This window comes from Lampris incognitus, chromosome 9, assembly GCF_029633865.1.
Source record: "Lampris incognitus isolate fLamInc1 chromosome 9, fLamInc1.hap2, whole genome shotgun sequence".
NCBI lineage: Eukaryota > Metazoa > Chordata > Actinopteri > Lampriformes > Lampridae > Lampris > Lampris incognitus.
In genome coordinates, this window is record NC_079219.1 from 10,839,878 (window position 1) to 10,911,966 (window position 72,089).

The window sequence follows — 72,089 nt, forward strand, 5'->3', positions numbered from 1 at the left end:
TGGAAGCACTGTTGTTGTGGAGCCGACAGACTCCAAGGCCATGCCACGCAGTGTCCTCATAGGTCGACTTGTCACACCGCTTTGGGGTGATAGGTGGGTACCCATGACTGTTGTCAATCCATCTGACAAAGCCATCACACTGAAAAGGAACTGCAAGTTGGCTGATGTGTTTCCATGCTTGGCGATTGAGGACTTTAATGTTTTCCAGGGACTGCAATCAGTTGCAGGGAGGCATGAGTCCAACGCCACAGATAGTGCCTGTCCCCCTGTCCAGCCGGCTAGGAGTTTGTCAGAGCTCGGACTCAGTGACATTGACCTCAGCTCCTGTCAGGTTAGTGAGGCATGCAAGTCCCAGCTCACTCAGCTGCTCACCGAGTACCATGACATCTTCTCCAGGGACTCTCTGGACTGTGGCGAGGTCACAGGATACACACATCGCATCCATCTGGTGGATGAGCGCCCCTTTCGCTTGCCCTACAGGAGGGTTCCCCCAGCCCACTATCAGAAGTTGAGACAGGTTCTCACTGATATGGAGGAGAAAGGGATTATCCGGAAGTCCTCGAGCGCATACGCTTCACCGCTGGTTATGGTATGGAAGAAGGATGGCGGGCTTCGGATCTGCACTGATTTCAGATGGCTGAATGCTCGGACCTTGAAAGACGCTCATCCCTTGCCACACCAGTCGGACTGTCTTGCCGCGCTGGGTGGTAACTGCCTCTTTAGTACGATGGACCTCACCTCTGGCTTCTTCAACATCCCAGTGCATGAAGATGACAAGAAGTACACTGCTTTCACGACTCCCCTTGGGTTGCATGAATACAATCGCATGCCACAGGGCCTTTGTAATAGCCCTGCAGCCTTCATGAGAATGATGATTGGGATCTTTGGGGATCTGAACTTCACAAAGCTTTTGTGCTATCTTGATGATCTTCTTGTCTTCGCGCCGTCAGAGGTTGAGGCTCTGTCGAGGCTCCGCACTGTGTTTCAGAGGTTGAGGGAGAACAACTTGAAACTGGCTCCGAAGAAGTGTCATCTGCTGCAGAAGCGGGTGCGGTTTTTGGGCCACGTGGTTGATGGCGGAGGTGTGTCTGTCGATCCCTCCAAAGTAGAGGTCATCTCCAACATGACAGTGCAGGATCTCATGGAAGGTGATGGGTGCACGCCTTCTGTTCGTAGGATCAAATCTTTCCTTGGTATGGTATTTTACTACCAGCATTTCCTCCCGAACTGCTCCTCCGTGGCTAAGCCCCTGTTCGCCCTTACAGCTGGACAAAAGAGGAGGGGGAGGTCGGCTAAGGATAAGAAGCCCCATGGCAGCTTCCGTAAGCTTACCTCCGCAGACTGGACGGTGGAATGTGGGGAAGCATTTGATCTGTTGAAGACGATGTTACTGGAGTGTGTGGTGCTTGCCCATCCAGACTTTGAGGTGCCTTTCATTTTGTCGGTCGATGCGTCTTTGGACGGACTCGGCGCGGTGCTGTCTCAAGTGCCCCGAGGAGAGTCCAAGGCCAGACCTGTTGGTTTTGCAAGCAAGTCCCTCAGTGCCTCACAGCGGAAGTATCCAGCTCATAGACTGGAGTTCATGGCGCTGAAGTGGAGTGTTTGTGAAAAGTTCAGCCACTGGCTGAAGGGTCAAAGCTTCACCGTTTGGACAGATAATAATCCGCTGACTTATCTCCTAACGAAGCCGAAGCTTGACGCGTGTGAGATCCGCTGGGTGTCTAAGTTGGCGTCTTACACCTTCGATCTCAAACACCTGCCAGGGAAGAAAAACGTGGTGGCGGATGCATTGAGTCGCGACCCTTTTTCCAAGCCCGTCAGTCAGAGGCTACTTAGGGAGCCCTACCCGGCCCTTGTTCAGGAAGCCGACGGGGTTGAGGGGGACTCTGTGCAGGATGTTTTCAGACTCAGTTGCCAGTCCCAAACACTGAGTAGTGCGCGATCTGGGTTTGCTTGTGATGCAGCTGAGGTCAGGGCTTTTTGTCAAGCCAAATGTGACTGGCCTGATGCCTCAGTATTCACAGCACTCAGTTTGGTCCAGCACGTTCAGCATCTGTCGGTTGGTCAGGATACACTGCCAATGTTATCCACCGAGGAGCTCAGGTTGAGTCAGGAGCAGGACCCCTGCATCTCCAAGGTGTTGCCCTTTGTCGCTGTTCGGAGGCGGCCATCGAGGCGTGAGAGGCATGGTGCTGACCAGAAGGTCCTCAGGCTGTTGAAACAGTGGGAGAAGTTGGAAGTCAATGATGGTGTCTTGTACAGGGTGACAAAGGACCCAGTGTCCAAGCAGAGGAGGTCTCAGTATGTTTTACCTCTGAGTTTGAAAGACAAGGCACTGTCTGGCATCCACGATCACGCTGGTCATCAGGGCCAGGACCGTACTCTCTCTCTTGCAAGGCAGCGTTTTTATTGGCCTGACATGGAGAGGGATATCAGAGCATATGTCAGATGCTGTCGGAGATGTGTGTTTGGGAAGACCCCAGAGCCAGCTGCTTGCGCGCCCCTGGAGAGCATTAAAACTTCCGCACCGATGCAGCTTGTGTGTATGGATTTCTGGTCCGCTGAGGACAGTAAGCAGCGGTCAGTCGATGTCCTAGTGGTTACTGACCACTTCACTAAGCTTGCTCACGCGTTCCCCTGCGCCAATCAGACAGCGAAGCAGGTCGCCAAGAAACTCTGGGATCATGTATTCTGTGTTTACGGGTTTCCGGAGAGAATACATTCTGACCAGGGCACAAACTTTGAGAGCAACCTGATTGCAGAGCTTCTCAGGTTGGCGGGTGTAGCGAAGTCCCACACGACGGCCTACCATCCTATGGGTAATGGCGGGACAGAGCGGTTTAATCGCACGATGGGGAATATGCTCCGTTCCCTTCCGCTTCAGCAGAAGCAACAGTGGCCTCAGCAGATCCATTCTCTCACGCTCGCGTACAATGCCACTGTTCACGAGACCACGGGTTACGCGCCTTTCTTCCTGATGTATGGGCGTGTCCCAAGACTGCCGGTGGATGTTATGTTCAGGCAGGTTTTTGACCCTCACGTTGTTGATTATGACTCTTATGCTCAGTCTCTGCTTTCCTGTCTAAGGAGTGCAATGGAGATCGCTCAGAAGCACTCCACGGCTGAGCAGCAGCATCAGGCGCGACAGTACAACAGACATGCCAAGGGCACTGTCCTGTCTGTCGGGGATCGTGTTTTGGTTGCGAACCAGAGTGAGCGAGGGAAGAGAAAGTTGGCTGACAAATGGGAGAACGGAGTGTACACAGTTGTCGGTGTCAACCCCAATATCCACGTCTACAAGATTCAGGATGCAGAGGGGCACACCAGGGTGGTGCACAGGAACCGTTTGTTGGAGGTCAACCTCTTGCCCCTTCCTGAGTTAGATCAGGGTGAGGAGTCCAGTACAACCAGTCAGTTGTTTGACTGCACAGAGTCCGATGAGGAGGACAGTGCAGATGTCCTGACGGTCTCAGGGGATGCAGTGGGGCTAGCAGTCTCATCACTTGGAGACTCGCCTAGATCTGAGTGGGCAGAAGCGGAAGAGTTCATTCCGTCTAGTCTGGTAGTCAGTCCTGTGGGGGCCACTGCTCAGTCTCCACCCAACACACACGCACCACACAACACACATGCACCACACATAGAGGCATCACACTCACTCGATGTAGGTGTTATATCTCACACTGATTCGCACACAGGGGCACCACCCTCACTCGATACAGATGTTGCAGCTCGCACTGGCTCACGCACACAAGTAGAGAGCGATGGTCGGGTTAGGACACGCACAGGGAGGGTGGTGAGGTCAGTGAACAGGTTAATAGAATCTATGGCTCAGATGCCATTTCTACGGAGTGTGAGGGTTTGAACTTTGATGGAGGTTGGAGTCATTCAAACTAGTTTAATGTGAGTTATTAGGTGTCTATCAGACAGGGTTGTTTTGGGCCAAGTGCATGGTGTGGCATATCAGGCTTCACATTGATCTAGGGGAATACTGAGACTTGATCAACCTCATTATTTTCTGAACCTCGTAACCGAGGTAGCTCCTAAGTTGACTGGAGGACTAGGTCCTTCTTTTCACTTGTGCCAGTAGTCAGTGATGGGCTTTTCCTTTCCTCTTTCTCTTTTTATCCTGCTGTCAGGATGTTGGTGAATTTCAGGAGGGGTGAATGTAACCAGGTTAAAATTAATGTTTTTATTTTATTTTGTTTGAGTATGAAATATCACCAAATCCTGTCTGTGTGCTGTTATTTGTGTTTACTACATTTTATTTTATGTCATTATTTACTTTTATGTATGTTTTCCAACGACCGTCATATACGTGTACTGTCGCTTTAAGAGAGAGGTCTTGTGGGTACACGGAAGAGGGAACGCGGGAGAGGCCATTTTTGTTTTGTGGGAGGAGTCTCAAGCAGCAATCGAGCCGAGCCACACGTTTTTCTTACCGTGGGACAGTTTTGCTGGTTGAGGAGAACGTAACCTTGAGTATCCCTGTAAGAAGATACTGCAAGCTGTGGGATAAAATACTTGTTTATCCTTTCTTACATCGGGGTCCCGTGGACGGTTTCTACTTCTAACGCACACGAGTGGAGTCCGGGCAGTGGTTGAACTTCGACCCCCACGTCCGTAAGAAACACCGCTCCCGCTGGAGGACTGGACGGTTGTCGAAGGGTTTGAAACCAAAATAAATGGCAAGGTGGGCCAAATAGAGTCCTGTGTGTCCCCGCTCCTTCCTTGATCATGATGATGATGATGATGATGAGAGACTGAGGGCCCCCCACAACACCTGGGGCCCCACCCAACTAGAACACAACGCAGAGCTAATGATGAGAGTGACGGGCATGCAGCAGGCTGACCAGCATAGAACAGCATAGGACTGCCCCCGTTACAACTGCTATGTATTAAACGACCCCCCCCCTACATACTGTAGCTAATTCAGGGGGCAGCCTGGGAGACCGTCGCCACAGCCGGGACGCGAACCCCTATCTCCCACTCCGCAAGCGACAAGGTTAACCAGTCGACTGAAAGGTCCGACCCGTTAATCAAGGACCAACGTGTCTACTTATCCATGCACGTTACAATATAAACTAGTTACACTGAATTACTGATCATGTCGTGCAACGGCAACATCTAATGCAGAGCTGCCACCGTTGGAGAATAAGACAAACAGGTATTGCACCAAACACAATGGCATGTGCTCTAGCTTTTACTAGTGATATAACGGTTCAGGAAAGCTAAGATATGACACATAGAACCTTTGAATGTTGTTGAATGTAGTGAGCATGGCAATTTATATAATATATTGGTTTATTTTAATGGGGACCCCAGGAGATCATATACACTCACTGGCCACTTTATTAGGTACACCTTGCTAGTACCGGGTTGGACCCCCTTTTGCCTTCAGAACTGCCTTAATCCTTCGTGGCATAGATTCAACAAGGTACTGGAAACATTCCTCAGAGAGTTTGGTCCATATTGACATGATAGCATCACGCAGTTGCTGCAGATTTGTCGGCTGCACATCCATGATGCGAATCTCCCGGTCCACCAGATCCCAAAGGTGCTCTATTGGATTGAGATCTGGTGACTGTGGAGGCCATTTGAGTACAGTGAACTCATTGTCATGTTCAAGAAACCAGTCTGAGATGATTCAAGCTTTATGACATGGCGCGTTATCCTGCTGGAAGTAGCCATCAGAAGATGGGAACACTGTGGTCATAAAGGGATGGACATGGTCAGCAACAATACTCAGGTAGGTTGTGGCGTTGAAACGATGCTCAATTGGTACTAAGGGGCCCAAAGTGTGCCAAGAAAATATCCCCCACACCATTACACCACCACCCTGAACCGTTGATACAAGGCAGGATGGATCCATGCTTTCATGTTGTTGACACCAAATTCTGACCCTACCATCCGAATGTCGCAGCAGAAATCGAGACTCATCAGACCAGGCAACGTTTTTCCAATCTTCTATTGTCCAATTTTGGTGAGCCTGTGCGAATTGTAGCCTCAGTTTCCTGGTCTTAGCTGACAGGAGTGGCACCCGGTGTGGTCTTCTGCTGCTGTAGCCCATCTGCCTCAAGGTTCGACGTGTTGTGCGTTCAGAGATGCTCTTCTGCATACCTCGGTTGTAATGAGTGGTTATTTGAGTTACTGCTGCCTTTCTGTCAGCTCGAACCAGTCTGGCCATTCTCCTCTGACCTCTGGCATCAACAAGGCATTTTCGCCCACAGAACTGCCGCTCACTGGATATTTTCTCTTTTTCGGACCATTCTCTGTAAACCCTAGAGATGGTTGTGCGTGAAAATCCCAGTAGATCAGCAGTTTCTGAAATACTCAGACCAGCCCGTCTGGCACCAACAACCATGCCACGTTCGAAGTCACTTAAATCACCTTTCTTCCCCATTCTGATGCTCGGTTTGAACTGCAGCAGATCGTCTTGACCATGTCTACATGCCTAAATGCATTGAGTTGCTGCCATGTGATTGGCTGATTAGAAATTTGCGTTAACGAGCAGTTGGACAGGTGTGCCTAATAAAGTGGCCGGTGAGTGTGCGTATACTACAGTTTGGGACCCACTACCTGGATTGTTGATTCATGTTGGATTTTGTTGCTTGCTTCAGTCAGTCAAACTGTATTTCTACGGTTTCCTCCTTTTAAAAATGTGCGTCAGCCAACAGCAGCTGCGGTGGGCACACGGCGTGTCATTGACCTACAGTATCTGCGACCGCAGCAGCTTCCACATGATGTGCCAGCAGCTGCGGAGGATCCGTCGCTCCAGGAAGACATCGATCACCATCGTGGGGGACAAGCGTGACCTGCAGCACCAACGGGAGGTTTCCAGCGAGGAGGGCCGGCTCCTCGCCCTCTCAGAAGAACGTACCTTCTTTGAGATCTCGGCTGTAGAGACCTACCATGGCGTCCTGCTGGTGTTCCATGGCCGCACCGAACTCAGAAGATGGAGCTCGGCAGGTTGAAGTAGGTGTGTCCATTAGTTAGGGTGTTTAGAAACAGGAGGTGGTGTGTGGAAGGTCATTTAAGGTGGACAGGAGGTCAGGGAGAACTGGAGGGTCTGTCACATGAAGGAATTTGCTCCTGGTGTCAGACAGGTTGTCCTGACCGTGGTGCTCGCATAGACGATTTGAATGAAATGTTTGGCATAAAAGGAATAGATGCCCAAAAGTTGAACTCCACAAAGTAGAAGAAATATATATTTGTATATTCAGATACATGTTTAACATTGACAGATGGCTGTAGAAAAGACGAATGGCACTATTCAGCTGAAGGTTAGCCTTAAACAGTGTACTGTGTGTATGTCATTTGTCTCCACATATGGTTTTCATGAATGCTAGAGTACTTTGTACTGTAATGGTAGTTGCAGTACAATGCTGTAACTAGTTGTGGTTCATACTAAACTGTCTCACATATTTGTAATAAAACTTGTTGACAGCATTCAGAGGCTGATGTTCACTAATCTTTATTTTAGGGGATACACATGAATCATACATGTGGGAAGGCTACCTGATATTTCACATTACCACAAGTTCTATATCTTCAGATAGTGTTGACAATTGACATGCCAGTTGATACCAACATTAAGAGTTACACATGAACGTTACTACTGCCAAACACAACTTCTTTTGTCCCTGCAAATGTCAAGCATGTTTACATTAATTCTTGATTAGTTGTCTTAAACGTTAGCAATAACGCCTCAGTTACAAAACCCCGTTGTAACTCAAAACAGTTTCTTCTGCCCCATTGCTTCAGATATTACCAGTTTACAGAAATCTTTCCATCTCCAGAATCCATCTGGAGGTTGGGTTTAGCTGTCCCATGCTGTCAGTCCACTCAGAAACAACAAACATGTCTTCAAAATAAAGAATCTCATCATCAGCAAAGTGTTGCACTGCTGAGTGGCTTTTAAATCCAAACGCTATAAAAGCAACGCCAGTTCTCAGCTACTGATGAGTTACCGCTGGGAACAGACGGGATGATGCCCATAATCGTGTAGAAGCTGGTTCATTTCTAACAAGAAGATACTTCAAATGTATTTATTTAGTTTTGATAAAACACTCGGTTATGCTTTTGTTTGACTTTCAGAGTATTTGTCCCCACACCTGATCACTTTCATCTGCACACTCTGATGCATGATGCTTCATCTGAGATCACATGAAAAAATCCTGTTTCATGGTTGGTTAATTTTGCTTCTCTCAATCCATTCCACTTTTGACACATTTAGGACATATATATATATATATATATATATATATATATATAATACATATGTGTGTGTGTTTGGACCACTTGCATTTCAGCAGCTGTTGGTTAGAATCACACACTTCTTGTAGCGAACGAAGTTAGTTTTGGTATGTCAAGTTTGACTCCATTAAAATGCCAATAACTGATTTTTTTCTGTACCTCCCTCAGAAAGACTTGATTAACTTGTCTCTCATTGCAGACGAATGATGAACTTATTGATAGCAAGCATGGCGTTAATCTCATAATCACAAAAGCCATCTGAACAAACTGCTTCTGACAAACTGAACATGCAGCAGTTGGAACTCAATGTGGGTGTTATGACAAAAGACAGTTTGAATAGTTGGCCTTTTGTGTTTTTATGTGTATCGGAACACGTACAACTTTGCGGGTAAATGGTTTGGTGGTATATTCAGCTTGACGAGCACTGGGACATTTATGTTGTGAGGTTTTAATGAGTTGATTTGTGTTTGACGGTGACAGTTTACATTAATAAAAGTTATTATATAACATTAATCTGTTAATAATGTCAAAGATGGGCCTAAATCACAACAATACGGTATCAAACATGATCAGCGATACGGACCTCTCGCTGTGCAGTCAACCGGCTGGACCATAACTCTCCCCAATTCAAGAACCGAACACTCATTTACAGCTGCGCACCTGTGTTAACGCTCCAAAATCGAACCACATTTTAAAGACGTCACCAAACAGGAAATGGCAGCCTTGTGGGCGTCTCTCACTAGAGATGAAACTACTTCCATCAGCCATCAACTCATTTGACAAACTTAACAAGATTAAGGCAGAAAATCCCACTCTTTAAATCTCTGATTTACTTTGACATACTAAGCAGCTTTCTGACTTTTCCATCCTTTTATTTGGGAGCAACTTCAAGGTAACATGAGTTAATGCAAACGAATCTAACATGACTGATTATTCATGCTGAGCTCTTCTCAGACACGGAACACAAAACCACAAAGACAGATCGGCTTGGGACCGTTTGAAGTGTAGGACTTGGAAAAGACTGCTATGTACATAAAGGTTAATGTGAAGAATTTTGAACTATGCGTTATAATGTAGAATATCAGGTTATAATTTCTGCCCTCATGGCAAAAGTGTTGAGAACATACGGCATGAGGCCAAATGGAAAATTGTAATTTTTTTTTCTTTATTTGAATCTTTGCTGTTTTATAGTGAGGAGGCAACATTAAAGTTGTTAAGGTGAGTGTTTGATTTTAAAATAAAATCAGTGCTGATGAGCCACAGGGTCCCTAAAACAATCTGCCAATGGCCCTATGGGGGACCAACACCAGCTGGGGCAGTGGGCTCGAAGCAGGGCCCAGTGCCTCCTGCTGGGCTCGGTCGGGGGCCTGTGGGGGGATGTACCAGGACGGGCTCCTCAATTTTCTTCCATCCCTGCTTCGCAGTCTTCGCCAGGACTGGGGCTCAGGTACTCGAAGGCCTTCTGGCTCTGGGACACAAACTGCATGAGGGGCGCCAACAGCAGCTCTGTGGAAGATGCCCGTCGTTGGAAGTGGCTTTCGGGAGGGAATGACAGTGTATCCATTTCCGGGGTCAGTCCCTCCTGCTTCAGGCTCCCCCGCCGGCCATTGGCAGGGGATGGGCTGGACCCTAGGGAGAAACCGGAACCACCGGCGCCTGGGCGGACACGAGAGTACAGACTCTTACGGCGGCGCTGGCGGCCATCCATAGCTTTGAGGAAGAGGCTGTTGGATGAATTACGGTGTACTGCACTCTCTGACTGGAAATCTTCCCGGTTCAGGAAGTCTTCTACTTCCTGTTCACTGGGCTGCTGGAGCTGAAAGACACACACACACGAACATAGATAAAGACAGACATACAGACAGAGTACAAAAGAAAGACGGAGAAGCAGTGAGACAGATAGACAGGAATTGAAATTAAGATGTTATTTGTCCAGCAGATAAAACAGAACAATCTGACTTTAGTCTCCTAGGTTTTTAAATTCCCACCATCCCTACTGACTAGATAGTAAGTATAAAGACAGACAGGGTGACAGATTGGTAAACAGTCTCACCATGTTGTAGAGCAGTGTAGAGTTGACCAGAAACTGCAGCAGGATCTTGCTCAGTTCCTGCAGGTCTGTGAGGATCACCTGCGTCTGGGCGGGTAGACCTCGAATGTCCTGCACCACACTCAAGTCTGCCAGCAGGGATGCCTGATGTTTGATCTGTGCTAAGGACACCTCCCGTAGGGACTCCACCCGGTACACTAGTGCCACCAGGAGGAGCTGCAGGTGCTGCAGAAGAGTACCAAGGATGTCCAGAACACGACCAAGACCCACCTGGGAACAGAGACCGAGATAAGTTAATCAATCAATCAATCAATAAACACAATTTCATGATTATTTGATCTCCTACATGTAAACCAACCAGTAAACCAGTAAGACCTATATAATGCCACAACAATGGTGTTTCACATTCCTGCCAAACACTGTAACAGACATTCACTAGCATGAAAACACACACACACACACACACACACAAGATCTGTGTACGTGTGTGTGTATGTGGGGGGGTGAGATTCTCCCCAATGTGCACAAAAACTTCATTGTGAAATCCTCTTTTCTGTAAAACATCTTCCACAGGGACCATCGGCATCCTGACAGACAGCAGACAGCTGTGGTGGAGATGAGGACGAGATGAAAATGAGGTGAGGATGATATTCTACCAGATGCTATGACACGTATCAACAGTCTTTTTCTCAGTATTAGTTTGAACACAGAAATTCATTTAGAACGATTTTGACTATCACATGTTGAATAATTTTTATATTTCAATATTATAGGCCTGTTCTGCAGTTTGATTCCATGTGTACTGTTTACAATATGAATGTATCTTAAGAAAAACTGTACCCTGGCTCTGCCAAATGACGGAAGCTAAACAGGTATGGGCTTGGCTAGTACTTGGATGGGAGACCTCCTGGGAAAACTGAGTTGCTGCCGGAAGTGGTGTTGGTGGGCTAGTAGGGGGCAGTCTTCCCACTGGTCCCAATAAAAGCAACAAATATGAAAATCCCAATGCCCCAGTGCAGTGACGGGGACACTGTGCTGTAGGAGATGCCGTCCTTCGGATGAGACGTTAAACCGAGGCCCTGACTCACTGTGGTCATTAAAGATCCCATGGCGCTTATCGCAAAAAGTAGGGGGGTCTCCTGGTGTCCTGGCAAACTCCTCAACCTGGCTCTCTCCATCTGGCCACCTAATCATCCCCCCATGTAAACTGGCTCACACTGATTCCTTCCTCTCTACCTCAAGCTGATGTGTGGTGAGCGTTCTGGTGCAAAATGGCTGCCGTGCATCACCCAGGTGGGTGCTACACATTGGTGATGGTTGAAGTGAGTTACCCCTTCAATGTGAAGTGCTTTGGGTGTCTAGAAAAGCGCTATACAAATGTAATAATTTATTATTATTATTATTATAATCAATCCAGCCTTTGCACTCTGTGCGGTTAAATGGCATACAAAGAGGGGTACGACTTTCCCAAAGGGACCCCCACACGTTGTGGTTATGATTTCCAAATGACTTCTAAACTGTCGCTCACTCCAAACAGATACGATGGAAAAAGGTTTCTTTTCTTGTCCAATGACTTGTTTGTGCTTTAAAGCCATCCAGATCTATGACATGAATCACTGAGGACCCATGAGAATATTGTGTTTACCACGTTACCCTGTTAAACTAATCCCACCCACACGAGGCTCAAGACGAAATAAAGAGGCAGTATGATGAGGTGATTTTGTACGGAGCAGAACTGTGTGGGACTGAACTGTTTCTAATCAGTGATGAGTCGTCTGACTAAACTGAGAGGAGAATCGCTGGCGGCGTTTTACTGTCGGCAGATCGAACCAGATCTGCTGGCAACACCACAACACGTGAGACCCCCGACACTGACAACCACAGACTGGCAAACATGAAAACTGCACACTGATGAAAGAAGAACATTCTTCATTTAGTTTAGTCGTAAAACTCAACACACTAACAACACTGAAAACTTGTTGACATTCTAGGAAACTTTATGGTAAAGAAAGGAAAGGAAACGTCCAGTCCATGAGACGGGCTGCTGCAGCTTTAAGCTAGAGAGCGTTCTGGAAATGGTTTCTATCTACAAGCTGTCACCAGTCCATGAACTGGACCTGGTGAACAAAGTGAACCCGATTGGCTCTCACGCCGCACTGCACCAAAACCTGCCCCTCTGTTGTGGTGGGAAAACGGACAGGGGGTTCGATGAGGTATTTAGGTCAGGCAGGACACGGGCTACCCCTCCACCAGAATATACCAAACAATAAACTGCGAGCAAACACTGCTGGAATCTACCAGAGAAACACACACACACACACACCACTGAATTGTGTAACAAACAGATCTGAGGGGAGGCCGGACCGACTGAGTCCTGGACGCTTCCTCAGCTAAAGAGTTCTTAAAGAGCTTCACCAGCTCAACGCCGTCCTGCTTTCTACCACATGTTTCCATCTAAATGATGCTAATGTGGTTTTCTGGTGCTGTCTCTCTTCCACAGCTGCTGACACAAACGACCTGAAAACGAGAGCGGCCCACAAGGTTTAATCCCTTCAACACAAAACACCCCACACATCATGAAGAGAGAGAGAGACAGACAGACAGACAGACAGACAAGCAGGCAGACAGACAAAGGCACACAGACAGAGAGACAGATAGACAGACAGGCAGACATACAGACAGACACGCAAACAGACAGGCAGACAGACATGCAGACAGACAGGCAGGCAGGCGGACAGACAAACAGGCAGACAAGCATGCAGACCGATAGGTGGGCAGACAGACAGCCAGACAAGAAGACAGGCAGGCAGGCAAACAGACAGAGAGACAGACAGACACATAGACAGGCAGACAGACAGACAGGCAGAAAGACAGATAGATAGACAGGCAGGCAGGCAGACAGACAGACAGGCATATAGATAGACAGGCAGACAGACAGACAGGCAGATAGGCAAATAAACAGAGACAGACAGGCAGGCAGGCAGACAGACAGTGAGACAGACAAGCAGGCAGGCAGGCAGACAGACAGACAGACAGACAGACCGAGAGCTTCAAAGTCACATCTTCATCTTCACAAAAGACTGATTTTCTCTCTATTCCTCTGTTACTTCTCTATCCTCCATAATCATTCAAGCTGTCAGTCAATCCATCTTCCATCCCTGATCTTCTGAATGGGAGTATTTGTTCTACCTGCTGTGCAGCAGCTCTGACCTCTAGCGTCGTTTCTTATTGGTGCTCATTAGTTCTGTGATCTGAAGTTTATTCTGCTGTTAGTTTGAACGTAAATCTCCTCCTCCTCCCTTTGATCTGCAAGGAGCATTTCTGAGCCCAGAATCCTCCTCCTACTGTGTGTGTGTGCGTGAGAGAGAGAGAAAGAGGGAGGGAGAGAGAGGGACGGAGGGAGGGAGGGATATATATAGAGAGAGAGAGAGAGAGAGAGAGAGAGAGAGAGAGAGAGAGAGAGAGAGAGAGAGAGAGAGAGAGAGAGAAGAGGGAGGGAGAGAGAGAGAGGGAGGGAGGGAGGGAGGGAGGGAGGGAGGGAGGGAGGGATACACAGAGAGAGAGAGAGAGAGAGAGAGAAAGAGGGAGGGAGAGAGAGAGAGGGAGGGAGGGAGGGATACACAGAGAGAGAGAGAGAGAGAGAAAGAGGGAGGGAGGGATACAGAGAGGCTTTTATCAGTCCATCTGTCTGTTCTTCCTCCTTATCTGATCAAAGTTTCTGTGTGTGTGTGTGTGTGTATGTGTGTGTGTGTGTGTGTGCATGAGTGCTTGTCTATGCACGCAAACACTCCACTGCTGGCGCAGAGTTCCAGATGTCACGTAGGCAGTCTGAGGCCCTGGAGCCACAATCTGCCACTTTCCTCGCCACCGCCACGCTTTTGAGTTTTCTAATTGGAGCAAATTAAGAAAAATTCTCACGTTGAATCAAATCGTTTATGTTCCTCTCCAGACCAAAGCAACCGCGAATACACACCGTTTGAGCTTCATGTCGCATGAGGGAGGAGTTTTTGGATGAAAACAAATGATTTATCTCACATTTAATCAGGGTCAACTAATTTGTTTGATTTACAATTATTATGTCATCAGGACTGCTTTTACTTTGAAAGGTTAGACTCATGTCACCAAAACCACCTCTCTCTGCCTGTCTGCCTGCCTGTCTGTCTGTCTCCCTGTGCCGCTCTCTCTCTCTCTCTCTCTCTCTCTCTCTCTCTCTCTCTCTCTCTCTCTGTCTCTCTCTCTCTCATCATGGTCGTGTGTGTGTGTGTATTTTGACTGAGCCACAGTAATGATGCCTGGGATTTTGTTTTGTTAGCTTACCAGTCTAATGTTGACATGATGGGACTGGAGGACTTTTATACTGTGATGTAAATACGTTATTTTAAAAGTCAGAGTCTCTCTCTCTGTCTTTGTCTCCCTCCCACTGTATCTCTAAAGGGGACAACTCTTACGTCCTTGTTTCTGGTTTTTAAATAATTGATTCTATCGAAGGAATTTTCTGAGCCGTGAGCCAAACCAGCCTAGCCCATATAAACTGAATGGCTAAATAAACTCACTCTCTCTCAATTCTGAAGCAGCATTCTTGTGTTATCATGTGTTCATCTGCTGACCACAGTTGTGTGTTCGCTGGCTGTAGCGTTTTTGTGTTTTCTTGCTTGGGCGGCCCCACGGCGCACCTCGGCCCCCTGAGACACCGGCCTCAACATTTCTGTGGACACGTAGCAGACAATCTCATCTTCTCTACAGAGGACGGTGTGGTCGGACAACCCGTCCTCTGGGAGCAACATGTGACTCTTCTCATTTCGCTCAAGTATTTTCCTCGTCTTCACAGAAAGGAAATACTTCAATTTTTTTTAATGTATATTCACCTGCTAGTGGCGTTTTATTTTTGTGGAGTGTGTGTGCTTTTAATGTACAGCAAAGCAGAATCAGTCAATATTATATGAACCGAATTACTGTCATGTTGCTTACACAACCCCCCCCCCCAAAAGAAAGCAGTACTGGCAGTCAGATATTTGTCAGAGCCATTTGGAGTTTGTGAGGAGGTCAACGGACAATAATTTTGCATTTGCTTGTGTTCAGTGTGCAGAACAAGTAACGTCTGACTTGACGAGAGATTTGAACCCGTGTGGGGTTTCTCATTCACATCTTATCTACTTCTGAAACTGTATTAATTTAAAGCGGTGGACATTTTTCTATGTAAATCACCGTTAACCCTAACACTCTGCATGACGCCGGCCTCTCTGTGTACCGGGGTGTGTTGAGACCAAATCATTTGCATATGACCTCTGACCTCAACGTGGAGGCGAAGAAAGCCCAACAGGAACGGGCCCATTTCTATTGTAAACCAATCAAGACATTCTTCCCACAGCAGAAACAGTCACGCTAACGCCTTCATCACATTCTCCATACCAGGACAAACTCACAGCCAGGCTAATTAGAACACCATTCACAAACTAGATTTTTGATCATCTTCTGGTTTATTGGTGCATGGGAACATCTTGATCAGGTTTCGTGTTTCTGAAACCGTGCATGTGAAAGGTCACCAGATTCAAAGAATCACATGTTGTTTGAACAATAAAAACATGAAAACCGGCTAAGACCTAGAAGCCTTCCCGTTAAGGTGTTCTCTAATAACGCATCAAGAACAAAACAATATGAAGTCGGGCGGAGAAGCTGATCTGACATCTTGGCTCTTGGACCGTCACCGCCTCAACTGGAGAGTAAGAAGAGGAAGTACTGCGGGAGCTGGCGTAGCTTTGAATGATTATTTAGAGAATCCATGTATAACGTCATGATGCTATTACTACAGAAACTGAATCATGTAGACACTTCATCCATACATCATCTTCAACTGTTTCATCCCAGTAATGATGTACTGGTTTGCATGCAAACATGATTTTATAAAACAGTGATGGAGAGGTCTGAGGTCCGAGAAATATGCCACAACCGATGGGTGAAAGGTATAATAACATCTAGCAGAGAGACAGAGAGAGAGAGGGAAAGACAGAGAGACCTCTACATCCATCTTTTTGCTCTCCTGTGTTCTGTTTTTTCTTTTTCTGTTTCCTCTTATAGAAACAAGTCTTGGCCTTGATTTAAAAGCCGACAATGTAATATGTTTTCCCCTTAATCTACTTTACAAAAAAAAAACGTCTATTAGGATTTAAGTTTTGGTGAATGGATGAACTGCTGTTGGATTTTTTTTGTTGGTCTGGTTCTTAGCCCCTCCCCTTTCACAAAGGCCCCGCCCACCCCTTAAACCAATCAGACAGGACCAAACAAACCCAACAGGCTCATCTGACAGAGGAGCAGCTCTCTGAGTCTTTGCTTAGTGAAATACTGACATCTGTGTGTTTGATGAGAGATGGATCGGGTCAGACATCTGGACACGTGACGTGTATAATCGGTGAACATGTCTTACACACATGAAATGTGTGTAATGGGTGAACATGTCTTACCATGTTGGCGGTGTTTCCCATCATCCTGGTGGCGTATCCCAGCCGGTCATAGAGTTTCAGCAGGCGGTGGTAGAGCTGCAGGCTCAAACTCAGCAGGAGGCTCCGTGAGCGTGTCCAAATGCCCGGTTCGTCATCTTCATCTTCATCCTCATATTCTTGCACCCGCATCTCCCACTCTCGACCTGAAGGGGGTAGCACTCAATCAGACCGCAGTTCTAGCTCTGCTACGATCATGTGATCTCTCTGTGAATAAAGAGTAATCCCCTCATGCCCTTCGTGTTTACACTTACTGTTGTATTGTGTACTGACGTGTCCACCTTGTGTCAAATCTCTACACTATACAAAGAAATCCAAACTCTCCTTATTAAAAACAATTAAATAAAATGCCTCCCGGGGTCATTGTGGTCGTTTTGCTGTAGTCATGTTTATAACTGGTGTGAATTTAAATACGGTGACTGGTTTACTGCGGTGGGTAAGACACAGTACCTTTAACTACAGTTAAGACTGAGAAGCAGTACCTCTTAACTACTGATGGTGGGGATGAAGGCTTTACTACGTGGACAATACCGTTTTACCAGTGTGAATTTGCAGTTGTAAACACAATGACAACCAGAGAGTGTGTGTGTGTGTGTGTCCTCTGCATGAACACACACACACACACACACAGGGTTATTTGTGGAATTTAACTGCCACAAGTTTGACTGTGTCCACACTCAACACAAATATGCATACAGGGCCTTCATCACACACAGCCACCACACTGAACCAGCTTCTCTCTCTCCAACTCATCAGTTTCTTCTAATCAGATCGATGGATGTGTTTACATGACCACTTGTCTGTTGATAATGTTTTATTAAAGCACTGCATGAGGAGAAGGACCTCTTGTGCCTCCCCGTGGCCTAATCAAGCAACATGCCTCTGACACTACTACTGTTTTCTTGGTGTCTCTTGGTTCTGGTGCATTCATCTCAACAGCAGCCATCCAAAGCTGTTTACAGCAACATGAAAATGCTATGTCTGCTCTGCCCCGACTGCCCGGGCACCTCCCGTCCCCATCCCTACTCACGCAGCGTGGGCGGCAGTGGCAGGTAGTAGGCGGTGGCATCCTCCAGGCGTGTAAGGACCTCGTCCACGCCAGAGGTGGCGACCCTCCCGACCTGAGAGGCCTGCAGCGCGCGCATGGCGGCCCACGCCGCATCCGACAGCTGCTCGAGGCGATCCAGAGCACCGTCCAGCCCGTCCACAACGCGTATCTGCACGTCATCCATCGTCAGGTAGAAGGCGTCCTTCAGGTGGCCCACGACCTGGTGAGTTCAAGTTTTATTTATCAAATGCACAACAATACAGTGCGGCAGACATTGCTGGCAATGAAATGCATCAGGCCAGTATCAAAAAGCAAAAAAAAAAAAAAGACTGAAATTTAAAGTTAAAATTGAAATCTAAAAAATGTGGAATCTGAAAATTAGCAAAATAAAATTAACAGTGTTTACAGGCCAGCATGGAATCTAAAAAACAGTATCTACAGACCGAAAAAATATAAAATTAAACTAAAATCTGAAATTTAAAATCTAAAATTTAACAGTTGACGGTTGAAATGTAACAGTATTTACAGACGTAGATATTATGTAACAAATACGTAAACTATATATGTACATAATGTAGGCCTGGTAAGAAGAAAAGTGAACAGTGCAGACAGAATAAAGTGGGGAGTTAGCATTTTGTGAGAGAGAGAGAGAGAGAGGTGTGTGTATGTATGTGTTCAAGTGTCCAGAGTCTATAAGTTCAGGGGTTTTATGGATTGCAGGTAAAAGCTGTCCTGAAGCCTGCCGGTTTGGGCCCAGATGCCCTGGTACCATGTGCCAGACAGTACAAGAGTGAACAGTTTGTGGCTGGGGTCCCCAGGTATCCGCTGAGCTTTCTTCCTACACCTCTGGGTGTAGAGGTCCGGCATGGCAGGAACCTCAGCCCTGGTGATGTGCTACACTGTTTTCCAACACCCTCTATTTTGTATTTTTGCCTGGATGAACATACTTTTTTCCCCCATCTGTTTTATCTTGTTATAAAATACAGATGGGAAATTTGCATGTTATGGTGAACTCTGGCACACAAACAGTGAAGTTTATTAAAGTGCACTTTCTGTGACAAATTAACTTATAAAACCAGTTCATATAAAAGCCTGGAGGTTGGTGGTTGTGAAATAGGTCGACTGAGTAGTTCTGGGAAAACCTACTGTTGCTCCTCCACCCTGTCCCCAGACAAATAAAGCTTAAACTGTCCAGTAATATGCATACATGGTGTAAAAATGGATCTTGCACAGTTCTGTATTTTGAAGGCCATCCATTACACGGTGTTTTTAACGGACTCAGATGCTCATTCAGGGAACGACTAGGGATGCCTCAGTGTTCTCCTGAATGACTCAGAAGGTCTTTTGTTCTAGCAGCGTAACGTAGCAACGTAAAGAAAACTGTTTTAGCCCTGAGAATTGGTTAACGGACTTTTTGGACTTATCATCAATGGAACGGGTGGCTGTGTCAGTACTCCAAGAATATGATATTGGACTTGATGGACCGTGGGACTACATAAGATCCTATACGGAAAAAAAAAAAACTTAAACCCAGGTGTCCTAATATAATACTGGTCCCCTCATGTTTACACTAATGTTATGTAAACTGATTAAATGTTGAACCCCTGATGTAATATTCTGTACCCCATCATGTTATTGTTGTCGTTTTTTTTTTTAAACTTTATTTCCTTTTTTCTAGTTTGGCACACCCTATGTTCCTGGATGACCCTTATGCAATGGTGGGGCATGTGTGTAGCTGTGGGGGGGGGGGGCTGTGTAAAATGTAACTCCCCTCGTGCCTTCCTTTGGGGAGGATCTCTCAGCCTGCTGTGGCATGGCATGCTGTGGGTGCCTCCTCCTGGGAGGCGCTGGGGCAGGTGTGGCTTGGTGCCTCTGGGTGGAGCAGGATACTCAGCCATTGGTGGCAGGGCTGGCTGGGTGTTCTGCCCACTTCAGTGGACTGACCTTTCCTCCAACCCATGATTGTCATATGTTGGTGTCTACATGTTTGTAGTGCTGTAGGGCTTTATGTTGTATTGTCTACGGCACGGCATAATGTGTTGTATGTGACATGAAAAAATTAAAATTGTATCAAGCATAAACTGGACAGAACGGCTCTAGGTTCCACAGCAGACAACATCTGAACCCTGATCTGAGAACGTCTTCCTTATAAGGGAATTCAGCAACTCCACAATCCTCATCAATATGTTCTGGCTGACACATTTTCTCCAGAGTCACGGACAAACATGAGAATGAAAATCTAGACAAGTCAAGAACGATCACTTCCTGGTTACCACTGGAGTTGGCATAGCAACCAATGAAGGCTGGTTAAGTGTTCTTTATGGAAATGATCAGCTTGGGTGGAAGGTATGTTTGACCAATAAGAGTGCCATGTTCTGTGATGAAAATCCACCCACCTCCTCTGTAGACTGGTGCAGAACTGGGAAGTTCTTCTCCAACTGGTCCAAACCCACACAGGCGTAATCATTGGCAACCTCAACTGGAACAGAGTGAGAAAACATTAACATACTGTGTGTATATGCGCGTGTGTGTGTGTGTGTGTGTGTGTGTGTGTGTGTGTGTGTGTATGAGAAAGCAGTCACAGAATTTGTTCCTTTATCTTTCTGCTTTAGCCCACTGGTGTTCATCTGCTGGTTGTACTGGTTTCGGTGGATTTAAAGTTGACCTACTTTGAGGCTCCAGAGTCTGGATGAGAGGGGTCGCGCTGCGCATGGCGGCCGATGAGACGCTCCTCACGCCAATCTCTGCCATGCCCCCCACCAGACCCAACAGTGGGTAGCGACCTTTGACCTCTGTGTAGGCTGAGGTCACAGACTGCAGAGCAGAACGGACTAGTGGCAGGCGAGTGACGCGCTCCACGGCATTAACCTGCCAGACAAGAGGAGAGAGGAAGCTTCAGGGCAAGCAGCATGGTAAGAATGCTCCAATCTACACATTCGTTCCATTTCCAGTTTCTATGGCATCTACAACCCCCCCCCCCCAAAAGACTCACCTGAAGATTCCGACGGTCCAGGTATGACATCTCCCTCTCACTGAGTCTGAGAAGAGAGAAGAAGAGAAAGAGAGGTCACAGAAGGGCTTCAGGGAATCCCGAAGACCTTTTTTCCTCCCACATGGATTTAATGTTCTTGTGTCTCAAACAGCCCTCAGCTCAACATGAGGCACTCAGCTGTCTACGGGCCACAAAGCACATGTCTGTTCAGCCTCGCTAGCATGGAAATCAACTTTCTGGCAGCCAGTGGACCAATGAAAATGGGCCAAAAAAAAAAAACAGAGTCTGTCAGTCACAAAGAGGTTATAAGTTAATGAAGCGGCACTGACTTCTGAACATCAGCCTTGTCATTTTTCTCAATTAAAACGTTTAAAGACTGAAGAAGACAGGCTGTGAAGAATCTAGTTTCAGGTAAAACACGTTCGCTTTTGACACACAAAAAAATACCAACAGATCAATCATAAACCATTTGATTTAGCATGCGTTGCTAATAGTATTAGCTTGATTGTGAAAAAACAAAAAAAATAAAAAGAAACATGTCATCTCAAACCAACGTAAACAGTAATTAGACTGTACTGGCGACAAAACTGTAAAAGACGACAACAAAGTATTCAACCAGGAAAGGATTCAGACTGTTAAATAAAGACCAACATGAGCCCAGATACGGCATTTAAGCAGCGAAAACAGACTGAAAGCAATCTCCCCAAAAACAGAAAGGAAAACCCCCAAAAACAAGAAGGCGAAGAAGAACAGGAGGAAGATGTAGAACAGGAGGACATCCCAGAAGAACAGGAGGAAGAAGAAGAAGAGGACACGCCAGCAAGAAACACTTGAAGTCCAACAACAAAATGAAATGGAACCAAATGAAAGCAGTAGATGGAGCTTTTTAAAGGAAAATAGCGCAAATGGATCACAACATAAGAACATTACACACACTGAATAATTTCTAAAATAGACAACTTCAACGTTGTGAAGTAGAACTCATCTTAAAGAACAATACTGTATAACCTGCTGGCGTCACAGAAAAATTCATCCAAGCATCAAATAATGCACATATTTGCATATATAAGACTAGAGAATGGTTGATTCTATCAACAGAAAACGACGGTAAAATTTCTACCTCTGCTTCAAATCTGTAGCTGGCGCGGCCTGTCTCAGTGACGTCCTGTGAGACCTGCTGGATGAAGACGAGGAGGTTATGAAGCAGCGATGGGAGCCGTCTCATGTGACACTGACACAGAGAACAGGAAGACCTCCTTTCACACCAAAACTCTGGTTTCAGGAAGGCAAACCAGGGCCTTTCACAGCCGGTGACAAATGGATTAGCAGAGTATGAGGAGGCCCATTTACAATACCCCTACCAGTGGAGTCACACAGACTCCAATTGGAAGCAGCTTTGAGTCATACTGAGAAATGATAAAAAAAACATTCTCAAATGACAGGCGCGGGCATGGTTTGTGGGATAAGGCATCATTAGGTTAGCCAACTTTTAAGTTTTTAGTTTTGCACACAGGCTGCCATCTTTCTTTGAAGAGGAATGAATCATACATATATATATATTAAACACACACACAGCTTTTGTCAGTGGGCAAGGTCAAGGACATGGGAGAAATGGGAAAATAATGGATGATAGAAAAGTAATAGAAATTCAATTTATTTATATTTCACTTGTATAAAGTTGACGGGAATACTTTTCAGTTTTAACTCTTAACGTTTTACTTATTATCATTCTTTCTGTCCATCAGGGATTTCAGAGTCTTGTGTCAAAATCCTTTCCAGATTATTCTTGCACAAACGGGCTTCCTTCTCTCTTTTATTTCTCTCCATTTTCATCTGGCTTGTTGTAGAGAAGCGAGGTCCTATTGAATAACGGCCAAAAGAGAAATCGGTTCTCGTTACAAAAGGCTGTAAACCATTCACCATGGTCTCACACTTGGATAGTTTTGTGTGAATTACTATGTAAAAAGTGAATAAAGTTGTGACACCATATAATTTGACACTTGGAACAAAATGGCTGAAGTAACGCTATAGGATAGGGTAGGATGAAGCGGGAGATTGACAGGCGGATTGGTGCAGCATCAGCAGTAAGGCAGACATTGTACCAGACCGTTATGGTGAAGAGGGAGCGGAGCCGGAAGGCAAAGCTCTCAATTTACCAGTCAATCTTCGTTCAAACCTCACCCATGGTCATGAGCTTTAGGTAGTGACTGAATGGGTGAGATCGTGGATACAAGCGGCTGAAATGAGTTTCCTCCGTAGGGTGTCTGGGCTCAGCCTTAGCGATAGGGTGAGAAACTCGGACATCCGGAGGGAGCTCGGAGTACAGCTGCTGCTCCTTCGCATCGAAAGGAACTAGTTGAGGTGGTTCAGGCATCTGATTAGGATGCCTCCTGGGCACCTTCCTTTGGAGATTTACCGGACACAGCCAACTGGGAGGAGACCCTGGGGTAGACCCAGAACTCGCTGGAGGGACTACATGTCCAACCTGGCCTGGGAATGCCTTGGGATCCCCCAGGAGGAGCTGGAGGGCGTTGCTGGGGAGAGGGACGTCTGGAGTGCCCTACTTGGCTTGCTGCCACTGTGACCCGACCCCGGAGAAGCGGCTGAAGATGAATGAATGAATAGATGTTTCCATTCTGCTGAAAATGTTTAAAAAAATAATCTCAATCAAATTCCTTTCCTTCTCTGTCAATGATTTTTTACAGTCAAAATGTGGTGAAGGATCTGTGACGTGAATGTGTCAAACGCAAATCCTGCCCAGACACTGGCTGCTTTTGTATTTGGATGGAGACACATCTAGTCACTCTCATGGGGCAGAAGAGATACTCTTCAAAATAAAGACCACCAAAATGATTTTTTTTTTCCTGCCAACACAATTTTTTCCTGAAGGATTTCTCGGTATAATTTCACAATTACACTGTATGAACATACTAACAGGGATCCAGAACTCACATGAGCTGGGATTAAAATGACACAATAAATGAACTTTGACCATTACCAATCTTCAAAACAATACATTTCTCACTTTAGCAATGCATAGGAGTATATTTTTATGAATGGAAAGTCAATGGAAAGTTATGCTGTGAATTCCAACTAAACTGAACATTTTGACACACTTACAGCCAAAACATTTGATTTTGCCTTTTTCTAAGACCTTGAGCCAGTCTCCTCCAAAATCTAAACCAGGTCATCTGGGGACCGCTGACCACCTTTCCTGAAAATGTCCTCTCCTTTGCTGCAGCTGTTTTCCAATTTTCAACTTGTTGACAGATAAACAACAATCAAACAGACAAGCAACACCAAAAACATGGATGGGCAGATGGGACATTCTATTTCCTGTAACTGTGTGGGATTAGAGTAAACATGTTCTTAAAATAAAATTTTTGTCAAATCCTGCGTCAGACATCAGAATGGTCACCCAACAAGAGACATTAACTTCACCAATATTATGAGTGATGTTATAATAATCTCATAAAGAGGGTGTGGTCAGGAGATGCGGTCCCTTTCCACTGAGCAGAAGGAATGATCCACTGCCTGGCATGAAAGGTTAAACAGTGAAATGATGTTTCATAGGAGAGAATTTATTTTTCCAAACACTGCTGATTGCGGTGACTTTGCACCATGGGTAAATCATTTCCGGTCTCTCCAAAATGCAGAGATGGGTCATGTTGACTGCAGACAGAACCAGTTAGCACAAGTTTGGACTTTTTCAGAGGAAGTCAGCGAAAAAGGGAACCGGATGAACGGATCGCTTCATACTGTAAGTGGCTCCAATGCATTACATCAGCGGGTAGCTCTGTTCCCTGGGGGTAGGACATGGTGAAAGACTGGCTTACTTCAGAAAACTAAACCTTCATGTGACAGACACATTTTCTGGAATTTCACATCTTGTAAGAGTGGGCCTGAATTACAAAAAGAAGGAGATTTCTGTGATAATATGCAAGTCATGCGGGAAGCTTAAACTGTATGTTCTCAGCATTCATCTTGATTATAATGTTTATTTCATGAATTTTTAAAAACAATGGTGTGTGTGTGTGTGTGTGTGTGTGTGTACATCAAATGCAGCAATGCTCTATAGACCACTGAAATGTGATGTGAGTTTTCCACACAAAGAAGGCGTTCCAGTTCCACTGCCTTACTAAACTAATGGGAAAATGTATAGGGTTATAAATTAACATCAAAATCAGAATCGGAGTTATTGGCCATGCAAGTTTGCGCACATGGAATTTGATTCCAGTCTCATGGCTGTCACAGTGTACTTAACATGGAATAACAACACTACAACACAACACAAGTTATTGCCTCAACTTACATCCAGCACCAATACTGACAATTTTGCTGAACACCTTTGGATTAAATGTGAATTTTGAATTTGTTAAAGTGACATTGTGTAATTTTTTTAATTTATTAGGATTTGTGTGTACACATTAAATTGAGACCTTCAATACACCACTTTATTCTACTGTTATTGCCTCAAATGGTCTGTTGCGAGAAGCATGGGTAATATTGCTGTATGATGGTATTTCACTGCCAAAATCTGCAGGCGCAAATGAGATCCATGCACACGGATGTAGAGGAGCCACACGCACAATTCAGACAGCTGCACACGCATATTACTTTTGTGAGCCCTTTCACAGCACTCTCGCGCAAAATATCTCTGCTCATGTGCGCAACATTCTAGCCTACGAGAAGAAAACCATGCTTTGAGCATGCGCAGAATCCTAAAGAGCAGATGACCGTTATCTCCGAGTACACAACTACTATCACTGTTCTCCTGCTCACAAAACTTACACCTGCTCTCTCACCAGTGGTTTTTCTTTTTGGCAGTAAGTGGGTGGACTCATTCACCATTGTATCCCTAATTGTATATTGGTTCATCATCATCATCAGTTCCGTAACCTATGGAGGTCGTAGGAGCACAGCTGATGCCTCAGCAAGTCTCGGTTGAGCCATCATTGTGTTTCAGTAGGGGGAGTACCCGGTGGTTCCTATTTCCTCTCCAGGTATGGATAGCCGTTGGTTCACAAAGGAACTCATCCGCCCTTTGACAGGTTTTCTTTTTAGTCCTGCTGGGTGTCCACACACCCCCCTCAAAACAACCCAAGGGTTGAAGTGGGGGTGCCGGTTTAGTCACCGACAACCCAGCGGTTGCAGTTTAATGTCGTACCCAGGACAGATATATTGGTTACAAAATCTGAATCAGAATCATATTCATTGCCAAGTAGAGAGAATATAAAATGAAGGCAAAGGAAAAGGCATATGGCGAGTTGTATGAGAGGTTGGACACGAAGGAAGGAGAAAAGGACTTGTACTGATTGGCTAGACAAAGGGAGTGAGCTGGGAAGGATGTGCAGCAGATTAGGGTGATGAAGGATAGGGATGAAAATGTCCTGACAAGCGAGGAGAGTGTGTTGAGAAGGTGGAATGGGTACTTTGAGGGGCTGATGAATGAAGAAAATGAGAGAGCGAGAAGGTTGAATGATGTGGGGATAGTGAATCAGTAAGTGCAGTGGATTAGCAAGGAGGAAGTGAGGGCAGCTATGAAGAGGATGAAAAGTGGAAAGGCGGTTGGTCCAGATGACATATGTGTGGGGCACGGACGTGTTTAGGAGAGATGGCATTGGAATTGTTTTTTTTTTTAATTTTATTCTTTATTTTTCACATCAGTATATATTACAAAATGTATATCAAAACAATAAGTTTCATTTTCTTCTGCCATTCAGGTTGTTTTTTAAACTTACAAGAGAAAGTAAAAAAAACAAACAAACAAACAAACAAAAAACTATATATATATATACACACATACACACATATATATATATATATATATATATATATATATATATATATATATACATACATACACACACACACACACACACACATACATATAAAAAAAGGCAAACTTTAAGAACTTTATACAATTTGGGAGAGGTAACGTGTGTACATAAGACTATACAGGAGAGAGGTGATATGAGGATTCCCAGTTTGTGGTAGGGAGAGTGTGAAGGTTCCCAATGCATGGTAGGGAAAAGGAGTGTGAGGGTAGAGAGCGAGGGTGTATTAAAATCTAATTAATTCAATATCTCCACATAATCTGGCCTTAAGGGCCTCACATATTTGACCCACTTGGTCCAGAATTTAACAAACTTCTTTTTCTGAAGACAGGGGGAAAAAGTAATCTTTTCCATAACATAAATGTAATTTACTATATCTATCCACTCCTGAATTGTGGGGGGTTCAGGAAGTAACCAATGTCTTGTGAGTGCTTTTTTACCAGCACATGTCAAAATACCAAATAAATATTCATCCGGCCATCCTGCCTGGAAATCGGCATTTCCTAAGAATATTGGGGAAAATTGCAAGGGCAGATCATTATTAAGTATGCTTTTCAATGCTTTGTGAAGCTCTGCCCAGAAAGGTCTTATCATTGGGCACTCCCAGAATATGTGCCAGTGGTTGGCTTCCTGAAGTCCACACTGTCTCCAACATTTGGTGTCCCCCCCATCAATATGTGCTTTCTGTTTTGGTGTAATAAAAAATCGACTAAAACACTTCCATCCAAACCCCCGCCACATGTGGGAGTTGGTGCGGCATTGGAATTTTTAACTAGATTGTTTAACACAATGTTGGAAAGCGAGAAGATACCTGAGTGGAGAAGAAGCATACTGGTACCGACTTTCAAGAATAAGGGCGATGTGCAGAACTGTAGTAACTGCAGAGGTATAAAGTTGATCATCCACAGCATGAAGTTATGGGAAAGAGTAGTGGAAGCTAGGTTAAGAGGAGAGGTGATGATTAACAAGCAGCAGTATGGTTTCATGCCACAAAAGAATACCACAGATGTGATGTTTGCTTTGAGAATGTTGATGGAGAAGTATAGAGAAGGCCAGGAGTTAATTTGTGTCTTTGTGGATTTACAGAAAGCATATGACAGGGTGCCGAGAGAGGAGGTGTGGTATTGTATGAGGAAGTCGGGAGTTGCAAAGAAGCATGTTGGAGGGGTGCAGGATATGTATGAGGACAGTGTGACAGTGGTGAGGTGTGCGGTAGGAACGACAGACGGGTTCAAGGTGGAGGTGGGATTATATCAAGGATTGGTTCTGAGCCCTTTCTTGTTTGCAATGGTGATGGACAGGTTGACGGACAAGATCAGGCAGGAGTCTGTGTGGACTACAATGTTCACAGATGACATTGTGATCTGTAGCGAGAGTAGGTTGCAGGTTGAGGAGAGCCTAGAGAGGTGGAGTTACGCACTGGAGAGAAGAGGAATGAAAGTCACTAGGAGCAAGATGGAATACCTATGCATGAGGGAGGACAGCTGAATGGTGAGGATGTGGCGAAGGTGGATGGGTTTAAATACTCAGGGTCAACTGTTAAAAGTAATGGGGAGTGCAGAAGAAAGGTGAAGAGGAGAGTGCAGGCAGGGTGGAGTGGGTGGAGAAGAGTGTCAGGAGTGATTTGCAGCAGATGGGTACCAGCAAGAGTTAAAGGGAAGGTTTACAAGATGGTTGTGAGACCAGCTATTTGATATAGTCTGGAGACTGTGGCACTGACGAAAAGACAGGAGGCGGAGCTGGAGGTGGCAGAGTTGAAGATGCTAAGATTTTCGTTGGGTGTGACAAAGAAGGACAGGATTACGAACGAGTATATTAGAGGGACAGCTCAGATTGGGCAGTTTGGAAACAAAGCAAGAGGGGCAAGATTGAGATGGCTTGGACATGCGCGGAGGAGAGATGCTGGGTATATTGGAACAAGGATGCTGAAGATGGAGCTGCCAGGCAAGAGGAAAAGAGGAAGGCCAAAGAGGAGGTTTATGGATGTGGTGAGGGAGCAGATGAAGTTGGCTGGTGTGACAGAGGAAGATGCAGAGGACAAGAAGAGATGGAAACAATGATCCACTGTGGCGACCCCTAACAGGAGAAGCCGAAAGTAGTAGTCTTCCTCTGTCACACCAGCCACTTGCGTGTCTTCCCTCACCACATCCATAAACCTCCTCTTTGGCCTTCCTCTTTTCCTCTTCCCTGGCAGCTCCATATTCAGCATCCTTCTCCCAATATAACCAGCATCTCTCCTCGACACATGTCCAAGCCATCTCAATCTTGCCTCTCTTGCTTTGTCACCAAACCGTCCAACCTGAGCGGTCCCTCTAATATAATCATTCCTAATCCTGTCCTTCTTCGTTACTCCCAATGAAAATCTTCGCATCAAAATTATAGCTATATGATTTGTGAAAAGACTTAAAGAAACTCTTGATGAAATTATAGAGGAAACTCAGTCAGGATTTATGTCTGGCAGTCATATAGCTAACAATATAAGACTAGTATTCGATACTCTAGATTATATATGTTGTTATAACGTATATATTGATGCAGAGTGTTCATTATTAAGTAATAAGCAATTAATAAATGTATAAGGAATGTAATTCTAAGAGATGTGGTTATCATACCTTCTGCTGTCTTCTACTGGAATAACATTTAACTATTAAGAAAAAGAAGTACCTTTAAAAATTATACATAGATGTTATCCAGTGAAGACTTGCGTCATTAAATATAGTATGCTGGATTTTGACACTAACTGCTGTTTCTGTAAAAGTTGTGAAGAAACTTTATTACATTTGTTTTGGGAATGTTTGTATAGCAAAATCTTTTGGACCAATATGGTGAATTTTATAAACAGAAATGGCGTACACTTCATTATCACTGAGATGAATGTATTGTTTGGGGTTCAGAAGGATGACGTTAATAGTATAGATGATTTGTACTTTGTCAATCATTTCTTATTTCTCGGCAAATATCTTCCCTTCATTAACCACTTTAGAGGGAAATGAAATAGAGGTGGTCAATGTGTACAAATACCTGGGTGTCCTGATTGATGACTCCCTCACTTTCAAGCCACATGTGGAGAATCTTGTGGAAAAAGCTGAGCCTGAAACTGGGTTTTTATTTTCAAAATAAGTTGTGTTTTTCTTTAAATGTAAAAAAGTGACTTGCTGCTGCCACCTTTTTACCTGTGTTGGATTATGGAGTTCTTTTGTATATGAATGCTTCTGCTCAATGTCTCCACGCGTTAGACACTGCCTACCATTCTTCTTTGAGATTTATTACTAATTGCAAATCATTGCCACATCACTGTGAGTTGTATGCTCGGGTGGGATGGCCTGCTCTGGCCACCCGAAGGCTCAATCATTGGTATACTTTTATATACACTGCTCAAAAAAATAAAGGGAACACATAAGCAATGCAATGTAGCTCCAAGTCAATCACACTTTTGAGATATCAACCTGTCCAGTTAGGAAGCAACACTGATTTGTGAATCAATTTCACCTGTTGGTAAATTGTCTGATTTCCACCAGGTGGAAATCAGACAATTTGCAAGACAACCCCTATAAAAGGAATGGATTTGCAGGTGGTGGCCACAGACCATTTGCCTGTCCTCATCTTTTCTGGCCGATCTTTGGTTAGTTTTTCATTTTGCTAGTGCCCTCACCACTAGAGGTGGCATGAGGCGGTATCTGCAACCTACAGAAGTTGCTCAGGTAGTGCAGCTCATCCAGGATGGCACATCAATGCGTGCTGAGGCAAGAAGATTTGATGTGTCTCCCAGCACAGTGTCCAGAGCATGGAGGAGGTACCAGGAGACAGGCCAGTACACCAGGAGACGTGGAGGGGGCCGCAGGAGGACAACAACCCCGCAGCAGGACCGCTATCTGGTCCTTTGTGCAAGGAGGAACAGGAGGAGCACTGCCGGAGCCCTACAAAACGACCTTCAACAGGCCACTAATGTGCAGGTTTCTGCTCAAACAGTGAGAAACAGAATGCATGAGGATGGTATGAGGGCCCGACGTCCACAATTCGGGCCTGTGCTCACAGCCCAACACCGTGCAGCCCGATTGACCTTTGCCAGAGAACATCTTGGTTGGCAGATTCGCCATTGGCGCCCCGTGCTCTTCACAGATGAGAGCAGGTTCACACTGAACACATGTGACAGACGTGAGAGAGTCTGGAGACGCTGTGGAGAACGTTCTGCTGCCTGCAACATCCTCCAGCATGACCGGTTTGGCGGTGGGTCAGTGATGGTCTGGGGAGGCATATCCTTGGAGGGCCGCACAGACCTCTACGTGCTAGCCAGAGGTACCATGACTGCCATTAGGTACCGGGATGAGATCCTCAGACCCATTGTCAGACCATATGCTGGTGCAGTGGGCCCTGGGTTCCTGCTCATGCATGACAATGCTCGTCCTCATGTGGCCAGAGTGTGTCAGCAGTTCCTGTATGTCGAGGGCATTGATGCTATGGACTGGCCTGCACGTTCCCCAGACCTGAATCCAATCGAGCACCTCTGGGACATCATGTCTCGTACCATCCGCCAACGCGATGTCGCAACACAGACTGTCCGGGAGTTGACCGATGCCCTGATCCAGGTCTGGGAGGAGATCCCTCAGGAGACCATCCGTCGTCTCATCAGGAGCATGCCCAGACGTTGTAGGGAGTGCATACAGGCACGTGGAGGCCACACACACTACTGAGCCTCATTTTGAATCATCTTGAAGAATTTCCACAGAAGTTGGATCAGCCTATGTTCTCATTTTCCACTTTGATTTTGAGTATGATTCTGAATCCAGACCTTAATGGGCTAATGATTTTGATTTCCATTGATCATTCTTAGGTTATTTTGCTCTAAACACATTCCTCTGTCTAATAAATAAAGATTTTCAGCTGAAATATTTCATTCATCGAGGTCCATATTGTGTTTTTAGGTGTTCCCTTTATTTTTTTGAGCAGTGTATATAAGGTAATCCTCGGTCTACTGCCTTCCTACATTTGTGATTTAATTGCACTGAGAAGTGCTGGTCCTTACTCCTTTCGTTCTCTTGACTATGTGTTGCTTTCTGTTCCATATGCCCGCACTGAATTGGGTAAAAAGGCTTTTGTTCATTCTGCACCTTTAACCTGGAATATGTTGCAGAATGACTGGAAACTTACAGAGTTAATCTCACTGAGCTGTTTTAAATCCAAATTGAGAGTACTTGAAGCTGATTTCACAACATGTACTTGTTTTTTATAATCTGCTTGCAATTTACTTTTTTCTAAATTTTTTTGTCTTTTGTTTGTGTTTTCAAATGTGTAATTTTGCAACTGTGTGATTTTGTATCTGTGCTTTCTAATTGCTGCTGCCTATCTTTGCCAGATCTCCCTTGAAAAAGAGGCTTGTAATCTCAACGGGATCCTTCTGGTTAAATAAAAATGAATTAAAAAAAAAAAATCATATAAACACCAGCAAATTCTCTGACTAGAGGCCAAATTTTATGGTTTTTAAGAGCCACTCTTAATATATATTTGGAAACTTTAAAATACTGCACAAACATTAAAGCCAGAAATACTCTGTTTGTAAAAAATATTCTGTGTGTTTGTAAAAAATATTCTTTAACTGAGGTTTAATTGAAACCCCTCCAAGCACGTTTATTTACTTTAAGTATTGCTGTTCCTTTTGACAACACTATATACTTTGTTTTCTGTAATGCTTGTATCCGGTTACATAATTGTAAACGTCAACAACTTAAATGTTTTTTTGATTTAAAAAAAAAAACAAAAAAAAAACCTTGGAAACCGGTTCATAGAAGGTTCACAACTGTGAACCGGCACCAGTACCAGCACCAGCCCAGTGGAAAGGGGGTAACAGACAAAGTGTTTGTTGTTGTAACGCACTCTAAAATTTACACCTACCGGAATAGTCCAGGGCAGGGATGACCTAATCACAGAGTTAATTTCAATAAGTTGCACACTTCGTATTTTATGTTAGAGACATTCCCATGAATCAGTGAAAAGGGGGGGGGGGTAAATCTGCCAGCCATCAGGGCAGAGGCAGAGCTAGGCTGTCAGCACAAAGGGGGCAAAGCATTCTCGAGAGGCCCTTCTGATAAAATCATTTTAAAATTCACAGCTGGAAAACAGCGGATATAAATAAACTATCCTATCCATAAACACAAATTATCATTTATTTAGCTAAGCAAGCCTATGCCTTGCTTAGCATATGGTGAACCCACTTTGTCAAACAAGCCTGTTCTGAAGAAAAATAAAATAAAATGTGTTGTCAGTTGCTTTCAACACCGCAGTCGGTTTCAGCACCAAGGGCAGCATGCGTGCATCGATTGACGAATGGTTCAGTACCACCACCGATAGACAGAGACAGGCCAGGTTCACTGTCTCAATACCATGTCTCTAACAATTGTGATTGATTTTCACAATACATTTTTTTTGCACATACACATGGATATATTTGGAACTACATAACCATAAATGCATTACACATAATCCATATACAGTACATCCAGAAAGGATTCACACCCCTTCACTTTCCCCACATTTTGTTATGTTACAGCCTTGTCCAAAATGGATTAAATTCCTTTTCTTTCCCTCATCAATCTACATGCAATACACCATAATGACAAAGCGAAAAGGGTTTTGTGGAAATGTTTGCAAATTTATTAAAAATAAAGAACTAAAATATTGCATGTACATAAGTATTCACACCCTTTACTCAGTACTTGGTTGAGGCACCCTTGGCAGTGATTACAGCCTCAAGTCTTCTTGGGTATGAAGCTACAAGCTTGGCACACCTACAGTGGCTTGCAAAAGTATTCATACCCCTTGAACTTTTCCACATTTTGTCACGTTTCAACCACAAACATAAATATATTTTATTGGAATTTTATGTGAAAGACCAACACAAAGTAGCACACAATTGTGAAGTACAAAGAAAATGATACAGGATTTAAAAAATGTTTTACAAATAAAAAACTGAAAAGTGCGGTGTGCAAAAGTATTCAACCCCCTGAGTCAATACTTTGTGGAACCGCCTTTTGCTGCAATTACAGCTACAAGTCTTTTGGGGTATGTCTCTACCAGCTTTGCACATCTAGAGACTGAAATTTTTGCCCATTCTTCTTTGCAAACAGCTCAAGCTCAGTCAGATTAGATGGAGAGCGTTTGTGAACGGCAGTTTTCAGATCTTGCCACAGATTCTCAATTGGATTTAGGTCTGGACTTGGACTGGGCCATTCTAACACATGAATATGTTTTGTTTTAAACCATTCCATTGTAGCCCTGGCTTTACGTTTAGGGTCGTTGTCCTGCTGGAAGGTGAACCTCCGCCCCAGTCTCAAGTCTTTTGCAGACTCCAACAGGTTTTCTTCCAAGATTGCCCTGTATTTGGCTCCATCCATCTTCCCATCAACTCTGACCATCTTCCCTGTCCCTGCTGAAGAGAAGCACCCCCAGAGCATGATGCTGCCACCACCATGTTTGACAGTGGGGATGGTGTGTTCAGAGTGATGTGCAGTGTTAGTTTCCGCCACACACAGCGTTTTGCATTTAGGCCAAAAAGTTGAATTTTGGTCTCATCTGACCAGAGCACCTTCTTCCACATGTTTGCTGTGTCCCCCACATGGCTTCTGGCAAACTGCAAACGGGAATTCTTATGGTTTTCTTTTAACAATGGCTTTCTTCTTGCCACTCTTCCATAAAGGCCAGATTTGTGCAGTGCACGACCAATAGTTGTCCTGTGGACAGATTCCCCCACTGTGGATCTCTGCAGTTCGTCCAGAGTCACCATGGGCCTCTTGGCTGCATCTCTGATCAGTGTTCTCCTTGTTCGGCCTGTAAGTTTAGGTGGACGGCCGTGTCTTGGCAGGTTTGCAGTTGTGCCATACTCTTTCCATTTCAGGATGATGGATTGAACAGTGCTCCGTGAGATGTTCAAAGCTTGGGAAATCTTTTTATAGCCTAACCCTGCTTTAATCTTCTCCACAACTTTATCCCTGACCTGTCTGGTGTGTTCCTTGGACTTCATGATGCTGTTTGCGCCCCAATATTCTCTTAACAAACCTCTGAGGCCGTCACAGAACAGCTGTATTTGTACTGAGATTAGATTACACACAGGTTGACTCTATTTAGTCATTGGGTCAACATTCGATCATTCAGCAATCATCAGGCAACTTCTGAAGGCAATTGATTGCACTCAGAGAAAAGGGGGCTGAATACTTTTGCACACCGCAATTTTCAGTTTTTTATTCGTAAATTTTTTTTAAAATCATGTGTAATTTTCTTTGTACTTCACAATTGTGTGCCACTTTGTGTTGGTCTTTCACATACAATTCCAATAAAATATATTTATGTTTTTGGTCGTAACGTGACAAAATGTGGAAAAGTTCAAGGGGTATGAATACTATTTCAAGCCACTGTATATTTGGGGTATTTCTCCCATTCTTCTCTGCAGATCCTCTCGAGCTCTGTAGGGTTAGATGGGGAGTGTCGCTGCACAGCTATTTTCAGGTCTTTCCAGAGATGTTCAATGGGGTTCAATCTGGGCTCTGGCTGGGCCACTCAAGGACATTCACAGACTTGTCCCGAAGCCACTCCTTTGTTGTCTTGGCTGTGTGCTTAGGGTCGTTGTCGTGTTGAAGGGTAAACCTTCGCCCCAGTCTGAGGTCCTGAGCGCTCTGGAGCAGGTTTTCATCAAGGATCTCTCTGTACTTTGCTCCATTCATCTTTCCCTCGATCCTGACTAGTCTCTCAGTCCTGCCGCTTAAAAACATCCCCACAGCATGATGCTGCCACCACCATGCTTCACTGTAGGGATGGTATTAGCAAGGTGATGAGAGGTGCCTGGTTTCCTCCAGACGTGACGTTTGGCATTCAGGCCAAAGAGTTCAATCTTGGTTTCATCAGACCAGAGAATCTTGTTTCTCATGGCCCGAGAGTCCTTTGGGTGCTTTTTGGCAAACTCCAAGCGGGCTGTTATGTGCCTTTTACTAAGCAGAGGCTTCCGTCTGGCCACTCTACCATAAAGGCCTGATTGGTGGAGTGCTGCAGAGATGGTTGTCCTTCTGGAAGGTTCTCCCATCTCCACAGAGGATCGCTGGAGCTCTGTCAGAGTGACCATTGGGTTCTTGGTCACCCCCCTGACCAAGGCCTTTCTCCCCCGATTGCTCAGTTTGGCTGGGCGGCCAGCTCTAGGAAGAGTCCTGGTGGATTCAAACCTCTTCCATTTATGAATGATGGAGACCACTGTGCTCTTCAAAGCTGTAGAAATGTTTTTGTACCCTTCGCCAGATCTGTGCCTCGATACAATCCTGTCTCGGAGGTCCACAGACAATTCCTTTGACTTCATGGCTTGGTTTCTGCTCTGACATGCATGTCAACAGTGGGACCTTATATAGACAGGTGTGTGCCTTTCCAAATCATGTCCAATCAATTGAATTTACTACAGGTGGACTCCAATCCAGATGTAGAAACATCTCAAGGATGATCAGTGGAAACAGGATGAACCTGAGCTCAATTTTGAGTGTCATAGCAAAGGGTGTGAATACTTACGTACATGCAATATTTCAGTTTTTTATTTTTAATAAATTTGCAAAAATTTCTACAAAACCTTTTTTGCTTTGTCATTATGGGGTATTATGTGTAGATTGATGAGAAAAAAAGGAATTTAATCTATTTTGGAATAAGGCTGTAACATAACAAAATGTGGGGAAAGTGAAGGGGTGTGAATACTTTCCGGATGCACTGTACATATATTAGTACACAGATTGCACATGTATCTTGCCATACATATTATTCATAATACACGCATACATATAGAAAAAAGAAAAAGGAAAATAAACAGACAAAAAAAGTCTCCTAACAACTTGCAATGAATGAGGGGAGATATTACTTATTCTGTCATAAAGAATTGATATCAAGTCTTTGCAGTGTGGGGATAAAGAGATGTCTCCTAAATTGCCTAAAATGTCTCCTAAATTGTGACCAAATTCTAACTGAATGGCACACTATTGGGTTGGAAGAAAACTGGCTTTGAGGAGCGGGTGAGGAGGCACAGATTAAGGAGCGTAAAGGAAATGGGCTGGAAGTGTGTTCTATTTGTATCCAAGCCTCACAGTTGTCTTGCACCTCAATTTTCAAAGTGGGGGCCACGGCCCCCTGGGGGGGAGCCAGGAGGCACCAGGGGGTCCAGGAGAGAAAAATGCAGTTAAAAAAAAATAATAACGAAAATGAAATTAAATATATCAAAAAATAAATTTCAATTCAAATTCAATTCATAAGATTATTGTGCCGGTTTAAAATATCAGTTGTAATAAATCTTTCCATACCGAAATGAGGTCTCTGCCACGCCCTTCTTTCAACCGCAGCCAATAAATAACTAACCATCTGCCTGTCAGTCAAAGCATGTTTAGCTGCCAACTGTTGCCCGAGCGTGTTAATCAAATCACAAGTTAGCTTACGACTGCTTCTTGCGCTAGCGAGCTAACGTTAGCTTTTTTCTGTGGCCGTGGAATTTAGCTAGTTAGCTGGTGCTAGCTTAAAATAATGGAGAAGTTTTTGAAGAGAAAAACGTCAGACGAGCAAACTGGAGACAGCAACGAGCAGATTGGAGGCAGCAATGAGCAGATTGGAGGCAGCAGCTCAGCTGGAAAAAATGCACGAACACGGAACTCCTGGCCAACTAAAACACGAAGATACGACCAAGCGTACATAAAGTATGGCTTTACATCCGCAAGTAAAAATGGACATGATATTCCTAAATGTGTTCTCTCCCTCGAGACCCTCTCGAATGAGTGTCTGAAGCCATCTAAACTTGAACGACACTTGAATCAAAAGCACCCGTCAGAGGCCGACAAATCACTAGAATTTTTCAAACGAAAAGAACATCTGGCCAGGCAGTCGGCTACTTTTGGGCAGCAAGTTACGGTTTCTGAATGGGCATTGAAGGCATCCTTTTTGGCCTCATACCACATTGCCCGTGCTAAGAAACCGCACACAACTGGAGAAAAATTAATTCTACCAGCTACCAAAGATATTGTCAGAGAATTGCTTGGTGAGGATGCCACCAGCAAAATCAACACTGTACCACTCTCCGACAATTCCTTGAGTCGGCGGATAGGTGACATGGCTCAGGATGGGCCCGTTCAGCTTTTGGAACAGGTGAGAACCAGCGAGTATTTTGCACTTCAGCTGGACGAGAGCACGGACGTGTCCAATGCTGCACAACTGCTTGTGTACATCCAATTCATTTCCCAGGAAAGCTTTGTGAGGAAATATTATTTTGCAAAGCACTGTGTGGGGGTTTGTTCTGACGGGGCAGCATCCACGACCAGCCAAAAGAGTGGAGTGACAGCATTCATCAGGCAGAAGGCCCCCAATGCTGTTGCCACGCACTGCATGCTCCACCGCGAGGCGCTCGTACTGAAACGGATCGATGATGAACTTCATCAGGTATTACAGGACGTTATACACATCATCAATTTCATAAAAGCACGCCCCCTGAAACACCGACTGTTCGCTCTTTTGTGTAACGAGATGGGCGCTAGATTTGAGGGTTTGCTGCTCCACTCCAATGTACGCTGGCTTTCACGAGGGGCTGTTCTCAGTCGCGTATTTGAGCTTCGAAGGGAAATCGCTGAATTCCTCTCGTCTGAAAACCATCAGCTGCTGGCAGACTGTTTTTCAGATGCATCATTGATTCAGAAACTCGTATATTTGTCGGACATTTTCCAGCATCTAAATAAACTGAATCAGAACATGCAGGGGCGTGATACATACATATTACATGTCCAGAACAAAATGTGTGCTTTTTCCAAGAAAATCACATTGTGGTTGAGCAAACTCCAGGAGAGAGTGACAGAGATGTTCCCACATCTTCACTAAGAGCTGCTGTCATCTGGTGTTGAATCAGGCACCATCTCACCACTTATTCAATCCCACCTGGAGCACATGCAGGGATATTTCAAAGACTATTTCCCTGACCTTGACAATTCCCACCAAGACTGGATCAGAGACCCTTTTGCACACGGAGTAGGTGCCACTCTGGATATGAAGTCCCAAGAGGAACTCATTGATATGTCAAATTCAGGGGAATTGAAAATGAAATTTGATGCTCTTTCACTCCGTGAGTACTGGCTGTATGTGAGAATGGACTGTCCTACCCTGGCTGATAGGGCTGTCAAATCCCTTCTTCCATTTGCCACCACATACCTTTGCGAGTCAGGATTCTCAACATTGAAAGTACTGAAAGAAAAGCACAGAGCACGTTTGCACGTGGACAATGACATGTGTATGGCACTCACAAACCTAAAACCCAGGATTGATAAACTGTGTAGGAGCCACCGAGCCCACCCTTCCCACTAGTGAGGCGCGCGCGCGTGCGTGCACACACACACACACACAAACACACACACACACACACACACACACACAATGAACGATAAGAAAGAACATTACACAAAGAAAGAACGTTGAACATTGTAAAACAGAATGACAGAATGTTTATATAGTAGAAAGAAATATTGAATATAACAAGTCTGGGAAATGACATTAATAATAAGAAAGACAATTACTGAAAGAAAGAAATGTTGAACATTGTAAAACTGAGAAATGACACTGAATGTTTACAATAAAACAGGAAATATTTAATAGTAATTTGGGGAAATTAAATGAATAATAAGAAAGAAAAATACTAAAAGAAAGAACTGTTGATGAATATTGTAAAGCACAAATGACAATGTTTGGTTAATAAAAGAAAGAATATTGAATATAATACAACTGAGAAATTATTTGAAATGTAAATTAAATTAATATTGCATTCATAAAAATAAGGAAATATTAAGAAGCTGTATGTTTGATTTTTTTATATTTACCAGTGTAATTTTTTTAAGCCATGTCGCAATAGGGGGGCCCCAGCCAGAGGCTACAGCTATTAAGGGGTCCTTGGCATGAAAGAGTTTGGGAACCCCTAGTCTTGCGCACACTCCCCCATCCAGCATAATATTTTCTTGATATTACAAGCCTAATAATAATATATGAAATCGGGTAGAGCAAGGCGAGCAAGCTTTTTAGGTCTCTGCAGCGCACTGCTTTTAATACTATGTGGTTTACCATTCCAGATACATGAAGCTATACTCTTCTCTAATCTACTCATATATTTTCGGAATGTGTGTGTGTGTGGCGTTAGTGTAGATAGCGGGACCGAAAACTAAAGCACTTATTATCCTAATTCTTCTTGGAGGTGGTAGGTATTGTCTCAGAGAGTAAGGGAAAAATCCCAGAAAATTAAAATTATGCATAATTATGCATAAATATGCAAAATATGCATTTTTCTAAAAATGGCTAAAAACCACTTTTCTCGGCATTTCAGATGATTCTGAGCATCTTTTGATTTTTTCACCTATATAAAAAAAAATTCTGGGACTTAGAAATGTTTTGGCATTATGCAAAATATATGCATTTTTGCAAAAATGCACTTATGATCCTAATTGTTTTTAGAGGTGGTAGGTATTGTTCCAGAGAGGACCAGGAAAATAGCAGAAAATTAAAATATAATTATAATAATTATGCGTAATTATGCAAAATATGCATTTTCTAAAAATGGCTAAAAACCACTTTTCTCGGCATTTCAGACGATTCTGAGCATTTGGGGGGGGGTTGGAGTGGGGGGGGGGGGTAAACCACTTTTCTCGGCATTTCAGGGGATTCCGAGCATTTGGGGGGAGGGAGTTGGAGTGGGGGGGGTTTAGGGGCAGGCGGTTGGCTGGCAGGATGAAGAGGAGGGAGATTTAGACGGGTGGATAACCAAGCTGCTACATTGTAGCGGGGTTCTTCTAGTGAATTAATGAAAGACTTCTTGATCAGAATGGGGATATTTTGGAATAGGTAAGTGAATTTTGGTAATATAATCATTTTAATAAGATCGACTCCTCCAACTATGGACAGGGGGAGCTTTATCCATCCAGCCATAATTTGTTTACATTTTTCAAATAAAATACCAAAATTCTTGGTGAAAAGAGCGAAAAAAGTGCATGTGATTTCAACCCCAAGATAAAGTCGTTTTTTACTATCTTGACTGGGAAATGTGAGATAGAAATTAGGGTAGGTGCCTCATTAAGGGGGAACTCTGGGAGCAGGATAAGTGGTTCAGATAATGGACGGATGGATTTCACTTTTCTGAAAATTAACTTTGTATCCTGAAACTTTTCCAAACTTAGTCAAAATATCAATAATGGGAGGAATGGAAGTTAAGGGGTTCGAAATATACAACAGAAGATCATCTGCATACAACCACAGTTTATAAGTTATGTCCACACGTTCCACTCCCCAAAACTCCCTAGACTGTGTAAGAGCAATAGCTAAGGGCTCAATGGTGATAGCGAAAAGAAGGGGCGACAAGGGGCAGCCTTAATGAGTACCCCTGCCGAGTGAGAAATATCTAGATTGTTATCCATTGGTGATCACACTGGCCAAAGGAAGAGAGTAAAGTAGTATAATCCATGAGATGAAGACATCGTCAAATTAAAATTTATTTAGGGCTGAAAACAAATATTGCCATTCAATCCGTTTTAATGCTTTTTCAGCATCAAGTGATACAACCATTTCAGGGGAGCGACTCAGAGGGGAGTACATAATATTTGGTAATTTTCTCAAATTTAAGCTGGAATGCCTATTTAGAATGAAACCTGTTTGGTCTGGAGATATAATCTGAGGCAAAATCTTCTCTCATCTCACTGCTAGAATTTTAGCTAGTATCTTATAATCTACATTTAATAAGGAAATCGGACAATATGAAGCACACTGAAGTGGGTCTTTATCCATTTTTGGCAGAAGTGTTATCAACACTTGTCATAGGATTTGTGGAAGGCACCCCACTGACAGAGATTAATTAAACATGACTTGAAGCAGGGGGGACAAGTTGGAAGCAAATTTTTTGCAAAATACAGAGGTGAAGTCATCTGGTCCAGGTGTCTTATTATTTTGCAAGAATTTAATAGCTTCAAGAATTTCTGTCTCAGAAATCTCACCACCCAGTGTGCGGCTTTGTAGGACTGAGACTGAGGGGAAGGTTAGGTTCTCCAGGAAGGAGTCAAGTTGTGGACGATTTCCATCACATTCAGAACCATATAACTTACTGTAATATTGCTTAACATCTTTGTTAATTTCTACCTGGTCCATTACCATTTCCCCTGCTTGACTGCAAATGTTAGTGATTAAGGGAGAAGTAGCTTGACGTGCTTGCTGAGCTAGTAGCCTGTCGGCCTTGTCATCTGATTCGTAAGTGTTGCACTGAGCTTTTGTGAGTAGATATACCACCCTGTCTGTAGAAAGTAAGTCATATTCTGTCTGCAGATGCAGTCTTTCTTTGAAAAGGGTTGGAGGAGGAGTAATATCTATCAATGTCAGCCATGGATTATAGAGTCTAGAAGCTCTTGCTTTATTTACCTTAGAAGAGTATTCAATTATCTGCCCATGAAGATAGGCCTTGAGTGCCTCCCATAAGATTAAATGGGACGTTTCTGAGGAAACATTAGTTGCAAGAAAAAAACTAATTTGAGAAGAGACAAAGTGTATACATTGTTCATCAGTTAATAGGACAGGGTTGAATCCCCAGCAACGAGAGGGCCTGGGGCAGTTAGGTAGAGCTAAACAAAATTAAATTGCACCATGATCTGAAATGATAATACTTCGATATGAGCAGGGGCTTACATTCCCCAGTGGTCTATTCAAGAAGAAAGTAGTCAATGTGAGTATATCTATGGTGGACCTTAGAGAAGAAAGAAAAAACTTTTTGATCAGGGAACTTAAATCTTCAGATGTCTGAAAGACCATTTTGAGTGTTGTAATCATTGATAACCTTAGCAGATTTAGAGAGTGGCTGAGCTCTGTTTGACGATCTATCCAAAATAGAGTTGAGAACACAGTTAGTCGCCTCCCAGTATCAAATTATAATAATTATGCCAGGGTATAATAGAGAATAGCTTGTTGAAAAAAATATGATCATCACTGTTTGGGGCATAAACATTGACCAAAATAACACCACTGGTGAACAGTTGCCCAGAGACAATAACAGATCTCCCGTTTAGATCACTAATTACCTCTTTCACTTGGAATGGGATATCTTTATGTATGAGGATTGCTGTTCCTCTGGCTTTAGCATTGAATCATGAATGAAATACTTGACCAAACCATCCTCTTTTAAAGGTAAACAGCCTGATTATTTACAAGATGGGTTTCTTGTACAAAGGCTACACCCGCATTTAAGTGTTGTAAGTGGGACATAATTTTCTATATTTTAATACAATTATTTATGCCTTTAGTATTTAGAGACACAAAGTGGATGGGTCGGTTCTGAGTGTAATTAGAGATCACTGTCATTTATTATTAACCTGGTTTGAATAGTACAAATGAGCGACAAGCAAATCACACCAAGGGCTTGGTACTTAATAATTGAAGATGAAGGAAATATGGGAGCAGCAGAGATGAAAGGGGAAAAGAAAGAACCCTCAGTACCATGTCTTATACAGGAATAACAAAGATGAAATAGAGACAGTAGTCTATAAATACATATTTATAAAGGTCTATAATGTGGAATACTGCAAGTACCTGGGGGTGTATATAGATAATAAACTGGACTGGGCTAAGAAACTGATGGTCTCTACAAGAAGGGACAGAGCCGTCTCTACTTTTTGAAGAGGCTGAAGACCTTCAACATCTGCCAGTCAATGCTTAGGATGTGGTATGCGTCTGTGGTGGCCAGTGCTCTCCTGTTTGCTGTTGTGTGTTGGGACAGCAGGTTAAGGGTAGTGGATGCAAACAGGCTCAATAAACTGATCTGCAAGGCTGGTGACATTGTAGGGGTGGAGCTGGACTCTCTGGCGGCGGTTTTCTTGAGGAGGATGCTGTTGAAGTTCTATGCCATCACCAACAATGTCTCCAACCCATTCCATGACGTACTTGGTCGGACACAGGAGTACTTTTAGTAATAGATTCATTCTGCCGAAATGCACTACAGAGCGCCACAGGAGGTCATTCCTGCCTGTGGCCATCAAACTTTACAACTCCTCCCTCAGAATGTCAGACACTGCGTCAATAGTCATTAGACTGGCCCTTCGACTTATTTGACCCTGCCGGGTGTTAGTTTGTGCTTTTTGTTTCATGCTGCAGTAATACAGTATAGATACGGTGTTATATGCTGGAGCATAGTGCATATACGTTTACATATTTTATTTTATTCTTCTTTCTATTTCTTATTTCATCTTCAGTTTCTATTTATTTCTATTTTCTTGTTATCTTGTTAGCTTATCTTTACTAGAGCGTGAGTGTCTTTAATAGGACCCAATTTCCCCTCGGGGGTGAATAAAGTATTCTGATTCTGATAACACTAAAAGATCTATTCAAACATAAAATAGCCACAGCGTTCTAAAATACTGTACAAGGCCTATTCAAACATAAAATAGACTCAGCGGTCTATATCACTATACCAGGCCTACTCAAATATAAAATAGACTCAGCGGTCTACATCAGTATAAAAGGCCTATTCAAACATAAATAGACACTGTGGTCTACATCACATTACAAAGCCTATTCCATCATAAAACAGACACAGCATTCTGGTAACACTATACAAGGCCTATTGAAACATAAAATAGACAGCGATATTCAATACTATACAAGGCCTATTCAATCATTAAATAGACAAAGCGGTCTACATGACTATACAAGGCCTATTCAAATATAAAAGAAACACAGCGGTCTACACCATTACAAGGCCTAATTAATCATTAAATAGACAAAGCGGCAGTGGCGTGTCGTCCACTAGGGGCGCTAGGGCGCCGCCCTACCTACAGTTCCAATTGGAAAATAAGTATTGTAATAAATAAATACTTTTTTAAATTGTGGTGCCGTGTGTGTAAAAATCCAACTGTTATATTTACATAAAGCATGTATTATAATAGAAAAGTGTGATAACTGATGAAAAAACATTGCTTGCAATCTTTTGTCTGTGTACCTAAGGGTGCATTTTTCTCCGCCTGATGGGAGACACGCGAGTTTAAATGCAGCCACGCCATCGCACACTGGATTGGTTTACAGCACGCACCGAAAAGAGCTGATTCTTGGGTGGAGAAATACCCACCCGATTTGGTAGATGGTGCTGTGTAAAACTGTATGCATAGTAGTTGTTAGTGGTAGAGCAGGAAGTCGAGGAGTTGGCTAGCAGTTAGTAAAGTGGCTAATGTAACAATGGCTGATGTGCTAGAGGAACAACCTACTCCTAACACTGTTGATTCTTTGTTTGAAAAACCATTTGAACGGAGAAGTTTGTCTGACAAGCTCATTGTCAAGCAGTTGGGTCCAGATCAGCCTGAGAACCCCAACATTCGACAGCCCTCTGGTGATCGTGGCAAATCATACATCAGGAATTTTGCCAGCAACTGGTATGCACGGAAACCATGGATCTGTGGATGTGACAAACAGCATGCTGTTTTTTGCTTTCTGTGCTTACTTTTTCGAACGTTCACATCGGACAAGGCTTGGACTGAAACTGGAGAGAGCGATCTTAAGCATCTTTCTGAAAAAATAAAAAAAACATGAAGACAGTAAGGCTCATATGGATAATGCCATGAAACTAGCCATGTTTGGGAGAACTAACATTGCTAGCTAACTTAGCGACAGCTACAGGATCGGTGTTGCTCAACACAAGGAAGAGGTGAACAGGAATAGAGCTATACTTTCAAGGATTATTGACTGTGTCAAATTTTGTGGAGCATATGAACATGGATTACGTGGCCATGATGAGAGCAGTGCCACTGCCAACCCTAGGATTTTTATCGGACTAGTGAATTTTGCAGCTGAATTGGACAGTGTGTTGAAACAACATTTGGAAACGGCAACCGTAAAAAACGACATGAGGGTTGCGGTCACTTACACTCCCACCAATCATGTTATGATGAGTGAAAATACAGAGGAACCATATTAAATTAAACATACATGATTCCATATAGGCTAACCATTTTAAGTTTCATGGCTATAGTATACTAGATTGCTAAAGAATAAGCATGTCTGAGTGGTTGAGGTGTCACTCCGCTAATCACTCACTCTCTAGGAGAAGAACCAATTTCTATGATCGAAGGTTTAGATGGATGATCTTGTTTTCCTACTGGATGATCTTGTTTTTCTACTAACACCTTTACACAGCATACTAAACCATCACTCTCTTCCGTGGTTTCAACCACGCGTCCTAGATGCCACTGGTTTCTAGGAAAGGTGTCTTCCTTAATGATGACTTCCGGGTAAACATTTTCCCACATGTGGTTTCCCACATGTGGTGCACCTGAATGGCTTCCCCCTTGTATGAATCCTTATGCTTTTTTCTTTAGGGAGAATGATAGGGTGTTTAAATTCAAGACTGAGCGATGACTGCTTCAGTTTTCCACCGACATGAAGAATACCTCTGTCCAAAATAGGATCGAGGCAAAATAGAGGACTTGAGCTTGGAAGACTGTCTCCTCTTGGAAGTGTCTTCATCTCTTGAGAGAAGGCTTCTTGTTGCACAAGCTTTATTACCACCTCAGCAGCTCTCTCATGTTCTTCAACAGTCACAAGTTCACTGCGATATTCTTGCTCAGACTTCAGCCTCTTGATCCTCGCAACCACCTTAACCAGTCTTGTCCAGAAAGAAAACCAACTCAGACGGCTGAGGATGTTTGGCTGGGAAGGTTAGTGTTTGATTGCAAACACCCGAATAGCCTTGAATTCAGGATCGCCAACAAGCAGCTCATTTGAGAGGTGAGACTTTGGGTATATTTCTTGCTCCCACAGGAACTTAGGTCCTGATAGCCAGTTTGTTGCAGAGATGTCTGATGAAGGGAGACCTCTGGAGGCTTGGTCGGCTGGGTTTTCTGCTGTGTCGATGTAGTACCACTGGTTGGGATCTGTATTTGCTCTTATCAGTTGCACATGTTTTGCAACAAAGACATGAAATCTTCGTGCTTCATTGTTGATATACGCCAGGACAACCTGAGAGTCTGTCCAGAAGAACTCTTCGTCAATCTGCATTTCAAGCTCATTTTTTAGCATGACACTTAATCTTGTGGAGACCACGGCTGCTGAAAGTTCCAGTCTTGGAATGCTTGTGAGCTTTGTTGGTGCAACTCTTGCTTAGGCCATCACAAGACAGCAGTGGACTTCACCCCTTTCATTTTTGAATCTGAGATAGGAACATGTCCCATATCCCACATTACTAGTATCCGAGAAGTGGTGCAGTTCTGTATTGACAGTTCTGCCGAAATCTTGTGGGCGGTAGCATCTCGGTATTCAGACTTCCTTCAGCTTCTGAAGACCATTCTTCCATTCCTCCCACCGTGGGTTTAAGTGCTCAGGAAGTGGTCCATCCCATCCGATACCTCTACAGCACAGCTCCTGAAGGACGCACTTTCCGCTTAGGGTGAATGGAGCGACAAACCCCAGTGGATCATACAAGGAAGCAATGACTGACAAGATATCACGGCGTGTTGAGGGCCTATCCGGTAAGTCGACATTGAAGCTGAAGATGTCATGTTCTAGTGATCACTGGATACCGAGTGCACGTTCTGCTGGTGTAGCATTCAGGCCAAGATTGAGTGGTTTGGTTGTTACTGCTCTTTCTGATGGGTCCACAGAGTTCAGGACTTCTCTTTCATTCGAGTTGAATTTGTGAAGGTGTAGACCTCCTCTTTTGCACAACTCTTGTGCCTCAATGACCAGCTTCTTGGCCTCTTCTATTGAGGGGACACTGGTTAGACCATCATCCATGTAGACGTTCTTCTCACAAAAGGCTGATGCTGTTGGATAATTCTCTTTTTGTTGTCGAGCTAGGTACTTCAGGCCAATGTTGGCACATCCGGGGGACGAAGCAGTGCCGAAAAGGTGGACAGCCATCTGATACTCTTGTGGTTCTCCTTCCAAATCTCCGGTCTCCCACCAGAGAAACCTTAGGTAGTTCCGTGATTCAGGAGAGACAGAGAATTGGTGGAACATCTTCTCGATGTCACAGATCACAGCTACATCTTCTTTCCTCAAGCTACAGAGCACTCCCAACAGGGAGTTGATCAGGTCAGGGCCTGTCAGCAGCATGTCATTTAAAGAGACACTGTGGAACTTCGCTGAACAATCAAACACGACCCTTATCTTTTCTGGCTTCTTGTGGTGGTACATCCCATGGTGGGGTATGTACCACACAGTCTGCTCTTCAGGTGTTTTAGGGGCTGGCTCCACGTCACCTTTGATCATCATGTCCTCCATGAAGGCGGTGTACTGGTCGCGATACTGTTTGTTGGCCTTCAACCTTTTCTTTAAGTATTGCAGTCGGACTATAGCCAGCCTTTTGTTGTTTGGTAGTGAAGGTGGACTATTGCTCTTGAAAGGGAGAGGCATTTCATAGAATCCGTCTTCCCCTGACTGATGTTGTCGCTAAGAAGCTGTACAAAGCGGACGTCATCTTGGGATACATACTTGTCCTTGTCTTCGTATCTCCTTTCATTGAAGTCTGATTCCAAGACCTTCAGCACATCAGTGGTAGATGGAACTGGTATTTCCCTCACTGCAACGTGATGCACAAAACTCTGGTTTCCCTGTCGATCCAAATGCGGGTTGGATGAGCCTACTATACTCCATCCAAGTTCAGTTCTTTGCACAAAGGGATCGTTATCACTTCCTGTGATGACCTCAAGGGCGGCTAATGCTAACGGACAGTCATTTCCGATTAACAATCCTACTTCACAGCCTTGTAGTGGAGGTAGCTTGTTTGCTAGATGTTTGAGATGAGGCCATTGCAGTGCAGTCTTCCTAGTTGGAATGTAGGACTTGTCTACTGGAATGAAGTTGCGGGTGTAGGCTTGGCGTAGTTGAATCTGTTTTTCAGAGTGTAGCCCTCTAACTTGTAGACCACGAACACTTTTGCTTGCTATGACTGTGTCAACAGCCGTCATTGTGCTAAGTTTCAGTTGTACTGGTCGAGTGTCTACTTTTAGCTCTTCAAGTAGATCTTCCAAGATGAACGATGAGTCACTCTGTGTGTCAAGTAGAGCATAAGTGAGAACTTCTCTCTGTGGCTCTTCTCTGCTGATGACATGAGAACTGGGACAATGCTTGAAGTGGCAGAGGCGCGTTGCATCACTGTGTTCGACGTGACCATGTGAATTTCCTGGCTTGCATTGTCTGTGGAAGTGGAATGTTCCTCTAATGCTTCCACAGGCCTTTTATCTTTCTCTTAATGCAAGCAGGTAGGATGACGTCGGTTGCATGTGCCACAGGTGTGTCATCTTTTGCAGTCTTTGCTGCTGTGTCCCTTTCTCAGACATCCGAAGCAGAGGTGATTTTCATGAATGAAAGCCTTCTTGTCTTGCATAGTTTTTGCTGCAAAGGTGGGGCACTTGGCGACACCATGTGTTTCATCTTCACAGATGGGGCAAGGTGGTTTTGGCTTGGAATTTGATGATTCTTAGTTCTCTGAGGTGGACTTGTTCTTATGAGCACTAGTGTTGAGTGCTCTAGCTCTCTTAGGCACTCTTTCATCCGTGGGCTTGTTATTCATTAGGAATGGGGAGGCAATGGAGTTACAGACTATGTGTGCTTCTGTTTGAATGAACTCTGTGAAACATGAGAAGCTCGGGTAATCTCCAGATGTGTCCAATTCTTTCACAACAATTCAGCTCCATCTACGGACAATCCACTCTGGTAATTTTTTAAGCATCTTGTGATTTTCTTTGCAATCATTTAGAATGGACAATCCTCTAATATGGGGCATTGCCTCAATGCGGCCTTGCAGGAAGTCTGCAAACTCTCGAAGTGCAAGAGGATCATTTGCACTAACCTTGAGCCATTTCATTAGCTTGTCTCGAAAGGCTTTCTGTACAATGAAGGGGTTTGCATACCTCTCTTGTAGGACTTTCAAAGCCCCTTGATGTGCATCTTCTGAGTTTCTATAGAAGAATCCCTCTACAGCCTTGAGAGCATCTCCAGCAAGGTAGTTTTTCAGATAAAACATCTTCTCGCTAGCTGGTAGAGGCTGCCGGTCTATCAGAGCCATGAAGGACATTTTCCAGTCTATGAACTTTAAGGGTTCAACAGTGAATGTTGTTGGCTCTGGAGCAGGCAGACGGTTCATACTTAGTGAGCTTATGATTGCTTGGGTTAGACTACCTTTCTCCTGAGTTACTGGTATTTCAAGGTTTATATGGATTTTTGATTCAGTATTTCGAGGAACAGAGAGCGTAAAACTGTTGTATGCTCTCACCCGTGCCGCTGCTGCTCTTAACGTCTTTCTCAGCTTGTACCAGCTGTAGCTTTGTCTTCTCTTCTCACATCTCTGTCTCTAGTTTACGAAGTCTTGCTTGCTGAATATGGATTTCATGCATGGACTTAGCTTGTTCTTGTTTAGCTGCAAGTTCTGCTTCTGCATCAGCTCGCTTACTGGAGGCCTTGGAGGTGGAGTTTGAGTGGTTGCTGGAGGCCTTTGAGGAGGCATTTGAGTGGTTGTCTGATCTCTGGGATAACCCTGAGATTATGGTTTCTGTATTTGTGCCTCCAAAGACAGACGTATACTCATCCTTATTTAGCACCATCCTCACTCTTTCCTTCTCAAGATGGACATTGAAGGCCTCATCAACGGTCTCTAGCCGTTTACTTACAATGTCACATATCTCTGCAGTTATTATAAGACAGGCATCCATTTTATGAACAATATCTGGAGTAGCAGTGCAGTTGCGTTGGATGGGCTCATAATGTTGGCTTATTACACTGTGCCTGGCTTGAATATTGTTTTCAATTTTATCAAGGTCTTCTTGTGAACAGAATGATTTCAGTGCTGTTCTAGCTTCTCTTGCTATCTCCTTCCAGGAGTTATAAGCCTTGTTAAATGCCTTTACATGGTTCTTTGTTTCCTGATCGTGCATCTCTCGGCCCTTGTCTGTTAAGCTTCTTTCATGAGAGCTTGACCTAACCTGTTGTGTGTCAACCGTTGTCTCTTCAGGGATCGACATTTTGTTTGGCTTGTACAGTTGTGTGATTAACTTATGACTTTAGAGTGTCTTGAGTCTGGGTTTGAACTTCAGTGAATATAGACTTTCTTTAGCACTGAGTGACACCACTAGACATCTACTACTTTAAACACCCAAAGCATTTCTATCAAACAAACACTGAGCAAATCTCAAAGTACAGCACAATTACACAAATTTCCCTTTTTGATTGTCCTTACAATAACACAGGTTCAGTAGTGCTAAATGTAAGAGATGAAGTTAACTGTAGGCCTATTCTTAGATCATGCAACTAAAGTCTTTAAATCCCTTTACAATCAGAAAATATACAATAATTTTCAGGTAACTTTCAGTCCAATACGTGGATATCAACGTTAGGCTACTTTTGTCAGAAAAGGTCTCTCACTGCATCTGTGCATTCGGTAGCCTACTGTACTGATCTGCGTACTGGTTACAAATGTGGGCCAATAGACTGATAGCGGGAGTTCAGGCGTTCTTGACGCACAAGATGGCAGACGGCAGATGAGGCATTGAGTTGTCGGCAATGCTCAGCAGCAAGTTTTCACTGTAGCTGCCCTCGATATTTTTAATAAAGACGAAACGTGGAGAGTCTCAACGGGTGCATTTATTGCTTCAAACACCACACAGGTACATTCTTGTCAAGCACCGTGAAAACTATGAAGAACAGAATGACAGTCACAACACAGTTAGGCTAACTACTTCATAGCGTCACAAAATAATATACATTTAGATGAATGTACCATAAAAGAAAACACATGGGCAATAGTAGACTATACTTAACGTAAAACATGACGTACCTCGCTCTGCTTATCAAGGGGCTAGGAAAATCTTAGAACGCCATCTTGAGACACGTCTTGAAACAGCTAGCAACTTGCCAGAAACTCTGCAACTTGCTCTTCATCTCTAACATGTCTTCTAGTCTCAAACGTTTTAAACTGCTTATCAATAGTTTTGAACCAATTGCTGTTCAGTAATCATAAACATTTAGGCTAATTCTCAAGTTATGCCGTGAACACTACGATCCTTTTCATATTGTGATCTCACATGCACATGCCTTCACCTGCTTTATCGTTGAACCAACGTGAACTTCCGCTGGTCAGATGGAAAGGAAAACATTCTTCAAATTAAAAGTCCCCATACATAGGTATAGCTATCTCAAATTTAAAGTAGGTAAAAAACGACATGAGGGTTGCGGTCACTTACACATGGAAAAGAGACTCATGAAGGATATTCACAGTTTTAACTCCAAGGTAATAGACAGATTCGCATCATTGAAAGAACCACGGGCCAAATTCAACTATAAGTGAGTAGCCTACTATTGAGTAGCCTACTATTGGGAGTAGCCTTGATTGGGAGTGGAGAAACATGACCGAAAGAATCTATTGGCCTACATGCACTTGTCTTCGAACCTTTTATACAGTCGATGCTTCGAACAATCAGAAGGGGCCGGTGAAATTAATTTTGATATTTTCCAAATGCTTATCGATCAATATACTATAGTGGGCTACTGTAGGCCTATGTTACGATAGTTTAGTTTTTTCTCTCAATTATTTTCTGTCAAACACTTTCTGTGCACAATATGTACGTCTATTTGTTGGAAACTTTCCCGCATTTGCGCTACTAATTTAATGAGATTTATATGGCTGCGAATGATGGTTATGGGTGGAAATATGATTGCTTTGTGAAATTTGAAATTTGATTAGTTGTGGCTTAAATAGAATAACTGTTTCAAATACAACAACAAAAATTCACTAATACCCTATCATTTTAATTTGTCTAATTCAATTAATGCATGTTATTAAGCCTACATTACATAAATGAAATATAATGTCAGACAATGACAGGCAAACGGAAAAATAAACGAGTTCTGTTAAATATATGCAATTGGTTTTTATTTCTGAAATGTATTAGACGTTTGGAAGTAGACTTGAGTATGTTTCTTAAAAAAATATTAAATTATGTATCCTAGGGGACTAGACTTATGCCTGCTGTGTATCAAGAAAAATTATAATTCTGACATGCTGGATTCAAAGCAGCCCCACTTAGTTGAAAAGTCACAACACGCCACTGCAAAGCGGTCTACATCGCTATACAAGGCCTATTCAAATATAAAATAAACACAGTGGTCTACATCACTACAAGGCCTAATCAATCATTAAATAGACAAAGCGGTCTACATCACTGCAAGGCCTATTCAAACTAAAATAAACACAGCGGTCTACATCACTATACAAGGTCTATTAAAACATCAAACAGACACAGCGGTATTCAACACTATACAAGGCCTATTCAAAAATAAAACAGACACAGCAGTCTACATCACTACAAGACCAATTTAAATACAAAGTAGGCTGTCTACAACACCACACGCAGTGACAGACAGGTGCCGAGATGCAGTGAGCATAGAGTCAAAAGACAGATTAATCTAAACATTCTGACTGATTTCTTCATAATCAAAATTTAAGTTAATAAAGAATAAATATGAAATTTCACTCACCAATTGTTGTCCCTGCTCAGCCAGCTGTAGTATAGCGTAGTCCTTTTGTGTATTCCACCATTCTCCCTAGAACAAATTAGTCAGAATAGGTTACCGAACTTTGTACATATCTTGGTCCCTTTTGAAACTGAAAACCCAGAGTTTCCTTCAACTCTGGGTCAACTAGTTCTGAGTTTTCACTAAACCCGCTTTCTGAAAGAGAGCCCCATTTAGTTGTATTTGTTTACAGGCCAGTCTTGGTGGTGATGATGCACGATCCAGCAGCCAATGCGGCATCTACTATATATCTATGATAACTGTTCTCCTAGTACTCAGTAAACTGATACAGAGAATAGTCGATTTGCAAATACAAGAGTACTTTGATTGTACTGGTTTAAATACAAGATTTCAACATGCTTATTATAGACACAGGTACTCCACTTATTTCACCCTTACACAAACGGAGATGGATAACTCTAAGATGAAAGGTGCAGTGTTACTGGATTTTAGCGTGGCATTTGATGTTAACAATCATGATCTTTTAATTGGTAAACTAAAATGATATGGATTTAGACCAAGCACCATCTCATTTATGAAGTTATCCTTCATGCAGAGCACAAAGAGTATTACAATGGCAGCACGTCTAACTGTAAAGGGCTAGACTGTGGCCTGCTGAAGGGTAGCTATCTTGGACTACTGCCAACTTCCTAAAATGCAAATAGAGAATGCCGGCGCGTGTGCGGGGGAAGGGGGTTATATGACCTTAGACTGAGGAGTTCTGACCACTGTGGACCTATACCAAATATGTGATTATCGCATAATGCTCATTTTGTCCAAAATGACAGGTCTTGCTCTTACATCTGCATTACCCTTCGGTAGACTTATCTAAAGATATAACATAAAAATGTTCCACATATTTGGTTGTGAGAAGTCCTATCCGTTCCATACATAATCACATCAAAGAAACTACAATGGCTCCTCTGTGACTAATGGAGGAACTCCAGTGGCAGATGGTGCAGTTGGCCTTGTACATACTCATGCATCCCAGGCATTGGTAATAGTTTTCCCATTCCCTTGTGTATTTTCTTTTGATCGCTTTTTCTTTGTTTGTTTTGCCTGCGGAATATGCTGGCGGGTTGCCATTCTTTAAATCTTGTAATGCTGTCAGGCAGGCTGAAGGATAACAGAGCAGGGGGGTGTCCTTCTATTTCATACAATGCACCCTGTCTTAATAGTCCACCGTGTAATATTTCCCTCTCATAGATTAGCACTGAATTGATTTCCAAAAATATGGAACAAAGCATATATTGTACCAGTTCAATATGGAACACACCTTTTAGTTTCCAATCAGGCATGATTCCATAGTTTACAGGGTGGTTGGCAACCCTAAAATGACCTGCCATCTGTTTTGCGAAAAGCAAGTATACAAATTTACGCCGACGATTCTACACTGTATTTTGCAGCAAATACTACTGGAGAACTTGAAAAGGATTTATCTTTCGAGCTAAATTTGGCCTTTTATTGGATAAAACTAAAAATGTTGGTACTAAACTTCTCAAAGACCTAATCCATTATAGTGGGATATAGTCATAAACTATCATATATGCTTATACTTAATCTGTACTTATCTGGTGAACCAAAACAACAGGTAGATAAGGTTAAATTACTGGGTGTAATAATATATAGTCGACTGTTATGGATAGAACACATTGACATGACTGTTGGGAAAATGGGCAATGGCACTATGGCAAGAAAATGCACACATTCTGGCGCAAGTACTTAAACCTTTAATTTTAAGCCACCTGTACTATTGCACACCTGTATGGTCATCTGCATCTACATGGTCATCTGCATCTACAAGTGTAATGAGGAAACAACAAATTGCCCAGAACAGAACTGCGAGACTAGTCTTACATTGCCCTATAAAAACGAACAGACAGCATACAACATAAACTCTTATGGTTATCAGTAGAGAAAAAGCTTGCCTGAAGCACAGTCATAATCTTCAGTAATAGCATTTATTCCAATAAAACCGAATTTTTATACAGTCAAATTATCAAATGTACTAACTTTCACTTTCATTTCAATAGAACAGCAAGTGATGGCAAAATCATGTTACCGTGCACAAAATCTAATCCCTTAAAAATATTAATTTATCGTGCGCTCATTCACTGGGATAGCTGCCTCTTGTATATAAATCAGTCTAATAGAAATGCCTCATTTAAATACCATTTAAGAATGCGTTACTTAAAGTGGCTGTAGACAACTTTTCAACTCCCCTCCCCCACCCCTAGTGTTTCCAAGTGTTTTCATTGTTTATGCCACTGTCGCAAAGACAAATTGATCATTTTCCATTTGCCAGCAGCCTGTCCAAAACAAGAAACAACTGTAAGAATTTCAATTTGAATTAGAACCCTCAATCTCAGTGTTATGATAAAGGCAGAGAAAGCATCCAACAGTATTAACAAGCAGGCAGGTTGTGTTACTTACTAATCCCGTAGAAAGAATGCCAACTGAATGTTGGTTTGGAATGTTCTCTAGTCCTGGGTCTTGTATTGAACTCTGTTGCATCAAACTTCCCTGTCAAGATCTGTTTCCCGCTAGCAAGCTTTTGATACAACACCGGGACGGTTGATTAACCTTAACCTAACCTCAAACTAACTCTTAACCTAACATCAACTTAACCCTAAGCTTAACCTAATGCTTACCTTAACCTGATCGTAACCAATAGCTAACCTGTTTCCATGCAAACTCTTTTGTCTGGCTAGGGGAAACAGATCTCGATTGGGAAATAGGGTTCGACAAACACTGGAGCTCACTTCACTGGGTCAATGCCCACCTGAAGTTCACTCCTATCTTATCTCTGTTACTAAGCAAGGTGAAGGGAACAGAGGTGATGAGGAGGTGATGGGTAGGTATGGTTCAAGGAGAGGAATGTGGAAGGTCAGGTGGTGGTGGATTTTGTGAAAAGGATGGAAATGGTTGTGGTGAATACATATTTCAAGAAGAAGGATGAACACAAGGTGACATAGAAGAGTGGAGGAAAGTGCACACAGGTGGACTATATCTTATGCAGAAGGCGCAATCTGAAAGGGATTGGAGACTACAAGGTAGTGAAAGGGGAGAACGTAGCTAGGCAGCATTGGATGGTGGTCTGTAGGATGACTTTGGAGCTCAAGAAGAGGAAGAGAGTGAAGAAGGCAGAGCCAAGGATCAAATGGTGGAAGTTGAAGAAGGAACACGGTTGTCTGGAATTCAGGGGGGACTTAAGACAGGTGTGGTAGGGAAGAATTGCCAGATGGCTGGGCAATCACTGCAGAACCAATGAGGGGGACAGCTAGGAAGGTACTTGGTGTGTCATCTGGACAGAGGAAGCAAGACAATGAGACTTGGGGGTGGAATGAGGAAGTACAGCAAAGTATAAAGAGGAAGAGGTTGCCAAAGAAGAGGTGGGATAGAGAGATGAAGAAAGCAGATAGGAGTCCAAGGAGAAATCAAAGAGAGAGGTGGCAAAGGTAAAGGAAAAAGCATATGGTTAGTTGTAGGACAGGTTGGACACTAAGGATTGGGAAAAGGACTTGTACTGATTGGTTAGACAGAGGGGCCAAGCTGGGAAGGATGTGCAGCAGGTTACGGCGATGAAGGATAGAGATGGAAATGTGCGGACAAGAGAGAAGAGTGTGTTGAGAAGATGGAAGGAGTACTTTGAGGGACTGATGAATGAGGAAAATGAGAGCGAAAGAGAGACATAGACAGAGAGAGAGCAAGAGAAGGTTGGATGATGTGGGGATAGTGAATGAGGAAGTGTGATGGATTAGCAAGGAGGAAGTGAGGGCAGCTATGAAGAGGATGAAGAGTAGAAAGGCGGTTAGTCCAGATGACATACCTGTGGAAGCATGGAGATGTTTAGGAGAGATGGCAGGGGAATTTTTAACTCGACTGTTTAACATAATCTTGTAATGTGAGAGGATACGTGTGGAGTGAAGAAGCACACTGGTACCGATTTTCAAGAACAAGGGTGATGTCCAGAGCTATAGTAACTACAGAGGTATAAAGTTGATCAGCCACAGCATGAAGATATAGCCAAGAGTAATAGAAGCTTGGTTAAGAGGAGAGGTGATGATTAGCGAGCAGCAGTATGGTTTCTTGCCACAGGAGAGCACAACAGATACAATGTTTGCTTGGAGAATGTTGACGGAGAGGTATAAAGAAGGGCAGAAGGAGTTACAATGTGCCTTTATGGATTTAGAGAAAGCATATGACAAGGTGCCGAGAAAGGAAGTGTAGTATTGTATGAGGAAGTTGGGAGTGGCACAGAAGTATGTAAGAGTGGTGCGGGATATGTATGAGGGTAGTGTGACAGTGGTGAGGTGTGCAGTACGAATGACAGACAGGTTCAAGGTGGAGGTGGGATTACATCAAGGATCGGACCTGAGCCCGTTCTTGTTTGCAATGGTGATAGACAGGTTGACGGACAAGATCAGAGAGGATTCTCCATGGACTATGATCTCCATGGATGACATTGTGATCTGTAGCGAGAGTAGGGTGCAGGTTGAGGAGAGCCTAGAGAGGTGGATGTATGCACTGGAGAGAAGAGGAATGAAAGTCAGTCGGAGCGAGATGGAATACATATGCGTGAACGAGAGGGAGGACAATGGAATGGTGAGGATGCAAGGAGTAGAGGTGACAAAGGCATATGAGTTTAAATACTTGGGGTCAACTGTACAAAGCAAGTGGAGTGTGGAAGAAAGGTGAAGAAGAGAGTGCAAGCAGGGTGGAGAAGAGTGTCAGGAGTGATTTGCGACAGAAGGGTACCAGCAAGAGTTAAAGGGAAAGTTTACAAGATGGTTGTGAGACCAGCTATGTTATATGGTTTGGAGACATCGGCACTGACGAAAAGACAGGAGGCGGAGCTGGAGGTGGCAGAGTTGAAAATGCTAAGATTTTCACTGGGAGTAACGAAGAAGGACAGGATTAGGAACGATTATATTAGAGGGACCGCTCAGGTTGGACGGTTTGGAGACAAAGCAAGAGAGGCAAGATTGAGATGGCTTGGACATGTGTGGAGGAGAGATGCTGAGTCTATTGGGAGAAGGATGCTGAATATTGAGCTGCCAGGGAAGAGGAGAAGAGGAAGGCCAAAGAGGAGGTTTATGGATGTGGTGAGGGAAGACATGCAGGTGGCTGGTGTGACAGAGGAAGACGCAGAAGACAGGAAGAAATGGAAACGGATGATCCGCTGTGGCGACCCCTAACGGGAGCAGCCGAAAGTAGTAGTAGATATTAGAGGGACAGCTCAGGTTGGCTGTTTTGGAAACAAAGCAAGAGAGGCAAGCTTGAGACAGCTTGGACATATGTGGAAGAGAGATGCTGGGTATATTGGGAGAAGGATGCTGAATATGGAGCTGCCAGGCAAGAGGAAGGCCAAAGAAGAGGTTTATGGATGTGGTGAGGGAGGACATGCAGGTGACTGGTGTGACAGAGGATGATGCAGAGGACAGGAGGAGTTGGAAACAGATGAGCCACTGTGGCGACCCCTAACGGGAGCAGCCAAAAGTAGTAGTAGTAGTAGTAGACTACCACTCTCCGTCTTCACCTTCTTTGCCTCCTCCATCAACAGGGTTCTTTTTCTCTTGCTGGATAGAGTCTCCACTGTCATTTTGATTGTTCCACTGTCTGCCATTTCCGCTACTGGGGATAACTACCGATGGCTACCTGGGAAAACAAAAGTGCTATCCTCTTCCTATTATGGTTGCGCAATGGTTGATGCACTTTCTTTGTGCCATAAATTGAGCCTTCATTTTCCCGCAAGATCACACCCGGTGGCAGACAGAATTTGGTGCCCTATAAGTCTGAAAGCGAGGCTTATAGGGAACCAATCTAAACATCAGTGGTGCCATTTTTGTACAGCCATTACACTGTTCAAACAACATTTGCTTCATAATGATAAGTTAAAGGAAAAAAGTTGTCTACAGCTGCTTTAAGCAGCCAATCAATAGTACAGTGTTGGTCATGTATAGCTTCTTGTTCTTGTTCCCTGGTGATGGCCCCTGAGACTAATTCTGAGACTAATTCGTCTTTCCCCAACCTTCTACTCACTGGGTAAGCAGAATCAGAACATTTTAACGAGATGCACATGTGATGAACATAACGTAACACAAATGTGATGTTGTATATGTACGTATATGATGTAATAGATTCAGACCCGAGGAAGTATTGATCCGTGGGTCAGGGCTTTTTAATACCCACACCCAACCCATTATGAGAGCCAAACTGCACCACCCGACCCGCTAAAATATGTGTTAATTAACCACTGGAATCTGACCCAAATTTAGCCTAGGCTATAGCAAAGTGAACAGTGCTGCACTATTTCGTTTTTTGGCTGTTTGCCCAGTATAATACGCCGATTACAAGGCATAGTCGATTGTATCTTAGCCTAATAGCGTCTGGGTCTAGGCTATTAAATGAACAGACGAATTGGTCCAAATGGTGTCCTTCATTGTTGAATAGCAGCAAAAGAAGTAGGGAAGAGCCGGGATGAAAGCAATACTTCTCACATAAACACCATTTTAAAAGATAATGTTACAAACTAATTTTCGTTGTTATCAACAACTCAGCTCTGTGTTCTATCAATACCAGGTGCTATTTTGCACAAATGTGGAATGACTTCAGTATAATTTTCTTTGAACAGAAGTTGTGCATTGTTACTTTCGACTGTCAGTCGGGACAAAAGTAACACATGGATGGATTAGAAGTAACACAGAGTATGAACTTAATTGTTTATATTGCGGTTTTTATTAAAAATATCTGACAATGTCCTTGTTAATATTTAATTGCAAACGTATTATGTCCTTTATCGTAATAAAAAATTATTAAATTTTATTTTTAGAACAAAAGTAATTTCATTTGCTGTATTACTAAAAAAATTTAAAGAAACAATTTAATTAAATTTAATTTTATGTTTAATTAAATAAAGCTCATTGTTACTGTAGCGGGACAAAAGTAACACCTGTTAAAATCATCCCGACAATGACTTCTGACAGTTAAACCTGATGTTGTTTCTCGTCTCTTCTCCTGTGTACGTGAATGGTGTGATGCAAGTCTTCCCTGTGTGCACGTGTAGTCTGCCTTCCTGCCAGGTCTACATGGTGATGGTGTTCACATTCTTCATATCTCTTATAATACCATTATAACTGTGTTATCCTCTTCAATGTTGCATTCTGTAAACTGTTTTATTTTGTACAAACAACATACATTGCACATCTGTCCATCTTGGGGGAGGGATCCCTTTTTTGTTGCTCTCTCTGAGGTTTCTTCCTGTTTTTTTCTCCCTGTTAAAGTGAAGTCAATTTTATTTGTGTAGCCCATTATCACAAATTACAAATTTGCCTCTGGGGGCTTTACATCAATACCACATTCTGTCCTTAGACCCTCGCATCGGATAAGGAACAACTCCCTAAACCCCCCCCCCCAAAAAAAACCCATTTAACAGGGAGAAAAAAATAAGAAACTTCAGAGAGAGCAACAGAGGAGGGATCTCTCTCCCAAGATGGACAGACGTGCAATGGATGTCGTGTATACGGAATTAAACATAATTTACAGAATACAACATTGAAAGAGGATAACAGAGTTATAATGGACTTATAAGTTATATGAAGAATATGATGAGGAGAACGCCAAGCAGCGTCCAGATGCCACTGGAACAGCCAAGTTCCCGAGCCACGTGACCACCATCACCATGTAGACCTGACAGGAGGACAGACTATACATGCACACAGGGCAGACTCACATCACACTATTCACATACATGGGAGAAGAGAAAAGAAAAAAAATACGTTTCTTTTTAGGGAGCCATTCCTTATTCTATACGAGGGTCTAAGGACATAATGTTGTATTGATGTAAAGCCCCGAGGCAAATTTGTGATATTTGGCTATACAAATAAGGGGTACTTGACTTGAAACCTGACTTGCTTCTATACTGAAAACCTCTGACACTGCAAACTTCAGAATGTGTTATCTGTCAGATAGCTGTTTGTGTGTGTGTGTGTGTGTGTGTGTGTGTGTGGCCGCCATGCCAGGTTATGCGATCCTGTTAATGTTCATTTTGGTGCCTGTAACATTGCCTCTGATGATGTATAAGCCTTGTATGATTAAACTGTGTTGCATTCAGGCAAGTATAGTTGTAATGGCCTATTTTGTTTAACATATCTGTTTCAGAACCTGTTAAGTATAATTGGTCTTGGATGGGCTTGGCCCACCCAATTTTCTTTGTACCCACTCACACTGTGATTTCTGCCTACACTACAGAGTTAAACTTGATGTTTTTTCTTTTCTCTTCTCCTGTGTACGTGAATGGTGTGATGTGAGTCTCCCGTGTGCATGTGTAGTCTGCCCTCCTGTTAGGTCTACATGGTGATGGTGGTCGCATGGCTCAGGTCCTGGGGCCTCATTCATTAATCGTTCCTACGTACAAATTTGTTCTTACACACCCGTGAAATTTTTCAGCCCTCAAGTAGGTCTGACAGGCAGAAGCAAAGCCTGATGGTTATTTGTAATTCCTTCCCCCAAACATCTATTGTCTACCTCTTGCAACAAGCAATCGCCCAGCCTTGCAAAGACATCAGTGTTAGCTAACTGGTGTCTACATTCAGGGGTTACCCAGGTTCTACACCGGTCTCTGAGACAAACCTCAGGGCTAACAAATCCCATGGGTGTGTAAAAACAAATGTGTATGTATGAACCATTGATGAATGAGGCCCCGGGGCTGTTCTGGTGGCATCTGGACACTGCATGGCATCCTCATCATACTCTTCATATATCTTATAAGTCCATTATAATTCTGTTATCCTCTTTCAGTGTTGCATTCTGTAAATTGTGTAAACACAACATCCATTGCACGTTGTCCATCTTGGGAGAGAAATCCCTCCTCGGTTGCTCTCCCTGAGGCTTCTTCCTGTTTTTCTCCCGGAAGTTGTTCCTTATCAGATGCAAGGGTCTAAGGACAGAATAGTGTATTGCCGTAAAGCCCACTGAGGCAAATTTACAATTTGTGATATTGAGCGATACAAATAAAACTGACTCGACTTGACTTTAAACTTGACTTGCTTACTGGAAAACTTCAGCATGTGTTGTCTTTCAAATGATCCATGACTATGACTCATGAAACATTAAACACAAGTTGTCATTGAAAGAAATTAACGCTCGAGTGAATTTACTTACCGTGATTGAAAACAGCTTTTCGGGTGTAACTGCACAAGAGTATGACGTACCCATGCGATTTTATGCGGTTCTGGTAATTCTTGCGTGCTGTATGTGCTTACACGATTAGGCATATTTTATGGGCTTGGAGAAAATTGCCATGTTACTTTGATACCAGCTCTCTCTGTAACCCCTCATTAAAGACATTAACTCTGTCTGTCTCTCACACACACACACACACACAAGCCTCTTCTTTCTGACCAAATAAAGAGTTATGGTGGTGTAAACAAAAGCTACGGATACCAGCTGGGGAAAAAACTCATAGGTTAAGCCTCAACACTCAAATGGCCTTTTACACAGTCGTTTAGATGTGGGAATGTTGCGCCTTTAAGCCGCCTCGCCGTTCTGTGTAAAAGGTACGAATACGGAATGGGAGGGTCACTGTTGTTCCGGCGTTAAGCCGGCAGCGGAGGGAGTCACAGAGCCGAATTGACGTCAGCGTAAAACAGGACAGCTGACAGGACAGCCGACGCTGTTGTGTAACACGTTGTGACGCCTCTGCTTCCAGAACGCCGGCACGCTATGTAAAATCACACACTGGGGCAATATTATGCCCCCCTTTGTTGGTTCAGTGTAAAAAAAAAAAGTTTAAAAAAAAGCAAGGCCGACATAAAGACGAATCCTCATTATGCCATTACTGAGTGATCCGTGTAAAAATGCCTTGAAACACATGCGTTGACCAAAACCACAATTGCAAATCGATGATAGCTGTTTGTGTGTGTGTGTGTGTGTGTGTGTGTGTGTGTGTGTGTGTGTGTGTGTGAGAGAGACAGACAGACAGACAGACAGACAGACAGACAGAGGGGTAGAGAAGGTGGACCAGTAATACACAGCCTAGCAATGTTTCTATAAGTTATTTATAATTAACTCGGAACACTGCTCTGTTTCTTCATGAACCACCCACCCGAACCTCTGATGAGTTCTAGTAAGCTTACCCAAACCCTCCTGACCCGCGGGTCAATCCGCAGGACCCACAGGTTGTTGGTCGACCCGCGCATCACTACCGGGAAGACTAGCTGGTGCCAGAGGCATCAGCTAATGGGGATCCTTTTAAATAAACAGGAAAATTACATTAATATCCCTTTAAGTTGGGTCTGAACTAATTTTGAAACAACAGTGAAGAAACACAGAACCATCGGCAGCATTAAGTAGCTTTGCATTTCAGAATTTGACACAGATGCGGCGCTCTCTACTCGGTTCTAGCAGGGAGATGGAAGTTTTGGTTGGGTTGTGGGAGGTTTCCCCTCAGGGCTTTGTGACGTACATCCGCACTTTGGTTTGTATAGGGTGGGAAAGTGATAGAGTCGCCCTCTAATGGTTGTGTTCCAGAAAAAAAATTCTTGAATTCTCTATAGAGAACATTTTAAAAAAAAATAATCTAAGGCTACATTTCAATATTAAGGCAGTGATGCCACTTAGACTACACCGTATCGCACAGCTGCATTTAGCAATACTGATCAACCTGCTGTATCGTAGCTGGAGCTTCACATTAAGAATTTATGATGGTAACTATTCTGTTCAACACCAAACTCATCATCAATCTAATCCAGCATTGTCTCCCACTTTCAACTTTGGGAAAGCCATAAAAGGTGCATCCACCTGTCTCGGAAAGGTGTGGGCAAGTCCCATATGAAGCATAGTATATTGTCTGGTCACCAGGGGCAGAGCTAGGCTCTCAGCACAGAGGGGGCAAAGCATTCTAGAGAGACCCTTCTGATAATGTAATTTTAAAATTCACAACTGTAAAATAGCTGATTTATCCTATCCATTATCTGAACTGCTTATCCTGCTCTGAGGGTCGCAGCGATGCTGGAGCCTATCCCAGCAGTCATTGGGCGGCAGGCAGAGAGACACCCTGGACACACACACACACACACACACACACACACACACACACACACACACACACACACACACACACACACACACACACACACACACACACACACACACACACACACACACACACACACACACACACACACACACACACACGGCGCAGTGGTTAGCGTGGTCGCCTCACAGCAAGAAGGTCCTGGGTTCGAGCCCCAAGGTAATCAAACCTTGGCGATCGTCCCGGGTCATCCTCTGTGTGGAGTTTGCATGTTCTCCCCATGTCTGCGTGGGTTTCCTCCCACAGCCCAAAGACATGCAGGTCAGGTGGATCAGCCATACTAAATTGCCCCTATCCTATCCATAAACACAAACTGTTATTGAGCAGAGCAAGCCTTTATCTAAGAAAACATACTACAGTAAATCCATTTTGTCAGACAAGCCTATTCTGAAGAAGAAAAAAAAGAAAACAGGTTGCCAGTCTCTTTCAAATGTTTCAGCACCGAGGGCAGCACATGTGCATTGACTGACGAATGGTTCAGCACCACTGCTGATAGACAGTGTCAGGCCAGGTGTCACGTATCAGGAAAGAAGTGAAAAGGGGGGGGGGTCAGCAGGTGGCAGGGGCGATCGCTTTGATGTCAAGGGCGAGAGGCTGTGACACCAGGTGCACTGTCTCAGTACCATATCTTACACAGGACTAACATAAATAAAATAGACACAGCGGTCTGTAACACTATAAGACCTATTCGAACATAAAATAGCCACAGCCGTATACAACAATATACAAGGCCTATTCAAACATAGATCAGACACAGTGGGCTCCATCAATACAAGGCCTATTTAAATACGAAGTAGACCGTCTACAACACCACAGGCAGTGACACAGACAAGTGCCAAGATGCCGTGAGCATGGAGTCAAACAACTGATTAATCTAAACATTGATGGATTTCTTCATAACCAAAGTTTAAGTTAATAAAGAATAAATATGGACGCTTCACTCACCAATTGTTGTCCCTGTTCAGCTAGCTGTAATATAGTGTTGTCCATTTGTGTATTCCACCTTCCTCCCTAAAACAAAACAGTCAGACCAGGTTACCAAACTTTGTACATATCGCGGTCCCTTGTGAAATCGAAAATCCAGTTTCCTTCAACTCTGAGTCAACTAACTCTGAGTTTTAACCCACTTTCTGAAACAGATTCCCATTTAGTTGTATTTGTTTACAGGCCAGTCTTGCCCGTTCCAATATGGCAGCGACATTGACGTATAATTCGGCGCCCAATGTGGCATCTATGTTTGCATGTCTATGATCACTATTGTCCTAGTACTCAGTAAACTGATGGAGAATAGTCCATTCACAAATAAAAGATTATTTTGACTGTAACTAATTAAATATAAGATTTCAACATATTTATAGATACAACTACACCACTTTCTCTGACCTTGCACAAATGACAGATGACTGGTTAATGGAGATAGATAACTCTAAGATGAAAGGTGCAGTGTTACTGGATTTTAGCACGGCAGAGGACGTTATAGATCATGATCTTTTCACTCGTAAACTAAAATGCTATGGATCTCACCATCTCATTTATGAAGTTATCGTTCATGCACAACACAGTGTATTACAATGGCAGCATATCTAACTGTAAAGGGCTAGATGGTGGCCTACCGCACGGCAGCTGTCTTGGACCACTCCCAACTTCCTGAAACGGAAATAACGAACACCGGCACGTGTTGAAGGGAATTATGACCTTAGACTAAGGGGCTCCAACTAATGTGGACAAATATTTGATTATTGCATAATTCTCATTTTGTCCAAAACGACAGGTCTTGCTCTTACACCTGCATTAACCCTTCAGTACTAGACTTATCTAAAGATATAACATAAAAATGCCCACATACTTGGTTGTGCGAAGTCCTATCCGTACCATACATAATCCCATCAAGGAAACTACAATTGCTCTTCTGTGACTAATGGATAAACTCTAGTGGCAGACGGTGCAGTTGGCCATGCACACATTCTCACTTGTGCATCCCAGGCATTGGTAATCATTTTCCCATTCCCTGCTGTATTTTTGTGATCTCTTCTTTCTTATTTTTTGCCGGAGGCCTATGCTCGCAGATTGACCGTTTATAAATCTCGTCCTACTGCCAGACATATCGTAGCAAGCAGATTCTCTGTTTAGGCAGTGGAACATAACATGACAGACACAACCGAGGGTTAACAGAGCAGGAGGGTGTCTTTCTGCTCCCCAGACGAGGCATCTGTAAACTCCATGAGAGGACTCAATGCCTTGTTCATGGACTCCAGAACGCCCAAGTCCTGCCAAGGTAGGACGAGATGTCGCATTTTCTTGTCGGCATGAAGGATTTGTGAGAGAGGTTTCTCCTGCTCTATGATCCTCTGAATCATTTCTTTAGCAGAAAGCCCCACCTGGTAGGGATGTCTGTGATCAGCTGATGAGCAGGCAAGCTCCTTTCTGCTTCAGCCTTGGCCAGTTCACGTCTTCTCTTCCACGAATTACATAGGCACTCATCAACTTGCAGATGCCAACTGCTCGTTCTACTCAGGGCAGTTTCAAACTTTGCTCTGTGTAAGTAAAGGAGAAGATAAATGTAATATGAATACATTTACATATTACACTTTACAGGACAGGTAACACATTAAATTCATCAACATTTTAATTTATAAATTATATTTTATTGTTACTGTATAGAGGTACACACTAGGGGGTGGGAAAAATCATGACTTTTAAAAATTGTTTACAAAGTCAGGGGGAGTATTCTGGATTTTAAACTTTTAAACTGGCTTTTAAAAACTTGAGCTCACAAACTCAATTGCAGACATATTTTTCCACGTATGGCTGTTACTATAAAAACTAAAACGTTTCAATACATTAATCCTGACAGCAGACTAAAATGCATCTTGCATTTATCCCGTCATAATCATTACTACACTTCATTACGCAAGATGCTTTGCACAACACGTCACCTGGCAATGATTTTAATTCCTTTACCACAATCAACAAGCTTACTTGCATTACGTAACGCTTGCCGGTTAAAAAACAAAAAAACAAACAAAAAAAAAACAAACACACACACCATTCGGGTTTCAGATTGGTTAATTTCAGCAGATAGACTGAGCTCTAAATAACATTTTTGGCGAGTTAGGGTTTTAGGGCAAATACGTGATTTGTTTTGTAGCAAACAGATCACTTAAAATGAATTTACCTCAACTACACCCCCATTCATCCAAGCTTTCAACAGGCACATCACATAACAACAAACATAGCACCTTCAGGACAGTAAAATACTAAGTGGCCTACTATAAGGTTTATTATGACTGAATTAATTTTTTACATTGTTTTAGACACTCACCAATAGCTAGATGAAGTTGGTGGCCAAAACACTGTAAGTGTGTCCAGTCATTCAGCTGAAGAGCAAGGATGTTGTTCGTGGCATTATCCGTAGTGATACAGACTAGGTGATCTTCACGCAGTCCCCATGACTCAAGAGCTTCCCTGAGACCTCTGGCTATTATTTCGCCTATGTGGTCATCTGGGAAATAGCCTGTCTGTAAACACCGACTGCAGAGTGTCCAGTCTCAGATGAAGTGCACAGTTAGGCTCATATAGGGATGTGCCATTCAGCTCATCCACATATCTGTTGTTGTAGTGTTGTAGAATACTTTGTGGATTTCCTCCTCTAGTTTGGCCTGACACTCTTGATATAAATGAGGCAACTAGATTTGAGTGAAGTATTTGCAGCTTGACATTGTGTACCTTGGCTGGCTCAATAATTTTCTCTTTTAAAAGATGGTCTAATTCTTCTTCAACTCTGTTTCATTGCATATGGCACCATTCTTGGTTTGGAAAACCTTGGTGTTGCATCCTCTACATACAGTGGTGCTTGAAAGTTTGTGAACCCTTTACAATTTTCTATATTTCTACATAAATATGACCTGAAACATCATCAGATTTTCACACAAGTCCTAAAAGTAGATAAAGAGAACACAGTTAAACAAATGAGACAAAAAATATTATACTTGGTCATTTATCTATTGAGGAAAATGATCCAATATTACATATCTGTGAGTTGCAAAAGTATGCGAAGCTCTAGGATTAGCAGTTAATTTGAAGGAGTCAGGTGTTTTCAATCAATGGGACGACAATCAGTTGTGAGTGGGTGCCCTGTTTTATTTAAAGAACAGGGATCTATCAAAGTCTCATCTTCACAACACATGTTTGAGGAAGTATATCATGGCAAGAACAAAGGTGGTTACTGGGGACCTCAGAAAAAGCGTTTGGATGCTCATCAAGCTGGAAAAGGTTACAAAACCATCTCTAAAGATTTTGGACTCCACCAATCCACAGTCAGACAGATTATGTACAAATGGAGGAAATTCAAGACCATCGTTACCCTCCCCAGGAGTGGTCGACCATCAAAGATCACTCCAACAGCAAGGCGTATAATAGTCGGCCAGGTCACAAAGGCACCCAGGGTAACTTCTAAGCAACTAAAGGCCTCTCTCACATTGGCTAATGTTCATGAGTCCACCATCAGGAGAACACTGCACAACAATGGAGTGCATGGCAGGGTTGCAAGGAGAAAGCCACTGCTCTCCAAAAAGAACATTGCTGCCCGTCTGCAGTTTGCTAAAGATCACGTGGACAAGCCAGAAGGCTATTGGGAAAAAAATTGTGGACAGATGAGACCAAAATAGAACTTTTTGGTTTAAATGAGAAGCGTTATGTTTGGAGAAAGAAAAACACTGCATTCCAGCACAAGAACCTTATCCCATCTGTGAAACATGGTGGTGATAGTACTATGGTTTGGGCCCGTTTTGCTCCATCTGGGCCAGGACAGCTTGCCATCATTGATGGAACAATTAATTCTGAATTATACCAGCAAATTCTTAAGGAAAATGTCAGGACATCTGTCCGTTAACTGAATCTCAAGAGAACATGGGTCATGCAGCAAGACAACGACCCTAAGCACACAAGTCGTTCTACCAAAGAATGGTTAAAGAAGAATAAAGTTAATGTTTTGGAATGGCCAAGTCAAAGTCCTGACCTTAATCCAATTGAAATGGTGGACGGACCTGAAGCGAACAGTTCATGTGAGGAAACCCACCAACATCCCAGAGTTGAAGCTGTTCTACGGAGAAATGGGCTACAATTCCTCCAAGCCGATGTGCATTACTGATCAAGTTACTAGAAACGTTTAGTTGCAGTTATTGCTGCACAAAGGGGGGGGGTCACACCAGATACTGAAAGCAAAGGTTCACATACTTTTGCCACTCACAGATATGTAATACTGGATCATTTTCCTCAATAAATAAATGACCAAGTATAGTATTTTTGTCTCATTTGTTTAACTGGGTTCTCTTTATCTACTTTTAGGACTTGTGTGAAAATCTGATGATGTTTTAGGTCATATTTATGCAGAAATATAGAAAATTCTAAAGGGTTTACAAACTTTCAAGCACCACTGTAGCTCTTAGCTGGGGGATCTTTAAATGTCCCAAGTTCCTCATGTCTGGCCAGCTCCTCCTGTAACATCAGCTGGTTACCTTTGTCTAGGTGATTTACTGCCACCATCCAGTCTATGTTAAGGGCATTTATCCAGCCCCTGCCTAATAGGTTTGGTCCTGAGCCTGAGACTACTACTGGAAGGTTTTGTTTTGCACCCTGGTGTTGTACAGTGACTCTAGCAACCCCTAACACAGCGGTCGGGAACCTATGGCTCGCGAGCCATATATGGCTCTTCCGGTTACGGCATATGGCTCCCAGACAATTTTGAGTTGAAAATTTTTTTTTTTTCAAAAAAATCAGTTTGGAACTGATTTTAAAATACTTGTGATATTTCTTAATAATACTGTGTCATTTTAAAGTAAACAGAAATTAGTTTTGAAGATAAATTTCACGGGTCACGGGTCACCCGTGGGTCGGGTCGGGAACCAATGGCTCGCGAGCATGTCCGGGTCATTGTAAAGGTGAAGAAATCAATTTTATCAGATAGCCAACTAGTTTATCCGCTTCAACCCTTGTAACGGAAAAGATGGCGAAAAGAAAAAAAGACGATGATTACCGTGCATTCCAGGCTGCGTGGACAGAGGAATTTGCATTTGTGGAGAGAGCAGGATCTGCGGTATGTCTAATATGCAATGATAAAATTGCATCGATGAAACGGTCAAATATAAAGCGGCACTTCGATACGCACCATGCTTCATTTGCATCGAAATATCCAGCGGGGGACAGCAGGAAAAGGGCATGCGAGGAGCTACAGCGGAGAGTGCAGACGAGTCAGCAGCAACTACGTGTGTGGACCAAGCAAGGTGACGGGAATTCCGCTAGCTTTGCGGGGGCTTTGGCAATAGTAAGGAATGGAAAGTCATTCACAGATGGCGAGTATGCCAAAACATTCATGCTTGATGTGGCCAATGAACTGTTTGATGACTTCCCAAATAAAGACAAGATAATCAAACGAATAAAAGACATGCCCCTGTCAGCAAGAACTGTGCACGATCGTAGCATCATGATGGCAAATCAAGTCGAGGAAACACAAATTAAGGACATAAACGCCGGGACATACTTTTCTCTCGCGTTAGATGAGTCAACAGACGTTAGCCATCTATCTCAGTGCAGTATCATTGCCAGGTATGCTGCAGGTGACACACTGCGTGAGGAAAGCTTGGCTGTTTTGCCAATGAAAGGGACAACAAGAGGAGAGGATTTATTCATGTCTTTCATGGAGTTTGCTAAAGAAAAAAAAACTACCGATGGATAAACTTATTTCTGTCTGTACTGATGGTGCACCCTGTATGTTGGGGAAGAACAAAGGATTTGTAGCGCTTCTCCGTGAACATGAAAAGAGAGCCATCCTAAGTTTTCATTGCATCCTGCACCAGGAGGCGCTTTGCGCTCAGACGTGTGGCCAGGAGCTTGGCGAGGTGATGTCTCTGGTCATTCGAGTGGTCAACTTTATTGTTGCCCGAGCTTTAAATGATCGCCAGTTTAAAGCTCTGTTAGAAGAAGTTGGGAATCATTATCCCGGTCTGCTTTTACACAGCAACGTGCGTTGGTTGTCAAGGGGGAAGGTGCTCAGCCGTTTTGCAGCTTGCCTGAGTGAAATCCGGACTTTTCTTGAAATGAAAGGCGTCAAGCATCCTGAGCTAGACAACACTGACTGGCTCCTGCAGTTTCACTATCTCGTGGACATAACTGGCCATCTGAACCAGCTCAATGTGAAAATGCAAGGTATTGGAAATACAATCTCATCCCTTCAACAAGCAGTGTTTGCATTTGAAAGCAAGCTGGAAGTCTTTCTCAGGGACATTGAAACAGGTCGTCTTCTGCACTTTGAAAGACTGCAACAATTTAGAGATGCATGCTTAGCAAGTGACTCCACTCAACATCTGGATCTCCAGCAGCTAGCTGGCTTTACGTTCAATCTCCTGCAGTCATTCAAAGCACGTTTTGGAGAATTTCGTGTGCGCACTGGTCTTTTCAAGTTCATCACTCATCCACATGAGTGTGCAGTGGACAAAATCGACCTGACATGCATCCCCGGGGTCTCTATCGGAGACTTTGAGCTGGAAGTTGCTGACCTGAAGGCATCAGACATGTGGATGAGTAAGTTCAAGTCACTTAATGGAGAGTTGGAAAGTCTTGCGCGACAGCGAGCAGAGCTGGCGAGGGAACACAAGTGGACAGAAATTAAAAATCTTCAACCTGAAGACCAGCTGATTCTTAAAACTTGGAACGAGCTTCCTGTGACATACCACACAATGCAGCGTGTGAGTATTGCCGTATTGACCATGT

The 72,089-nt window shown here is 43.4% G+C and overlaps 1 protein-coding gene across 1 annotated transcript; it reads right to left on the reverse strand.

Moving 5' to 3' along the window:
• Nucleotides 1-9,307: 9,307 nt before the first annotated feature.
• On the reverse strand, nucleotides 9,308-46,717 carry plin6 (perilipin 6). Its single transcript, XM_056286162.1, has 8 exons — nucleotides 46,479-46,717; nucleotides 20,838-20,883; nucleotides 20,515-20,713; nucleotides 20,242-20,324; nucleotides 17,828-18,065; nucleotides 16,762-16,943; nucleotides 10,307-10,573; nucleotides 9,308-10,069 (listed from the first exon to the last, which is right to left on the reverse strand). Exons 1-8 carry the CDS (start codon nucleotides 46,715-46,717, stop codon nucleotides 9,650-9,652), a joined length of 1,674 nt encoding a protein of 557 aa, XP_056142137.1. The 3' UTR covers nucleotides 9,308-9,649.
• Between the last annotated feature and the right edge of the window lie 25,372 nt (nucleotides 46,718-72,089).

Excerpts from the sequence above, each read along its gene's own strand:
- plin6 (XM_056286162.1), bottom strand. The coding sequence starts at position 46,717 with ATGCAGATTGACGAAGAGTTCTTCTGGACAGACTCTCAGGTTGTCCTG. Across the intron at positions 20,714-20,837 it reads TGGACCGTCGGAATCTTCAG|GTTAATGCCGTGGAGCGCGT; the intron begins GTGAGTCTTTTG and ends CTTGTCTGGCAG. Across the intron at positions 10,070-10,306 it reads CTACACTGCTCTACAACATG|CTCCAGCAGCCCAGTGAACA; the intron begins GTGAGACTGTTT and ends TGTGTCTTTCAG.